At 50.8% G+C, this 60,948-nt stretch overlaps 2 protein-coding genes across 4 annotated transcripts; one reads left to right on the plus strand and one right to left on the minus strand.

The window, feature by feature from the left end:
* Window positions 1–39,464: 39,464 nt before the first annotated feature.
* On the minus strand, window positions 39,465–50,409 carry RCHY1 (ring finger and CHY zinc finger domain containing 1). 2 transcript variants are annotated; one of them, XM_074993806.1, is made up of 9 exons: window positions 50,317–50,409; window positions 49,370–49,489; window positions 48,174–48,289; window positions 46,488–46,566; window positions 45,914–45,958; window positions 45,698–45,756; window positions 44,541–44,567; window positions 43,911–44,031; window positions 39,465–41,163 (listed from the first exon to the last, which is right to left on the minus strand). In XM_074993806.1, exons 1-9 carry the CDS (start codon window positions 50,377–50,379, stop codon window positions 41,035–41,037), a joined length of 759 nt encoding a protein of 252 aa, XP_074849907.1. In that variant the 5' UTR covers window positions 50,380–50,409; the 3' UTR covers window positions 39,465–41,034. The 2 variants fall into 2 exon arrangements, with proteins under 2 accessions (XP_074849907.1, XP_074849908.1); XM_074993807.1 differs by lacking the exon at window positions 50,317–50,409 and adding an exon at window positions 50,040–50,259.
* A 50-nt stretch (window positions 50,410–50,459) lies between these two features.
* THAP6 (THAP domain containing 6) lies at window positions 50,460–55,793 on the plus strand. Of its 2 annotated transcripts, XM_074993814.1 has the most exons (5): window positions 50,460–50,475; window positions 51,423–51,529; window positions 52,757–52,964; window positions 54,043–54,168; window positions 54,944–55,793. In XM_074993814.1, the coding sequence occupies exons 2-5, from the start codon at window positions 51,450–51,452 to the stop codon at window positions 55,196–55,198; spliced, it is 669 nt and encodes a 222-aa protein (XP_074849915.1). In that variant the 5' UTR covers window positions 50,460–50,475; window positions 51,423–51,449; the 3' UTR covers window positions 55,199–55,793. The 2 variants fall into 2 exon arrangements, with proteins under 2 accessions (XP_074849915.1, XP_074849914.1); XM_074993813.1 differs by lacking the exon at window positions 50,460–50,475 and having other exon boundaries at window positions 51,277–51,529.
* The last annotated feature ends 5,155 nt before the right edge of the window (window positions 55,794–60,948 follow it).

A 60,948-nucleotide genomic window follows, 5' to 3' on the forward strand; every position in this document is an offset into this window, starting at 1 on the left:
CGCACACAGGCCTTTTGTCTGTGCCAGGTGGGGAGAACTTCGGGTTTACAGCTAATTAAGGTGACCATCCGTCCCATACTGGGCAGGACAGCCCTGTATTTCGGGCGCCAGAATTGCCCCCACCCCACGGGCTGACCTCCCTCGCCAGTGTGCACAGGTGCAGCTGCTGGCTGGAGACCACATACTCACCTGCTCTCCAGACCCAGGAAAAGAGAGCGTGCGGGGGCCCTGCAAAGTTAAGTGTTGGTTGGGGCCCACCCACATCCTGGCTGGGGGTGCCTGGGGGACACACCAGCGACTGCCGCCTCCTTCCCAGCTCAGGGAAGCCAGGGGAGTACCAGTGGCTGCCACCCACTTCCCAGCTCCTCGTGCCTCAGTGAAGCCGGGAGAAGCCGCCTCTACCCCCCACATCTCCCTGTCCCGTATTTGGAATAGGGAGACCACAGAATCATAGAATCCTTGGGCTGGAAGGGACCTCAGGAGGTCATCTAGTCCAGCCTCCTAACCAAAGCAGGACTGACCCCGACTTAATCATCCCAGCCAGGACCTTGTCAAGCCAGGACTTGAAAACATCTTGGGATAAAGAATCCACCATCTCTCTAGGCAACACATTCCAGTGCTTCACCACCTGCCTGGTGAAGTAGTTTTTCCTAATATCCAACCTACACTTCTCTCTCTGTAACTTCAGACCATTGTTCCTTGTTCTGCCGTCTGACACCACTGAGAACTGTCTCTCCCCATCCTCTTTAGAGCTCCCCTTCAGGAAGTTGAAGGCTGCTATTAAATCACCCCTCAGTCTTCCCTTCTGTAAACTAAACAAGGCCAAATCCCTCAGCCTCTCCTCACAGGTCGTGTGCTCCGGCCCCTTAATCATTTTTGTTGCCCTCCGCTGAACCTGCTGTAGCACATCCACATCCTTTCTATACTGGGGGACCCTAAACTGGACACAATACTCCAGATGTGGCCTTCTCTAGATCTGCTCTAAATGCTCCTCCTAATGCACCCCAATATGCCGTTAGCCTTCTTGGCTACAAGGGCGCACTGTTGACTCATATCCATAGGGTTATAGAGATATGGTCCCTCTACAGACAGTTATGCCTCATTATACAGGCTGGCGGCCACCATGCACGCCCTGTGCTTTGCGTCCAATCATGGGCCAGAACCCAACGCTCTCCTTTCAGACCTATGCTGCACTACTGGTACCCCAGGGCCGGTGCGGGTCGGTCTGTGCCACCCACTGGAGCGAGCCTCGCAGCCCAGGATCTTGAGCTAGCTGGCTAAAAACAGCTGTGCAGACACTACCGCGAAGTCTGGGCTGGGAGGGTCAGTGCCGTGGGCTGTGTGGACAAACCCCCCCGCCCCCAGGCAGTGCCTGAGGTACTCCCTGCGCCGAGTCACTTACCGTCTAAACAGACCAAAAGGTGGGCGGGAAGGGAGAGGTCACTCCCTGCTGCACAGCCTGGGGCTAAGGAACTGCTCTGGGCCTGGGCAGCCCATCTGGGCACACCTGCACAGAGAGGGGAGCAGAGCGGCTCCGAGGCAGGCTGGGGAAATGTCTCAGACGCCTGCTGTGAGGGGGATGCATTGCCCAACAGCTCATTGCACTGCACAGGACCTCACAACACAGACACAGGCTCCGGGCCTGGCTCCAACCCACCACAGAGAGCCGGGGAGGGAGCAGGAGGGCTGGAGCTTGCATTAGAGCAATTTACTGGACTGGAGCTCGTGGGAGAGGATGGGCCCAGGGTCCCTGCCCCACTCTGAGAGAGCAATACAAGAAAAGCCAGGAGGAAAACATTGACTGGGCAAGGGTCCAGCCCTCAGAGCTCAACAGGTGGGCTGGGAGCCCTCAGGCAGGGTGTTGAAGGACAGGGATGCGCTTCCACAGGGGGACATCCAGCCAGCCCCTGCCTGACGCTAGCAGCACAGTCATGGGTTCCAGAGGCAGGAGCTGAGCGGGGGAAATCCAATTTCCTAATCCCCATTTGAGTGCCCCAGCCACACTGGATCCGCTCCAGGGCCATAAGGAGTTTCAAACATGGCAGCCTCTGGCGCTGGGTTTGTACATTAGGGGCTCTTCACCATGGGCTCTCTTACTGCCCTGCTGCCAGGTCTGCTTGCTGCTGGGTCACCTGACTGCGCTGCTGCACCTGAGATGAACTTGACCCAGGGACTGAAAGAGGCCAGATAAGTTTAGAACAAGAACTTTGGGCAGGGAGAACAGAGCAGAGCGGGAACACGATTTAAGCCGTTGGGGGCTGCAAGTTCTCTCTGTCCAGCTTCCCGCACCACGCATGCAGGAGAGGGAGCGTAGGCCGTTTTGGCTTGGATCCTGTGAGCACTTTGAAGGATTCTCCACCAACATTCTTCAAAACTGAACCGCAGCTCCGGTTTGCACTCTGTTTGCACCGACACGGCTTTGGACAGGGGAAGAGCTCCCTTTCAAGACTGCACAGAGATGAGTTGTGCGGGGCCCCAAATGTGCCCTGTTTAAGGAAGACTGACCTCAAAAAAACAAATCAATATTACTTCAAATGTTGCTCCTCTCAGCCTTGATTCTGTCTGTTTAAGGAAGCTACAGTCATGGAAACCAGCATGAATGCTCCAGAATCCATGCCGCAGAGCTCCCCAATAAAGGATCCATCCCAGGAGAGAGTCCGGAGGAAATGAACTATCCTTTTTCACATGCAATCAGTGTAAATACACTATTTGCTGCTGTGCACGGCACGTACTTGGTGTGTGTGTAAAAATTGATGATGTTTTTATGAAGTCTACAAATGGTAAAGGAAATCAAGGAAGTCTGGGCTGTAATATATGCTGTGCTTTAGTGGGGGTGATAGTTTTATGTACATACTGCTGTATGCCAAGAGAGGCCCAGAAGGAGCCTGAAATAGCAAGAGCACTTGACAAATGGAACAGGCCGTTTGTAATATGCAAATGTCTGCAGGGATTAGATGTAGGCGGCAAGGGCAGTGCTACGAAATTAGAAGCTGTAGGCCACAATGTCAGGCTCTAAGCCCCGTACTTGCCCTCTACGGCCCCAATGCAGCCTGGAGCTTTCAGAACTGCAAAGGCATCCTTATTTTGGTGCCTGGTCAAGATGCTTTCAGTTTTGGGCTTTAAAATAAACACGACTGAGTAGATATTTCTGAATCATTTCTGAGATGCTTACAGCAGCCTTCGTGAGCAGCAGCTCTGCAAAGTGCTGGGAACCTCCATTCTCACCGAAGTCAAAAGGAGTGGAAAGTGCCCAAAGCTGGATGGCTTTACCGTACGTGATGTTCCGTCACCTCGTGGCTCTCCACGCTCACAGACTGGGATATTCTGAAGCTTAAATTTTAGTTTTGAACTTTGAAAATGTGTCCGCTATAGGATTTTTGGATTTACAGCCATCCTCAGTTGGCCAAGTCATTCACCACCAGTACAGCAACTCACTCTGGAACTCTCAGGGAAAAAACATATCATAAATTAGATTACCACCACCTCTCTTAGCAGGCCTGTTGTAACAAGATACAAGACATAAATCTTCGACTCTACTCCATGATGATAAGGCCTCTACTGAAACAGTTGTGCCTATAACTGGACATACATTTTAAGAAACATGGACAAATTGGGAAAAGTCCAGTGAAGAGCAACAAACAAAAATTATTAATGGTCTAGAAAACACGACCTGTGAGAGATGATTGAAATAAAAGGGGTTTGTTTAGTCTGGAGCAGAGAAGACAGAGGGGACTGAATAACAGTTTTCAAGTATGTAAAACATTATTGTAAAGAGGAAGAAAATTGTTCTGTGTAACCTCCGAGGACAGGACAGGAAGCAGTGGGCTTAATTGCAAAAAAGGAGATTTAGACTGGAGATTGGGGGCAGAGGGGAGGGAAAACTTCCCATGAAGATGATTAAACACTGGAATAAATTGACTAGGAGGTCGTAGAATCTCCACCACTGGTAAGTTTTTGAGAGCAGGTTGGACAAACGCCTTCCAGGAATGGCCTAGATGATGTTTAAACCTTGAGGAGACTGGACTGTAAAACCTCGTCAGGTCCCTTCCAGACCGACACTTCTGTGATTCTAGCTGGCAGTCAGGTCTCTTCGCTTCTCTGCCTTCAACGTTCCCCATATCCACAAAAGGCAGGAATGGGATGTATGGCCCGAAAGTTTTTTCTAATATCTAACATAAAGAAAGAGGTAAGCTCTGAACAGGCTTCGAGGGGAGTTTGTGGAATCCCATTACTGGACGACAGGTTGGACAAACCCCTGCCAGGATGGTCTGGGCTGTACTTGGTCCTACCTCAGCACAGAGGGCTGGACTTGATGACTCCTTCAGACCTCTTCCTACTGCACGTCAGTGATCCTGTCAGGCTCTGTCCAAGCACCCGTTCCCACAGGTGTTGACAGGCTATCAGAATTCACAGGTTACAATGGGCACCTCCTGCTGTCTGGGAGCTGGAAAAGACACAGCGAGCCCTTCTCTATGTAAGAAGAACTCTCCCTGGTACACAAGGGAGCCAGTCTGATTGAAGGGATCGGGGCACCAGGTTCTCCACCCCCCAATTTACCTCACTATAATCCCAGATCCCCTCAACCCAGGAAGAGGCAGAGAATAGCTGTGCTGACAATTTAATGGATATCCTTGGGGCTTGGTGAACCCCTCCTGTCTGGCCATTGTGCCAAGTCAGCTGCCTAAATGTATCTGTGGGATAGGAGGGAGAAAGAGCGTTGTGAATGACCCTCTTGAGAGTAGTTTCCCTGGAACTTTCCAGGAAGTTCCTCTTGGGAGCTGGGATGAGGCCGCTCACTTCACAGGAGTGCCTTCTACCGGGCGTGCACAGGCCTGCTCTCCCTCTGCTTTTGCAGTGCTCTCTGCCGACGGTCTCTCTCTTCCAGGTGGGATTTCAGCAACTCAGCCCACGGGTGAAACAAGACAGACCTTTGCCGGGGTAAACAGTCCAACAGGGCCTATCCCAGGGCCCTCCTTGTCTTCCACAGCCCTCCTTCGACTAGTGCTCAAATAGCCCCTGCTCTGGAATGGAGTAGTGCCGCCCAGGAAGTTCAATAAACATTGACCTCTATGTGGTGAGCCCCTGCCTTGGGCTATCCTTCCTTGGGGAGTAAGCCACCCCTCCCTGTGACTGGCAGGGGGACCCAGGCCCACCCACTACACTGGACCCCACCCCAAGGACTCTGTGAACAGGAGCCACCTGCTGCATCCTTTTAACCATCTTGTTGCTGTTACCGTTACTCTTCCCAGGGCCACTTCCCCATGGCCCCAGTACATTCAGCTTCACCCTTATCTCAGGCTGAAGATTTGCTTGAGTTGTAGCAGCCAGCCTGGATCTCCCCTTCCTTGCTCTTCTGGCGCCGGACAGCAACTGAATCGGCTCAGGCCCAGTAACTATTTTTATATGAGCCTCCTGGACTGATTGGCTGCTTCCCTTCACCATCCCTAAGCGACTCAGAGGATTCACCTCTTCTGCTCTTTTCCTGGCGCAGGGTGTGGTAGGACCAGGGAGCAGTCAGGCCTAGTACAGCCCATCCCAGGAGCTTTTGCACAGTTGGCTCTTTTCTCCCACAACTGTCCAAAACCCGTCTAGAATTTCTGGCTTTTAAACCCTTGTTCCACCCCTCCTGGGACCAGCCTTTCCATAGCAGCTCTCAAACCCTTTTGGCGCCTGTGGCGGGTTTCCAACAACTTCTTGCAGAGCCCCATCTGTCCAGGTTCACCATCAGCCTTTTAGCAATGTTAAAGAACCCTAACATTGTTCAGTTCATAAAACGTGCCAGGAGCGCCAGCCAGGTCAGTTAGTCAGCTCAGCGGAATTCTCAGAGGCGTTTCAAATCCATTGCTACACAAGTCAGAGAGCTGCCTCCAGAGCACACGCTTGGTTCCTTTGTGAAGAAGAAAGGCCTGCAGAGCCAGAGGGCTATTCAGAAGGAAATTCAAATGTTAGATCCAAAGAGGAAAAGATTGAAGTAAGTTCTGGGGAACTTTGGGGCCCTGTGCTTAGCCTCAGTGTTGAATTGCGCCTAAATTCCCTGTTTGAACTGTGCTGATTTCAGCATCCACCACTGTGGTTTGCTATGAAAGTTGTCTCCTTGACTAAAGGACCCATGAGCAACTGATCTTTTATCTCCGTGCAGGTACTTCCAGTCCGAGAAATCGCCTCTCAGTGCTCACTTGGCTCAGATACCTTTACTCTCTCATTGCCAGGTGTGTTTTCCAGTCCTTGGGTAACTAGTGACTCCCCTAACTGCTCACCAAGGTCAACGTCTTTCTACTTTTTCAAGAGGGTGGATGCCGAACAGGACACCACAGGGGTGGACAATGATTTTTGCCAGGGAGCCACTACATGTATTTTATCCACGGGCTGCATGCTTCTTACCTCGCTGTCATTCATCTGCTGCAGGAGTGGGCAAGACACACCCCATGGGCTGCATCTGGTCTGCATCCTATTTAGATCACACTCCTGGGGTAGCAGCTGGGGCTGGGAGCTGCAGGCTTTTTAAATAGCTACAGAAACCTCAGAAGGTGGCCAGGAAGCGCAGTACTGTTGGGGGCTGGGAGCTGCAAGCCCAGAGCTCTTTGAATCAGTGCTATTTAAAGGACTCCCAGCCTCCAGCACGATAGCTCCCGGCCCCACTGCTACCCCAACAGTGGGCTACAAATCATATGCAGGCCAGATGCAGCCCATGGGCCATATCTTGCCCACCCCTTGGGTATTGGTTGGGCTCAATTATATTATATGGGGACTGGGATTACTCTCCTCTCATTACATTTACTTGGGATTCTCCATCAGCTCATCTAGTCTAACCTCCCTGTAGATCACAGGCCACCACCAGCAGCGACTGAATTAGCCCCAAGTATCACGGCCCGTGGGAGACTAGACTAACCTCTGCCCCAGGTGGAGAACAGAAGGCACTCGGGGCACCAGTACCCGAAGTCCTGCGACAGCTGGGAAAGGGTGAAGGGAGAAGCCCCCAGAGGACCCTGGTGACTCACCTGCATGCTGCAGAGGACGGCGCAAGACCCAAAGGTCACTGCTAATCGCACCCGGGGGGTGGGGGGAATTCGTTCCTGACCACACAGCTGGTGATCAGTGGGTGAGAACCTGCCAGCCAAGCCCCTGAGAGAGTGTCTTCAGCGCCATGTCCAAGCACCCCTCCCCCATGGCCTATCTCCAGCCATGGCCATCCCTCTGCTCCAGGGGAAGGAGGTAAAAATCAGTGGGGTGGGGGATCCCTTGCTGACGTCTGCAAGCAGCCCAGCCCTGTTCAGTATCTGCCTGGTCTTCTGACCATGCCTGGTGCTCACACTCCCTTGGCTGCCTGTAATGGCTCTCAAGTCCTTTTCCAGTAGCCAGCAGCCTTCCCAGACAGGGCTGGCTCCTCCAGTCCCAGCAGTGAAAGCCTGGGGAGCAGCAGTCCTTTCCTTCTCAGTGCCGGCTGCGGAAATGAAAAGCACATGGGCCTACCCTGTAAAAGCGTCGCTCCTTCAGGCAGACGTCCTCTCCACAGAAGTCTCTTACATCTGCCACCAACTTCTCCTCTGACCACCCCCAGGCGGTGCTGGGAGCCCTGGGATATCACCGCCCCTAGGCTGCTGTAACAGGCCATGTGCTTTCAGTGGCAAGATTTAGCGACAGCCTCAGTAGCACAGGGACAGTTTATGTTCAGAGACGACCTGGGAGGCGCAGAGGTTCAACAGTTGCTCTCATATTAACGATGCAAGAGACTAGTTTATCTGCTGATGGATCTCCCTTGATTGAAGAGGAGCAGGGAATCAGGCCCAGGGTCTGAAACCTCACTCACTTCCCTAGGCTCTTGCACATCGGAAGAGTAACTCATCGTCACCATGGAACCTTATGGACCTAAATTTGCTCATCATGCCCTCTTCTCCCACCAGCCAGCCATCATGCTGGACGTTGTGTCTGGGTTTACTCCAGCTGCCTCCTGCCCACAGGTATACTGCACTGGTGTAATCATCACCCCCGCCACTACTGTCGGAAGCAGGAGACACTGAACGGCAAGAAAGCCGGCAGTGGTGTCCAGCTGTCTGAGCCAACATGACAGCCCCTTTCCAACATTTTCTCGTTATGTTCTGTGTACACCGCTGCACAGACACTAGGGAGCAGATGTAGCCTGCAGCACTTATGTAAGAAAAACCTCTAATGAGCAGGAGTTAGGCTTGCTTGACCTCTTTATTCCTTAGAGAACAATCAGTTCCTTCCCAGCAGATGCCTTGAGAACTACGTCCACTGACGTAGTGATTACAGGGCTCTGGTATTTTTTCTAACTCTTCTCCCCACACTGGAAATTGCAAAGTTGATCTTCTCTTGGGTAGCGGGGGAAAGAGGACTGTTCCTCCCCCCCACACATACACACCCAGATGCATTTTCCACTGATAACTGAGATGAAACCAGCGCGTCTTGGAAAGTAGGACAGCTCTTGTAAGACGTACGGTGAGCTGTAAGCTCTGGGTTTCAGTTCTCCAGGGGCACTTAACAAAGCCTGGGAACAGGGAGACAAAAACAAACAAAACCAAAACCACCTACGTAAATCACATCTAAAAGCACACGCGTGCGTGCGCACACACACACATACACACACACACACACACACACACATTCCACTTTCCACGTGTTCATAACTGGTTTTTCAGGGCCTTTTGGCTACAATCAAATGCAGCATCCGTTTAACATGTGACATGTCCTCTCTGGGTTATTCTATCCCCCCCTTCCTGGATCAGAGAAATCTACCTTATAGGAGCCTATTACTAGTTTAACCACTACTCTATCCTGCCTTTGCAATAATGCTTTTGTTGCCCTAACATGGAGGCGTGCTGCTGTCGATTCATTTGCACGTGGTCGCAGCAGCTCGTCAGATCCATCTCGGCTGAATTAGCAGAGTTAATATTAGTGATATTTATTCATAGAACTAGTCCTTGGTTTCTTTCTCCAGGCACAAGAAAATGTGTAACTCTTCTCATTAAATAAGTCACACACCAGAAAGAGCAATTTGTTCAGGATCTGTCAATTTAGCAAACAATCTTTAGCCATTGTAGGAAGCATCACGATAAGGCAGTATTAAATAGATGAAGCCATATGTGCCGAAGGAATTTGCATGGCTTTGCCTATTAGGTCCTCACAACCCCAATGTCTAATGGAAGATACTCTTCCCAGAAAGCCTTACAAATGTACTTATAACGCAGGTGCAGACATTAAGCTTTGGTGAGTTATGTCACAATAAAATTGTTAAGGTGCCACCACCAAGGTTCCCTTTGTTCTTTTCCATTCAGGTGCGGACCGTTTCCACCTGTGCAGAATAATTTGGTATGCACTGAGGCATGTGCAAAGGTGCACTCCCTGTAGAAACAAAAACCTGGCTGTAGTCGCTCTGCTAATCAGATGGGCAGCATTTGAATCTCTTCTGAGTAGCCACACAAGTGCGCCGCTTACAGGGAACACCAGCCACCGGACTCCTTGTTGGTTTTGCTGAAACAGACTACCTGTGCTGTTATTGGATTCTGGTGTGAACATACAAAACATTGGTGCAACCACTGTTGTATTATTTGCACCAACTCTTGGACAAAGTGGACAAATGAGAGGTCTATAGAATGCTTATGATTTACTGATTCTGTTTATACTGTTCAGGCATGTATCAATTTTGTATGTGAAGTTATGAATATTGGCTCTGTACTTGTGTTTCAGACCTTTGCTTCTGGGAGACCTCAACAGGGGGCTTGGCCAACCTATTGTGAAAGGATTGCTAGTCAAGTGAAACAGAGTCCTTGACTGACAATGGACATGAGGTAGTACCAATCGATGTCTAATGAGCTTTGCTGGGAACATTCTCACCACCAGGTAAGCCATGGCTGCTGCCTAAAAACGACTGAGTCGTTCATGGGCAGCTGACTTGCTCATGTGACCAACTCCATCACAGGACACAGTGAGAACAATGGCATTCCCTCCACACGGACAAGGTTATTAAAAGGCCCGTAGAGTTTCCTTCATGTGTCTTCATTCCAGCTCAGCACTTCTGAAGCATCTTTGGTATGAACTGAGCCCAAAGGGCTGATGACCCATCCTAACCAAGGATGTACTCCAGAGACCTATAAGACAGCAGAGTTTTCCACCTCAGTTACAAGCCTGCACCGAGAACTCTGCATTTGACGTATATAACTTGATTCTTTTAACAGTTGTACTCTCAACCTGTTCTTTCTTTCTCTCTACTAATAAACCTCAAGATTGGAGGGTCTAAAGGATTGGTACCACATGCTTTTTTGGGTATGATCCGAGTAATTAATTGACTGGGAATGTGGATGGGCCTTTGGGATCAGGAGAACCTGTTCCGGTTTGGTGAGACTGATTTTCACAACCTCTCACCTGTGTAAGGAAGGGGCCTGGTTGTGGCACAGAAGAAGGTGGAGTGTCTGAGGGAGTTTCTTGTGCGCCTTCTTGCTAGCCAGTGTGGCAAACAGAGGAGGTCCTGGTGACTGGCTTGTGTGCCTTAGAGTGGAGGGCCCCAGTCTTGGGCTGTCAGTAGCCTGTCTCTGAGCAATTCGCCCTGATCTGATGCTCTCAGAAGCGCTCCCAGAAAACCTACCTTACGAAAACGAACCCGGAAGTGTGAAATCCTGTCCCACAGCCTGTTCAGTGCGGGCAGCTGAATTTCCACATGGGCATCCTAGCAAGCCCCTAAGTCTTCAGAGCCATTCCTCATATGGTCTTCTCACCAATGAAACCACGCCCACAAAATTGTAACTGCCAACGGGGAGTTTATGGTGCCCCAGAACTTACAGGCTTCCTGACTCAAATGCAAGCAGCATGGCTCTCAGGCCATTGCACTCCCATGGCTGACTCGGGGGGTTTTGCATATTGTCCTCCACTGTGTTTCCAGGCAATATGGCTTCCAGAGACCCCAGCCTGCCTCGCACTGGGGCAAACATCCCATAAAAAAGCCTTTTTGCCTTTTATTAGGGAGGCAGAAATGAAGGCAAACCAGGAAAGCCTTTGAAATGTAAAGTATTAGGCTTTCATTGCAACGGCTCTTGTTCCCTTTCCCTTTAGCGAGGGGGCTGCTGGAATTAAAGAGGTGAACACTCCTGGGGTGAGGGACTCCCGTGATCTCAAAGAGGGTCGTCCTCTTGGACGAGAAGAGAAGATCGTTTGGATGGGCTGGTGCCATAGGCGCTGGGGGGGCGGGGCCAGAGGCACTTCCAGCGTCTCTCCCCACCCCCTATCTGCACCACCCCACTTCCAATGGGTGTGGGGGTCACCCCCAGAGCAGCACAGCCTGAGAGCACTACTTCTAGGCTGCGCTGCTCCCGGGGGATGGGGAGACTGCCCCACGTGCATCAGAAGCAATGGGTGGGGGCAGAGCAGGGGCACATGGCAAATGTCCTCCCTAGAATCCCCACGCTGGTCACCGCTGGCTGGCACCATTGTTCTTTCTCGTGTGGTCAAAATCCAGTCCCATTTCCTAGCTACAAAAACAAACACGCACATGGGGAAAGGAAAGATCAGCCCAGATAGAAAGTGCAGCTTCCATCTCTCAGGGAGACTTTTACTTACAATCTCACCACTGAAAAACCCAGGTACAGCTGTGTTATCAGCTACCCAGATTCCAGGCAAATTTGTACCAGCATCCGCCCATAGACAGCAGGTGTCAGCAACCCCCGGCATGGATGCCAAGGGTTGCACGTGAGCCGATTTTCATTGGCATGCGAGATGGGAGCTCAGCCCCGCTCCTCCTCCCCCATACAGCTGGGAGCTTGCTCAAAGCCAGGCCATCTGTAGATTAACAAAAAAACCCAGCTAATACTACCAACCACCTGACTGGTAAAGCTCTGCGTCTTAATTTCGTTATTAACGAAGCGGCTGTAAGTAGGAGTATTAGTGACTTTAAAAAGTATCACCGGCGCTCAGACTGTACAAAACAGCAAAAGGTAAAATTTCAGCACTCTGCCTTGGAAAGTTTGAGGTCCCCTGCCATAGAGGCTGTTGCATTTAGCTCACAGCTCATAGCCATGATGCAAAAATACAGTCTTGAGCCATGTCTACATGTGCACGCTACTTCGAAGTAGCGGCACTAACTTCGAAATAGCGCCCGTCACGGCTACACATGTTGGGCGCTATTTCGATGTTAACATCGACGTTAGGCGGCGAGACGTCGAAGTCGCTAACCCCATGAGGGGATGGGAATAGCGCCCTACTTCGAAGTTGAACATCGAAGTAGGGCACGTGTAGCCGATCCGCGTCCCGTGACATCGAAATAGCGGGGTCCGCCATGGCGGCCATCAGCTGAGGGGTTGAGAGACGCTCTCTCTCCAGCCCCTGCGGGGCTCTATGGTCACCGTGTGCAGCAGCCCTTAGCCCAGGGCTTCTGGCTGCTGCTGCAGCAGCTGGGGATCCATGCTGCATGCACAGGGTCTGCAACCAGTTGTCGGCTCTGTGGATCTTGTGTTGTTTAGTGCAACTGTGTCTGGGAGGTGCCCTTTAAGGGAGCGGCTTGCTGTTGAGTCCGCCCTGTGACCCTGTCTGCAGCTGTGCTTGGCACCCTTATTTCAATGTGTGCTACTGTGGCGTGTAGACGTTCCCTCGCAGCGCCTATTTCAATGTGGTGCTGTGCAACGTCGATGTTGAACATCGACGTTGCCAGCCCTGGAGGACGTGTAGACATTATTCATCAAAATAGCCTATTTTGATGTCGCTACATCGAAATAAACTACTTCAATGTAGGCTTCACTTGTAGACATAGCCTTGGAGAGCTAAGCCAAGCTCTTACTGAACAGAAGGACAAAGTAAGAGAAATATATAAGACAGAAATAAAGTCAGGAAGGAAAAGGACTATTGTATTAATTTAGATAAAATACACAGGCCAAAGATGTTAACATAACCCAGTCACACTCAAACAGTATAAAACAAGCTGCAGAGGTTGGTATACAGAGACTGGCATAGCCCTGTGGCATAAACAAACATCCCTTTAAAACTTTGATGGAAGACACAGAAAAGTAGGAAAAAGGACAAAGCTAAAGGTCAGGGTGATGAGGGCTCCAGGAAAGCAGGGAGGAAGGACCAAGAGTTTGCTTCAGCGGCCTTTTCCCGTTCTTCTCAAAGTCTCCTTCTTTAAGGACCCACCTAAGAAGCAATGGATGGAATACCTGATCGTTTAGCCACCAATTAGGACTAATATCCACCACTCTGACTTCAACGCATTCATTTTTAGTTTTAGTTTTTTATCATTAACTATAATTACAGCCACAATTCTTAAAGTTATATTAATGGCATCTCGTTTTAACTCACTCAGTGTCTGGCTTTACTTAATCGAATCCTAGAAGCCTAGGGCTGGACGAGACCTCAGGAGGTCATCATGTCCAGGCCCTGCCCAAAGCAAGATCCACCCCAAATAAACGACCCCAGCCAGGTCTTTGTTAAGCCAGGACTTAAAAACCTTGAGGGATGGAGATTCCACCACCTCCGTAGGTAATGCATTCCAGTGCTTCACCACCCTCCTGGTTTCCTAGTACATGTTTATAAAACATAATTAAAAACAACTAGATGCTGTGTCTTGCTCAAAATGTGTGAGTGAGATCATATCTTTCATTCGACCAATTTCTGTTAATGACAGAGACACGCTTTCAAGCTTACACAGAGCTCAGCTTCTGGTCCAACTCTCTCACCAGGAGAAGCTGCTCTAGTGAAAGATATGGCCACATCCACCAGTCTCACCCACATCCTAAGAACAACACAGCTCGCCCATGCCTAAGAACAACACAGCTGCAACGCCGTAGCACCCTGACTTTTTACTCATAAGTTACAGTGGCTACTGTGACATTTTGCAAACCTTTACATAAATTTTACAATTTAGCTCACAACTAGAGTAAGTTTGTCGGCCCACTTATCTCAACACAGGCCCTGAGGGTGGGGGCGACCAAGTCTCACAGCCTGGGCAGCATTTGGCTTAAGCTGGAGCTGGGGGTGATGTTGTCAGGTTTCCTTCTCACTGGCCCAGACAGCTCGCAGGGTCAGGAAGACCAAGGCCAAGGCTCCCAGGAGGTGGCAGAGATGGTAGCCATGAAGAGGTTCATTCCAGTAGCCAATTTTTCATCCCAAAGTTTTAATTTAAAGAGCCCCTCAAAAAGGGACGAGGTAGGGTGGGGAATAGCCCATTCCCCTCATTACTTTGTGCACCAGTTCAGTCTAATTTCTGACACACCAGTTTTGTTCTACTAGTTTGCAGTTCCCTAATTTTCGCATTTACCAGGCATGATCTCAGCACAAGCCTGAAGTTATGACAGGAGGCTTTTTTTTTGGTCCATATTCCTTTTGTGCCTTTCTATAACAACACATGCCAAAGGAAGTTATTGTGATATTTCAGGAAACTTTGTTTACTGTTTATCATTGTGCTTGCAATCAGGGTAAATGTATAGGCCTGCAGCTGGGTCCCCCTGGTGGCAGGGTGACCTAGTGGTTAGGTCCCCATGTTACCCAGGGTTCAGGGCTTTGGTCCACTTGCTAGAATCTGTACCTTCGGTTTGGGGCATGATCCCAAGAATCCAGTTTCCCCCTCTTCAGAGGGGTTTTCTTTGGGGTTCTCCCCCTTAGCAACCAGGGCAGAGTTTGGAGGCTGCATCCTCCTGCGGCCAGCCCAGCAGATAGCACTGGCTCAGGTCCTGCGAACAGCAGAACCAGCTCCTGCCTCTTTGCTCGTCAGCCCTGAACTGAGCAGGTTCCCTCCCTTTATCCTCCTTCCAGGCCTGGCATTGGCTACAAGTGAAACAGAGCAGGGCTAATTGGGCAAACAGGCCTTGGTTAGCCCCTGCACTGCCCCTGCACTGCCCCTTCCTTCACTCAGCCCGTGTATTACAACAGGTCTTGATCCATAACGGGGCTCCGAGGTCCTATAGTCATACATGCATAAGAACATCAAAACATTAGAGCAGCTGTACAGGATCACACCAAAGGTCCATCTATCCCAGTGTCCTGTCTTACAACAGTGGTCAGTATCAGGTGCCCCAGAGGGAGTAAACGGAGCAGGTGACCCTCGAGTGATTCAGTGGTAGGAACCGGGGCAATTACAACACGTGGGTAATAGGGAAGAAGCAAATTGTGATGCAGGAAGTAAACACCACAGACACTCTCAAGTCACATCCTAGGAGTATTTCAGGTGGGGAAAAAAGGCTTATCTGCAATGGGGTTGATCTAGGGACATTTCAGTTGCAAAACAAGCCAGAGGCTCTTTAAACCTCAGGTTTTTAGCTCACAAAAAGAAGCTTCGCTATCTGTAGCTGGACATCTTTGTAAGAGGCAGCCGTTAGTTCAGCCGTAAGTTACTGGGCTAGATACAGAAATTATTGGGTGAGGTTCCATGGCTTATGTTGTACAAGACATAGGACGAGATGACCATAATTGCCCCTTCTGGCCTTATTTGGAAAAGTTACTAGTCTGTAGTTCTTAACTTTTTTTTTTTTAAACCAACATGTCACACAGAGATTCCACCAAAGGGGCTGCGTTGTGTCACTTTCACTGAATTTTTCATCACTTGTTTTCAATTGCCCATGTAACTTACTAAGTGCTACCAAGAGATCAAATGTATTTTGCTGCCATTTCAAAACAGATTGGGAGTTGCTTGAAAACTCTGACCAAATCAAACAATCGAAAACTCTAGAGGACTCAGACACAACTTCCATTAATCTTGCACATCAAAATGCCCTGCGCCATCAGCAAAGGAGCAGTCAGGATTGAGTCTGAGAGATTTTCCTCCCACATAATTCTATTCCTTTCAATAAAAGTATATCAAATAACCTGTCACTCACTGTGGATTCATGGGAAGAAAAATGTTTCATATGCAATGCTCCATGGTTCACAAAGCCCCCACCTTCCTCCTCCTTCCCTGCAACAAGCAGATGCAAATTAACAGCCCTATTACTGCACAGAAACAGTAACTGGCATTGGGATCCCATGGGAGCAAGCAGTAGGCCGCACAGTTTAATCCCGGTCCTGAAAAGTTTGCAGTCTAAATAGACGTGACTGATGATAGCAAAGACAAGCAGAGATGAAGCAGCTTGCCCAAGGTCCCCCAGCAGGCCATTGGCACAGCCAGAACAACTGACATCTCTAGAGTACCCAGCCAGTACCTTCTGCACTAAACCATCCTCAGAGGGGAAGAGGCTGACTAGGAATTTTGGGCTGGCTCTGATTCCAGCTCCCTCTCTAGCTGGGAAAAACAGGTGCTTTTGTGGAGTCAGAGAGGTTTAATATTGTACAATACCGCTAAAAGGGAGTGAACTGGTTAAGCTCAGGAATAAACTGTCTAGGGAGGCTGTGGAATCTCCATCACTGGAGATATTTAAGAGCAGGGTGGACAGGCATCTGTCAGGGATGATCTAGAAATAGACGGTGCTTGCTCCTGCCAGGGCAGGGGGCTGGACTTGATGACCTCTCAAGGCCCCTTCCAGTTCTAGTGTTCTTCGATTCTAAGGAGAGCTCTGGGGGCTGGGGGAAAGTGGCTGCTTTGTGGAGGATTTTGAACTTTGGTTTTCTTCTGTTGAGAAACAAAAACCCGTTCGTTTAACGCTCCCTGCCAAAGGAGGTGCAGCTCGGGGGCAGCCTGCATGGCGAATTCCAGCACAACCCCAGGTCCCTCGGACACTTCCCTCCAGCTTTAGTTACAAACATGTTCTGACAAAGCATCAGCACCAGTGAATTTCCCAAGAACATTGATCACAAGCAGTGCTCGGCCGTAGGCTGACAGCTCCCAGGCTGACCGACGTCTGCTGATGCTCGGGTTTAACGAACACGTTTCTGAGAAACAGACCCTCTTGTCCTGGTGGCACCCACGCTGACGACTGTCTCCCATCTGTGATGAGAGCTCCTAACAACTTCCCAGGGAACAACTTTGGAGGCAGTCAGGAAGCTGCTCAGACTGACTGGTGCTGTGGGTGGAAAAAGGGCAGCAGAAGTTCCTCACCAAAGAGTGGGCCCCTCTTTCCCAGCAAGATCAGCCAGGCAGACAGCAAGTGTCTTGGGAACAGCAGGCTAAAGTGATTACATGTGTGTATTCTTAGAGCTCAAGTCTCCAGCTCACACGGGGATTTCCTCGGTTTCATTGTCTGCTCCCATTTACCCCAAGGCATGCCCATGCGTAGGCAGAATCTGGACTACAGTGATCCAGGATCCTGGTCAGAGACGAGAAAGTTGTCCTTGATTTTTCTATCATAGGTTTAAAAGTGTCTTTCGCATCACACCTGCATGACGCAAACAGTTCTAAATACTCCAGTGAACACTGCTGGAGACTGCCTCTTCAGAGTTACTAACACTTTCGCACTTGCAAAAATCTTCCATACCAAAGCCCTTCACAAACTGGATCCACATGCAAACCTCTCTGGGTCGGAGTCAGACACCCAACAATGCCTTCAACAGTAAGGAGGCAACAGAAGAGGTGAATATTAATTCCAAATACGCCCACGCAAAACACTTGGCTCGATGGAAGGCAAGATTTGCAAGCACATACCAGTGATCGGAGCCCATGTTCCCTTTCCAGGGCTGGATGATTATAGTCTAAACTATCTGCTGGTTTAACAGGGTTGGACATGGGGCAAATCAGACCAATGCCCTTAATAACTCCTTGGCAGGCCATCAGCTGAACTTTGGCTTGAGGGGAGTTTGCCACTTGACTCAGCTCTTCAGGGCAGGGCAAGTGTCCCAGCCAGGGGTGAAAGTCACTTAAGATTTCTTACAGGCCCTTTCCTGTTGCAACCCAGCTCTCAGCCAGCTCTTTAAACAGCTCCCTGCTGACTTTGGCCACCACTCAGCCAGCTATCATGGGAGCTGCACTCCTGGGCACACCCCCTTCCTGTCATCTTTGGTCCCAGCCAAGGTCTGCTCAATGGAAGTGTATCAAGATGCTTGTTTACTTAGCACGTCGTTGTTCCTGCTTTCAGGGCCCTCTGTGATCTGTCTGGTTCATTAATAGTCATGCTGCCCGGGATTATTTCTGTAGCCCTTGCAGCTCTGGGAGTGAATAGCAGCTTCCCACAGTGTAGCAACATACCCATCTGTTGCTAATTTCACAATATGCTCACGCTCACAGAATGGGGGAAAAAACCTGTTTTATGGTTTCCTGGAATAAACAGGATTACAATTCCCTGCAGCAGAGTTTGTGTTCTGGGGTTCTTCTGAGGCACAGGAAATCTGCCTCTCCCATTTTTTGTTGCCTTCCCCTGTGCTTAATAAAAACTCTTGTGTTTATTACCAAACAAGGCATAATGAGGGTTTTCTCAGAAACTAGCACCACATGGGTGATTGTTTCTGCGATACGGTGGCCCCTATTTGTATGGAAATATTTTGAATATGACTAGACATAACTGTAATATGCTTTATGCAAAACGTGGCATGTAACCCCCAATTGAAAAGCTTATAATTTCCTGAACGTGTATATTCTATTTGTGTACACGTGTCATTCTTGTTTGGGAAGTTCGACATATGAAGTGTCAAACTGCTTCTTAATTTAGGGCTTCTAATGAAAGCCATTAAGAGCATGTAAGAAACTTAAATAGCCTAGTGCTCAAGACACAGACCTGTGAATGGCCTTGTTTTTCTTGTAAACTCAAATTGAGATTGATCCCACAAAGAGACATGAGCAAGTGACCCCAGGCCACCTGGTGCTGGAATCCATCTTGAATGCTGTACCCTTCCGAGGTCGGAGGAGAATGGAACAGAGGATTCCTGCACTGGGGAAATTTAATTGAAGATTATGGGGAGCAAATAATAGTGGTCGTCAGCTGGCTTCCCAAACTGCTCCCCTCCACAAGAGGGCATGAGAAGGGACCTGGACACAGAGCTCAGTAATGAGGGGAGAAGCTGTTTGACCCAGGTGAGAAAAAAGATCAGCTCTGGTCTGAAGAATTTTACCAGAAATAAGAACTAGGCTGAGGAACTACATTTCGTAACAATTTCTCTTAGGCCATGGCTGCACTAGCCCCCACCTTTCGAAAGGCATATGCTAATGAGCCACGTCAGCAGATGCTAATGAGGCACTGCCATGAATATGCAGCACCTCATTAGCATAATGGCAGCCGCGAGCATTTCGAAAGTGCCGCTTTCAAAACACACGCCCCCGGTGTAGACAGGGGCCTTTCCAAAGGACCTGTGGACTCTGAAAGCCCCTTCTTCCCATTTGGTTTTCAGAAGCCACGGCCTTAGCGTCTTAGGCTTAGCTGGCGTGTTTTATTTATTTTAGCTGAGTATATTACTTTGATCGTCTCTCATCACCTGCAACCACTTAAATCCCACTTTTGATACTTAATAAAAACACTTGTGTTTATTATCTAACCCAGGGTATGCATAAAACCTCTGCACAGAGTAAGAAGGGATCCAGGGTGGGGTTTGGTCCCTACTGGGGGTTGTGCTCCGGGTGCTGCTGTCACTGTGACTGAGCCCTCCCAGAGCTGAGCTGTTATCAGTGTCTGTGTTACTCTGCTGGGGGGCTGTTGTCCCAATGTTGTGCCTCAGCTGGGCGAGACCAGAGCTTCTGGCCCAGCAGGACAGGGTGGTGGGGGGCCCCAGGGAGCAGGTAGGTGGACTCAGGGGTGTGATCAGCACATTGGGCGACAGCAGTGGGGCCAACAGCCACCCCGGGGCAAGGTGTGGGGGCAGCTCCATGCCTCTGCAAGAGGTGGGGCCAAAGGCAGCCAGCCTTTAGCGCTGCTCAGACCATGGCACCGGGCCCACCACCCAGCTGTGTGGCGCGGCAGAGCAGCATTGCTGTGTCACATCAAAGGGGTCTGGAGCACCAGCTGCCACCAGAGCCGTGATGACAGCCGGCACCCCAGCCCATATGAAAAACAGGGCTCAGGGGCAACGACCCCTTTGCCCCCTCGTCAGCACGCCTGGGGGGCAGTGGCCTCCGTGATCCAGGCCGTCAGTTTCCAATGGGTATTTGTACATGGGGAGGACAATAGGAGATGCACACACATAAGAGTAAAACAAGCTGGAGCCTGGACAAACAATGGGCAAAGCAAGCCCGCAGCGATTGCCAGGCCCCAGGAACCAACGGGAAACTGCCCTGTTTCCACCCTGCCCCCTGGAGGGGCCACGTGAAAAATTAACAGGGCAGCGGGGAGAAAGGTAACCGGGTCTTTATCTTTTTCAGTCTAAAGCATTGGTGAAACCGGCAAGAAAGCTGCTCCTTACAAAATGGGGTTTGGTACCAGCCCCCGGGCCAAAGGAGCCACAGTCTGACTGAACCTCCAGCACCTGGTTGTGTGTGTGGAGCCTACAGAGGAATTTCTCTACGAAGACCTTGCTTAAAGCTTGCTTGGGGCTGCACTTTGGTTTCCTAATCAGCAAACTCAGTTAAAGATTACTGGGTTCTTCGTTCTCCCGCAGCTTCCTTACACCTGCTGTGCTCAAGACTGTAATTATATCATGTGCAAGATAAATGAATTAACGGGATTTTTTTTCTTCCCGCAGCCAAACAGGAAATAAGTCTTATGAATAAAATATTATGGAAATGGTTGCTAGAAGATGCATTTTAATTCAGCATTGACCTTTGTAACACATAAGCCTGGCTTTCTCTCAGCCCACGACAGTCCCTATAAATACACACAGCGCATCATTTAGCACTACCCTGTCAAGCCCCATCACTATGCAGAATGACTCTTCTATTAGATGTGCAACTCTGCGTGGTCAAACCGCCGGCAGCGCAGTCCTGCAAAGATGGCCCTCATGCCTCTCAGACAGGTGAAATCCATCCTCAGCCCCCAACGAAACAGATATCCAAAGTAAACTGAATAAAATCGCACCTACGCAACACGAGTATACACGCAACCTGCTCAGATTCATCTGGAGATTTCTGATTATTGACATGATGTTCTCTAAACCAGCAGCAGGCAGTGAGCCCTCTAATTTCTCCATTGGGGTGGAACAAATTTATGTGCCCTGGCATGTGCAGATGCGCACCACCAATAGAGAGACACGCTGCCAGTTGTGAGCCCTCTGCTGATCAGCTGGGAGGCACCCGATTCTCTCCTGGGCAGCCACCCACGCAATCAGCTTCCAGGGAACACTGACATCAGCTTCATTTATACTGATCGGGTGTATGAATACAGAGGCAAGAGCATTTGATGCAAACACCCCATCACTGGTCCCATTCATGCTAGCTCTTTGGCAGTAGACTTTATCCCTGGGGCATGCCCGACTGAACCCCAAATGTGAACCACTCCTAAAGGGAAACATGGACCCCGAGGGTAGCTCAGTCCCGTCTGCCTGGCCTGTGAGCGCCAAGGAGAATTCCGCTGTGTTACAGCAGCCACTGCTTTGTTATTTTGTGCTCTTCACCTCTTCCACCTCACTGGAATGTGGAAATCCTGTGAGAAACGACATTAATGTTCAGCTAGCCTTATATTCGCTGCAGGGAACCAGCTTATTAAGCATTTGATTGAGCGCTCTGGGCAGAGTCAGGATTGGCTAAATCTGTTAAAGAAATATACACTGGGTTCTGCAGGCACAGGGCCCTGCCAAGTCCAACCCCTGCACTGAGGTGGGGCCAAATTAGCCTGCCCCATCTCAGAAGGGAACTTCTCCATCCTGCTCCTAAAAACCTCCAGGGATGGGGGTTCCAGTCTTCCACTGCTTGAATTCTCCTGTCGTTAAAAGATTTTCCTAATATCTAGCCTACATCCCCCTTGCTGCAGATGAAACCTGTTACCTCTCGTCCTGCCTTCAGTGGGTCTGGAGAACAAGTCATCTCCAACCTCCTTATAACAGCCCTTAACGCACGGGGAGACTTCCCAGGCACCCATTCCCGTTTCTCAAGACCACACAAGGCGGCCTGGGCAGATATTTGCACCCACATGAGCTTTGCATTAGTCAGCAAGGCTTCATAGAAGGGACGGATTCAGCCACAAGATCAAGGCCCCAGTGTAAACACACAGTACTGGCCCATAACTAAATAACACCCGAAAGCTTTGGATCAACACAGCTTTGGAAGGAGGGCGAACAGGTTCAGAAGCTTTCAGAGCATAGCAAGTGAGCTGTTCCAGCCATCACTATGTGGATACAATGGGTCACAATACCGAGCATGCAGCACTTTTAAAGTCAGCTAATGTTTTCATCTTGGGCTGTGACACCCATACAACCAACGTGCAGTCAAGCAGTGATCTCACCTAAGCAGCTTTGTAGCAACAGCTGCATGAATTCCCTAGCTGGATGGAAAGCACCGTGACAGTTTGAGAAGAATAAGAGAGAGAATCAAAGTATTTCTCGAGAGGTGGAGAAATCTGACTGGCTTGAACAAGATGAAGACTGGATTTGCCCGGTATTTATTTTTCTGTGCCGGCAGCCTGTCAGCTTATCTGAGCATCAAACTCACATTTACACTCAAAACTTTCACACCTTGTAGAGGTTGAACAGAGCCGCCATTACACAAAACATGTAAGGCAGCGCTAAACTTTAAGATTTCAATGGGACCAAAACACACCCTTAAGTGATTTGCTGAATCTGAGCCCAAGCCCCTTTCCTCCAGGCAGTCAATTTTTACTTTTTAATTCTTGTTTTTGATCAGCGGCCTTTTGCCCTTTTTCTTTAAATACACATGACTATTTTAAGGCATTTTTATTTCATTGTGTTTTAGAGCCAAAAAAAAAACCTGCCTGGCAAATATACAAAAAGATGTCAAAGCAGTAGCTGTCCTTATTTATTTATACCCACGGAGGAAGTTTCTCGTGAGTTTACAGTGATTTGAGACAGATGTGTATATTGTAGGAGGCCTGAACAAGGTTGGCATTTCTGCAGTGTCCGTTTCCAAGCCTGCTGCACCAAGACATGCTTTTGAGCTGTTGCTAGATAACGTCAGAGGAACAGGCCATTGTCACAGAGCTCTGCCTGCTGCAGCAAAATCTCTGGCAGATAAATGCCAAAAGGAAAATAAACTTCAAGCCAAGCCTTAGTTCCGAGGAGGGCAGCGTTGATCTTGCAGGTGTGTCTTATCAGCGTTGCTTTATTCCGGCTCTGTGGGGTGAGTGAGATGGAACAGGTCTGGCTGATGGATGCAAGTGGAGGATTGGAACAGTGAGTCATGCTGCTGTTATTTAATACAGGTTGAATCTCTCTAATCCAGCACCCTCAGTACCTGACCAGTGCCAAACCAGAGAATTTGCTAGCCCATGGGAGGTCAATGTTGTCTAGAAGTATTACCCAAACTTCCACTGCTTACTGGGCTCTTAGGAGACATTTGGGGTAAATTACAGCTAAATGACAGTACAGAACACTGAGAGCCAGGACTGGTGGCTGGAAACAAACTTTGTCAGACTGTGGGAAACATGGCTACACCCATGTTAAGTGGATGTCCAACTAACTAAAATCTAAACTAAAAACATTATGGATGTTGCCAGACCAGAGAGAGCCGGATTAGAGAGGTTTGCCCTGTATTGGCTTAAAGATCACATTCTCCTGGCACTGGGAAATTAACCCATCCTGAAATCGTTCCACCCTTTTCAGTGAGCAGTTTGGCCTGGCTACCATTTCAAATTGCAGGGCCCATACGGGGCAGCTTTCTAGTCCCTTTCCACACCCGGAAGGAAATTCATGCCTTTTTTACAGACCTGCCTCCTCCCCCATGAAAAAGGTCACTTTGCTTTTTGCAAAGCACCTGTCTTTGAGGACAGGGCAATGGAGATGGGGCAAGAGGCAAGGGTGCTCACATGTATCTTTTGTGGTGCCTGAGGAGCTCCAAAGTGTGGATCAATGCCCCACATCAATGGATGAAAATGCAGTGAAATGACTCACCCAAGGACACACAGCCAATCAGTGGCAGAGCCAGGAATAGTTGCCAGATACCCTGAATCCTAGACAGTGGCCATGCCACCGCACGTTGCTTCCTGCCCAAGAACATCTCATGCACTGTCCTCATACCATCTGGTGTGTCCAGAAGACTTGATTTTGAAGAGGGGGGAGTGTGGTACCAGCACATCGCAGGGTTAACATACCACACCGGATCAGAGCCTTAGAGGCTCTGACGTGGTTTGCTTAGGGCAGGGATGCGAAGCCTGGGGGCATTTGCTCCTTCAAAAACATCTGGAGCTCCTGGGAGACAAGGGAAGGACCAACATCTGTGGTGAGGGCCATCCTGCCCAGAGCCAGGGCAGCCAGGAGAGCAGACAACACCGTCCTCCCCCAGGGACTCTGCACTGGGAAGGGCACAAGGAACCACGCCTCGGGTAAGCACCAGACTGGACCCGAGCCCCTGTCATCCAGGGTCACACCCTACAGCTGGTTTCCATGACAGCACAGCCATGGCTCTGTACTCCTGTCCCTTTCCTCACTGTGGCTGCGCTCAGCCTGAGACCTGCACCCTTCATGCTTCCCTCTCGGCCAGGGAGATGGCCCCCACTCGACACCAATGCACAGAGAGTGCCCGTCCTAGCCAGGGCCCCACGGCGTCTCCAGAATGGCTCTGCAGTCTGGGCTACGCTAATGGGGATGGTTGAATTAAGATGCACAACTCCAGATAAGGACATAGCTGGAGTCAACGTACCTGGTCGAGCTTCTGGGCCATCTCCATCAGACCCTCTTGTCCAGTGGTTTAATGCAGCTGTTTCCATAGCACTGGCTGGCAGTGAGCGATCAGCCCCCGCCTGTCCTCTCCCTACGCATCTCCTTGCAATGGGCAAGGAGCCCCAGGGGCTGGTTAACCCATCGGGGGCACACAGCCTCCAGCCACTCTAAGCCCCCATAGCTTGGCCTGCCTCCTCGCGTCTGAAGCTCTCCCAGTGCAGCCATGCCGCCTGGCTGCGACAGACACAGACCAGTCAGGGACAGCTCACCGGGCCCAGGGTTAATGGAAAGAGTCTGTCACCTCAGGAGTGGCATCAGGTGACTCCTCATTCCCACCTGAGGCCAGGCCAGAGCCAGAAAAAGGGGCCGAAGCAGCATGAGCCAAGGCTCCTTCTCCAGCCACAGTATGTTACTCACCCTCTAGATTTCACTGGAGGTCGGTGGGTCTCACCCTGGCCAGGCGACTGTACCCCTATCAGGAGTCCAATTTTTCAAGCATATCCCAATTTCAAGCTCCTTAAAAGCGACTCGCTTACGAAAAAAAAATCAGACAAACACACAAGAGTCTCAGCTCCTGCTCCTGGTTACTGAAGAATCGCTTCCTCATTTCCCCCATATAGTTCTAAAATAAATCAGTTGGGTTATAAATATTGTACTTACATGTCAGTGTATTATATACAAAGTCATATAAACAATTCATTGTCTGTGGGTGACATTTTAGTTTGTACTGACTATGCTAGTAGGCTGTTTTTATGTAGAGCATTGTAAAACCAGGTAAATATCTAGAGGAGTTCATGTACCCCCCCGGATGGCCTTTGCATGTTCCAGGGGTATACATACCTGCTATATCAGGTGTGTAAGGTGGTTAATAAACAGACAAAGCTGGTACTCAAGCTGAGTGGAAGCCTGGCTGTGGCTAGTGGTATCTGTTTTCGCAAAGATCCATCCATTGAGAGAGCAGCATGGGAATTTTTGTTAGAGACATCCCTTAGCACAGACAGGTTCGGTGGCCTGCTCCCCAGGAGAAGTGGGGAAGCTGACAGAGGAAAAAGGAAGCAGAAAATGCTGCATTCAAGGAGCACTAACCACTAGGGGTTGCACGGAGCCCCTGCAGGGGTCAGAGCACCGCCCTTGGCTGAGCAGCCAATCTCAGCACCCCTCTGTCAGCCTGACCCTGCTGCATACAAGTTCTCTGTGCAGTCCTGCCACTGTGGCTGGGGTCCTGGAGAACGTACGCCCTCCGCCAGTTCCTTCAGCCGGGCCCCACCAGCCCGCGGCCTTTCTGCTGCCCTGCCTGGCAGAGGTGATACTGCATCACCAGCATAACTCCCCACACCCTGCAGGGTTGGGAGGTCAGTTCTCCTCCAACCTCTGGACCACAGAGGGGAGTATACAGACCACTCTACCTCTCAGCCCAAGCAGCCACCCCCACCCATGATGCGGGAGACCCTGCAGAAAGGCCCTGTAGAGCATCAGAGCTTGGCTCCCTCACCCACAGCAGCTGGTCCAGTAAACGAGATTCCCTTGCCCGCCTCGTCTCTGCCACAACAGGCACCGCCAGGCTCCGGGCCTGCTCGCTGCCATCTACCCTTCCCTGGGAGCACACCGAGCTCCATCTCCAAACAGCAGAGAGAGGAGGACGGACAGGGTGACCTTTGGATAAACTTGGCCTGTTTATTATTAAGGTCTCGTCTCCCCCCTCACACACACATGCTCCCTAGGAGGTGTCTGAGCCCACACGTCGCCACCCCCATCTAATTACAGAGCCCACCTGGCTGGGGGGGGAGGGTCGAAGCACCGGGAACGACTGGGCCCTGAGGAAGCGACAGGTCCCTCGGCCACGTTGCATTTTGCAGGGGGTTTTCCAGCCCAGCCAGTCTAGGGCTTGCTGCAGAGGTAGGTGGTGGGTAACAGAGGCAAGGCAAGGCGCTGCCTTCTCAGGAAGGCCACCCGCCACACTCCCACTGCCTGGAGTTGTAGCGCTGGGGCCCAGCAGCTCCCAGGGCTTTCCCACGCGGGGAGCGGGGGTGGGGGCGGGCCTGGGGCTGCTCAATGCTGGGGTTCAGGGCGCAGGACTGGGGTTTGCCTCCCTACGCCCGGCCTTCACCCCCAATCAGACAAACAGAGCACCTGCTCCCTGTCCTTCCCTCCAGCCTCAGCGGAAGCGCCACTTTAAATGCCCACCGAGCCTGTTTCAAACAGGCCTCGACAGCTCTGCAATGAAGGACGGGTCCTGCCTGACCTTCCTAGGGCAGGGCTGGCCGACCCGCAGCTCTCCGCTCCTTGAGCCTTTAAATGTGGCTCCTGAGGGCCGCATGCCGGGAGTACTGGCCGCCTGCTCCACGCACACGCCCCACCCTTTGGTGGGAGAAGTGCACGGCCGCAGCTCCGGTGGGCTGGAAGCACCTGGCATTCGAGCTATCGATCGAGAGATAAATATACAATACGTGGCTCTTTGCACTCTGTCCAGCACTATTTCAGCTCTTCGTCTCTAACTGGTTGGCCCCCCTGGGTCCTAGGGCAAAGCCAAGGGAGAAATCTCCAGACTAAACTCTGTGTTTTGACCAAGGGACGGAAATATTCCAATGCTCCTAAGTGTGTGCCAGACATCTGGCTCTTGGTCTTTTCCACACTGGGACACGCCTACTCCCCTATCCATCCTGCCCCCCCACTCCGATTTAACCCAGGGCAGGGAAGGGGGCCCATGTCCCTCTGGCAGCTCTGTGACCTCTAGGCCAAGAATCCGGGTGCTAGCCCCAGCCTGGCTGCAAAGGCCCTTCGTTTAGCCATATGGGAGAGGACCATCACGAACCAGCCACCATTAGCTATCAGCCCGAGCTGCCTCCCTTGCAGAGGAGAGAGCTGGAGAGAGCCCCACAGGTAGGTTCTCTGCAGGTGCTGCTGCCCTGTGTATCCAGGAGGAAAGGATGCACCTCCTGCTGCATGGCAGGCAGTCAGGACAAAGGGGTCAGCGGTGGATGGGCCTGGAAGCCAGGGCCTCGTTGATGGGATAGTGGGGGCTGCCTCTGCCCCACTTGGGACGCTGTTGTGCAGAGCAGCAATCCGGCTCCAGCCAGGCCAGCACTAGGAAGAAGCTACAGGCAGCAGCTGGCTGCAGAGCAGGGCCATGCCCGGGGAAATGCATTTCACCTCAATGGCAGCATGTGGGTGCCCTCTGCTGGCAATAACCGAGGGTGCTGCCGTGGGTCCGTCTGGGCAAAGGGCCACTCACCCCCTGCCAACCACAGCCTGTTGAGCTCCCCGTGCCAAGCTGGGAGGGGAGCCCACAATTTCTGGCAGAAGGAACTGCAAGGCCAGCCAGTGGGGTGTGACCACAGGTTGGGGGGAGATTCCAGAGCAGCAGGGTTAGACCCTACAGCCCCTGGGGAAGAAGGTCACTAGGGCATAGGTGGGCCACTGAGCTGCAAGGAGAGGGGGATCCGATTGGAAGCAAGCGGCTGGGGTGGTAGCCTGAGTTACAGATCAGAAATCACATGCCCTGGAGGGCCAGCTCCCAGGCTGCACAGGAAGCCCAGGGTTTCCCTGCAATGCTGCAAGCCTTGGGCACCAGCCAGCACTGCTCCGTCGTGCCAGTAAGGAGCGAGGGCCACCCACGCACAACTCCGCCAGTGTGGGCAGAGCCCTGTGCGAGGGCTTTTAGGAATGTTCTCGCACATTCTAGTTCCCACCCAAGGGGTGGAGGGTAAGAGAGAGAGGCCAAACCGTTGCTCCAGGACGCAAACGTTTTAGGCAGCCCCGAGTTAAGCACTGGGAGCAGCCACAGCTAACCTCACAGCCCTGGGAACCACCGGTACATCCACATTGCCCCAGGCTCCTCCACGGATGCACCACTCTGGCTCAGCTCTGGCTCAGCAAGCATCAAGTCCTGGGCCCTGGCACTTGGCTGGGGCGTGCTCAGAGCCCAGGCCCTGCTGTGACATTCTGCAGTGGGGACACTGAGTCAGAGGGCTGCATGCGGCAGTGTGGCTTCACGACATTGTAAATCCCGGTTTATAGTGAGCGTGAACGCTCAGGCACAGACTCGGGACCACCAGATCCACAAACCCGGGGCCCTTCCACCTGGGATTACCAAGTGACACAGAAAATACCCTCCCTGACTCCTACACAACTCACAGATCAAGTCAGCACACCCGCAATGGAAGTGGTTACAACTCCTGGGATAAACTGACTCCAAAAAGCTGCGTAGGGGCTGTATTTTCCAGGCCTGGAACCACGTCAAGAGGCATAGGGAGTCTGAGCATGCCCAGTTCTGCTATCAGGGTTACTGGGCAGAGTCCAAACCAGTCCACTTCCCTCTGGCCGACCCAGGCTAGGAGTTTGTGCTTCTGTGGTTTAAAGGGGGGAATGCAGGAGCTCTGAACCCACGGTCAAACGGTCTCTCAGTTCCTCCCACACAGGGGCATTAAAGCACCACTATCTGCAGGAACATCACTGCCCATTTAGCCAGGCTGAGTTCCACACTGTTACCGTTTGCGTGGTTGGATCTATCCCAGGGGAGCTTTGAAAACCAGGCCACTGGCAGAGCTAAAAAAAAAAAAAAGAGTTCAGGCTTTCAAGTCAAGGTCAATATTTCACACACAGGGGCTACGTCTACACTAGCACAGGGCGTGTGCTGCTGGGGGTCCCTGGGGGCCTGGGATGCTCCTCCATTCTCTCGCTCTCTCTCCTGATGCCTGTGGACAGGTCGGCATGTGCAGGCTCAGGCACGGGCAGAGGGGGTGGCCTTTAAAGGGACAGTGGGCAGCGGCCCCGGAAGGGCTCGTCCTCCATGCGACCCTGCCGGGGCACTTCCTGCCCCTGCTCTTTCGAAAGAGCAGCCTGGTACGTGTGGCCGCTCTCTTTCTAAACGGCGCTGGGGGGCCCTTTCGAAAGAACGGCCCGAACCGTCGGTCCCCGCGGGCGTGCGGCCGCTCCGTTTCAGAAAGCCGTCTTTCGCTGTTCTCTTTCGAAAGGCGTCCTTTCGAAACAGACCTGTACAAAGATGTCACTCCAGCGGTACCATAGCAGAGTGGAAACACAAGAGAAACAGCGTTTGAAACTCAGCCGTAAGGTCACTCTGGCTGCGTCTACGCTACATCCACCGCCTGTGGAGCTTCCCCACAAGCAGCGACTGGGGGGACCGGCTGGTGCTGGAGGAGTGGGGTGGCCATGGCCCTATGGAAGCTGTCCACCCCGGACAGTTACCGATCCATCGACCACCCATTTGGGGTGGGCAAAGCCACTGCCGGGGCCATCCTCATCGAGGTAAGCCATGCCCAGGTCACACCTAGACTGCATGCAGGGGACGGGGGCAGCCTGGCAAGGGGCACTGTTGGGAAATGGATGGGCACCCCAGTGACAGGGGTGGGGAGGGATGGGCAAGCTACACCCCACCATGCCCTGGAGGTCGTCCGGGCGATCAACAAGGTGCTTCCTGAGGCAGCTGGTTCGTGTCGGGGACCTGGACACTGCCATCTAGGGATTCCAGAAGCAGGGCTTCCCCCAGCTGCTTCGGGGCCCTGGATGGCACCACAAGGGCGACCGCAAGGGCTACCATTCAGTGGTTCTGCAGGCCCTGGTCAATGCCAATGGCCAGTTCCAGGACATCTGCAGGTGCTGGTCCAGCTGTGCACACGACACGAGGGTCCTCAGGAACTCAGGGCGAGGACGGCGTATGGCTGAGGGGACTTTCATCCCCTGGCAGGAGCTCCCCATGGGGGACACTCTGCCACCCTGCATCGTGGCGGATGCAGCCTACCCCCCGCAGGCCTGGCTGATGCAGCCATACATCGGACACACCCAGCCGAGCCAAGACATTTTTAATGAGCGGCTGAACCGTGCCCGGAACACCCTCAAGGGGCGTTTTAGATGCCTCTGCACCAGGCTGGAGGTGGGCCTCCCCAACGTCCCAGCAACTGTTGGGGACTGCTGCACCCTCCATAACCTGGTGGAGGCAAAACACGAGCCCTATATGCATGGGTGGGCCGCCGAGGCAGGGCGCGGGTACGAACAGCCCCCTGCTGCCCCGTGCCACCAGGCCCAGCAGGACGGGGTGCATGTATGGGAGGCCCTGCACCAGGCCTTTGAGCGGGGGCCATGGTGACACCCCCAGCCTGCACCCACACACTCACACCCCACCTGCACCCTGCATGGGGGACATAGGATACACCATAAAAATAAACTATTTACTGAATAACAGGCCTGTGCCCCTCTTTTTCTCAGGGGAACAGTTTACATGTGGGGGGAGGGTGATTGGGGAACCAGGGGGACACCATCAGGGGGGCGTACCACCCCCAGGAGGCCCCGAGGGGTTGGGTGTGGGGCCTCATCCCTTGGCAGGGTTCAGCAGCCGGGAACACTGTCACCCACACCCGCCTCTTCCTCCCCATGTCTGGGGGCCCCGCCAGGGCCGGGCCAGGGCTGACGGCATGGGAAGGTAGGAGCGCTGCTCTGGCACAACACGGGGGGGAGGGCGGCGGGTGGATCTGCCTCCAGCTGGCCAGCCCTGGTCAGCAGGGTGTGGGCCAGGAGAATGAGGCTGGCGATGGGGGGGTGGGAAGGTAGGAGGGCCTCGAGGTTGGCCTCCACAGGGGAGGGCTGTTGTAAGGGAGGCAGGGGGTAGGGGATTGGGGCGGGGGGGGAACCGCTAGGAAGGAACACGTGGGCAATGGGGGTTTGGGGGGGCAGTGGGGGAGTGACGGGGGGGGTGGGAGTGACCTGCGATGGAGCGGCGGCAGGGGCCAGGTGGCTGACCACAGCCCGGGTGAGGGTGTCCAGGTTGGACCCCCCGCCCCCGGTCCCATGCCTGCCGCTCCATGGTGAGCCACTCCCGCACGACGCCCCTCAGCTCCCTCCGGGTGGCCATGTGGGCCGTGTCCCCTGCCGCCTCCTCCCCCCAGCTGGTGGTGCCGGTAGAGGGACCGGCAGCAACCCCGCGCTGTCCCCGTCTGGGGCCTGGACTGCTCCCCCTACCCTCCTGTCACAGGGCTGGTCCAGCTGCTGGAGCTGTGGAGACATAAGGGGAGAGGAACGGGCCATTAGTCTGGGTGAGGGACCCCTTGTACACCCCCATTCCCCCCACCCCATCCCAGCGTCCTGCAGGGCCTGCATCCGGGGTCCCCCCCGGTTTGTGGGAGCGCTGGCTGTCCTCTGCCTCCCTCGGTCCCTCCGCGGTCTGGCGGCCCGTGGTACTGTCTGGCCCGCATGGTGCTGGGTGCCACACGTCAGCCCTGTGAGGCCAGGGCAGTGGGGCCGTCTGACCCACCCATGCCCTGGGGCTGATGTCCCTGTGGATGGGCTATGACCACTCCAGGAAGGACAGTGCACCCCTTCGCCCAGCCCCGCGGCCATCGGCGTGCGCGGTACATACCTGTGGGTCCTTCCAGGAACACGGGCAAGGCAGGGTCTGAGGGGGCCAGGCTGGATGGTCCCGAGGGGATGTCGGTGATGAGGGTCCCCTTGCTCGAGCCCTCATCATCGCTGCTGTCTGGGATCCGGAGTGGGCGCCTGTGGGTGGCTGGTGGTCTGGGGCAGCTCTGGCTCTGTCAGGGGGTCCACCATGTCGAAGAACACGTCTGGGGGTCCTGCCTACTTGAGCCCAAGGAGGCGGTCAAGTTCTTTAAAGTAGGGGCAGCTGGTGGGCGCTGCCCCTGACCGCCCAGCCATGTCCCGAGCCTGGCAGTAGCCCTGCCGGAGCTCCTTGAGCTCGGACCTCACCTGCTCTGGGGTGACCCTGGCCCGTGAGGCCTTTGGCCAGGAGCTTGAATGCTGCGGCGTTTCAGCACCAGACCCCCGTCTGGTGTAGGACCTCCTTGTCTGCCCACAGCCAGGAGGTCCTGCAGCTTTACCTCAGTCCAGGAGGGGGCCCAGTGCTTGAGGGGGGCTGGCTCCCCTCCTGGAAGAGCTCCCCGGTTACCTTGGGGAGCCCCTAGAGTGGGCGGAGATCAGGGAAGCTGGCCATGGTGCTGAGGGGGGCAATAGGCAGGCTGGAGCGTCACACCACATGGCTGGCTGGGCAGCAACGTGGGCTCCCTGATGCCTGCATGCTCTCAGCTTCCTGCTTGAGGGTTTCTGGGAGCCTGCGTCCTGAAATGCGGCCGGACGCTGGAGCCATAGAGCTCCGCTTGTGCTGTGAGCGGCACCGCCGCCTGCCAGCTGATCATGGCCACGGAGGACTCCCTCTCCCTACACTTGCTCTCTTTTGAAATAATCTTTCGGAGGGAGCTCTGCCCATCCTGGGAACGGAGGACCAACTTTGAAAGAAAGGGAGTTCTCTCTCAGTGAATTTGAAAGAGCGCCGTGTCAGGGCAGACGCTCCACGGGTTCTTTCGAAAGAACCTGGTCTTCTGATCTGAATTTCGGATGTACTTGCTAGTGTAGATGCACCCAGGGCTGCCAGGCTACCAGAAGCCCTCTCTGTCGATGGAAGTGTCTACACTGTACTGCTCTCGATAGTGCTCTGTCGACAGAGTTGTGCATAGCTGATGTCGTTGGAGGGATAATTCTTGGATCCATATTTTTATTTATCAACATAATCCTATACGATGACATCTGAATGTGCCGAAATGCAGTAAGACCCTTTTGCCATTTTTATTTACTTAGCAGTAAATAATTTTTCCAGGTAAAAGGAGCACAGATGGACCCAATGTCTAGCCCTTGATTCAGGACTATTTCATCTTCACAAAGTACACCTAGCCTAAGCGGACCCTGTCCAGATCCTCTTGCAGCACTTCAGAGCCAGGGGAAGAGGTCGGAGAGCACCTTGATTACCAAAAGCACTCCAAAGGTCAGACAAAACACTTCCTTGGGCTGAAAAAATGACTTTTTCTCAAAAGCACACTTTAGCCTCCAAAAACCATTCTAACTTTAGTTTGGGCAGGCCTGCGTTTGTTCCATGGGTGGGGAGAGTGTCTTAAAACCAGCTAATGAATGGGTTCACTTTGTCCTTCCCTCTCCTCTTTCATCTCCTTTCTTCCGTGATAAAACAGGCAGAAAACCCTGAGTCACCTCTACAAGAGTTGCTAACAAGAACCTGTTTCTCTTCTAAACCTGCCAGCTGAAGAGAGTTTGGAATTTTTACACCAAAATTCATGGCCCTCTGCCAGCCAGGTGTTCTCCACCCAGACACAGAGGCAACTGGCCCCAGGTTACCCAAACACCTGCTATTTCTAAGGAAACCGGGCACCGTGGAGTGGGGAGCCAGCTGCGTTCCTTTCTCGTTCAGGAAAGCACGGAAACCAAATGCCTTCTTGTCATTGCCAGCTCTGAGTCACACACCTCCACCTATGCCAAAGAGGGAAGGGCTGTATTGTACTGAAAACAGCTTTTTCCTTCTTGCTTCAAAGACACCAGGTCACCATTAGGTGTGCCCTGGCAGAGGGACACTGTACCCAGCATAGGGCCTAGCTGGCCAAGGGCATGCGTCAATGTCTGTTTGTGCCCTCAGAGAGCAGATCTAGTATCATTGCAGATGCAGGCAGACACCACGGTATTGCTTAGCCCAGTAGGTTTCAACCAGTGTGACTTGGCACACTGGTGCGCCGTGAGAATTGTCCAAGTGCGCCAGGAACTTACATCAGCCTGCCCCCTATCCCTGCTGTAGCAAGGGGGCAGAAGGGCAGGAGCCTGTTAGGGATGGGACAGGGTTTAAATACCGCATCCTGGCTCCAACGGGGTGGCAGGCAGGGGAGCTCCTTTCAGTGGTGACGTGTTTACTCAACATCCCTAGCATGGTGTTGAGCAGATTTTGAGAACGTTTCTGTGCTCACTGCCTAAGACAGTGTATTCTGGGGTGGATTTGAAACATTCATGCATCTGATCCCCTTCACTTGTTGTACGCATGGCTGTGTTGCCATCCTCTCCAGGAGGACTGTATCCAGAGTAAATGTGATGTGTATGAGCAATCAATTCAGCTGAAAAAAGTGGGTGTGCTCTGGCACTGTCTCACTGAAGTGCACCATGTTTCTGAGATGGTTGGGACACACTAGCTTAGACGCCCTCTGTGCCCACCCGACAGGTTATGCAGCCAGCCAGGCCAGAAACAAACTCTTTCATAAAGAAAAGGTCAGATTCGCTAGAGTCTAAATAGGTCGTATAGACCTCAGATCCAATAAGCCTGAAGCCTGCACATCTGACCCCTGTCATCAGGGTTCCCTCAAACGTTTTCCATCCTTGTGTGGAATAAATTTTGTTATGTGCACCAAGGCAGGTGCAGATGCACACCACCAATAGAAACACGCCACTGGCTGTGGGCGATCTGCTAATCAGCTGGGTTGCACCTGAAGCTCTCTTGGGTGGTCACCCAAGTGCTCAGCTTACAGGGAACGCTGCCCGTGAGCCAGGATATTATTAACAGTGTGGAAAAACCATTGATAATAGCTGTATGTGGTTATCCAGCCATTTATTTGTGCCTTGACTGTATGAGATGCTAAGCCATCACTGCAAGATGTGTGTGTGAGCTACTGCAAAATACGAGAGTCATCAGCACCATGGCAGTTTCAGGATATGAACAGCTGGACTCTCTCATCACCGAAATCCCAGCTTTCTGTCTGTGCATTGGAAATAGCATTCTCCCATGGGCTGTACGATACTTCACATAGATTGGCAGATCAGAAAACGACCGGGTGTGCCCTGCCAGCAGGCTGAGGTGGGGGACAAATACCAGTTAAACCTCTCTCATCCAGAGCTCTCTTGTCCACCAACATCCGTAATCCAGCACGATTTTAGTTAGCCAGACACCACTTAGCGCGGGTGTGGCCAAGTTTCCCACGGTCCCATAAAGTTTGTTTACAGCCACCAGTCCTGGGTCTCAGTGTTCTGTGCTGTTATTTAGCTGTAATTTACCTCTAAATGTCTTCTAAGAGCCCAGAAAGCAGTGGATGTGTGGGTAATGCTGCTAGACAACATTGACGTCTCATGGTTCAGCAAATTCTCCCATCTGGCACCGGTCAGGTCCTGCGGATGCCAGAAAAGACAGGTTCAATATGTAGTGTTTTTACGGCACTTAGAGGTGTCTAAGTTTTCTTACTTCTCAGGCAAGTGGTCTCACATCATGTTTATTCCCTTCTTGAACCGCTGCACCACCAGGAGTCTGTCCAGCCACTATTTCCTGGAATGATTCCTGCAGGTCTGACCTCTTCGCACAGAAGGCCAGAAGGACCAGGGTGCCCTTAGCTTCTGCATGCAGCATCCCGTCACCTCCTACCCATCTCTCCGCTGTCATTCCGCACACCGTTTCTACAGAAGTACAGGTGTGTCCATACTTTACAGACATAAAGGCAAAGCTCCAGGCTCCAGCCATTGGCTTTCCAAGTTGGCATTGTGATTTCTGCCATCCTTCCTCCCACCCGCAGCCCCACCTCCTACTGTATTTCTTCCGCTGCACCCCGGGTTCTCTGTAAGCTCAGCACTTGGGTGGCCGCCCAGGAGAGATGCAGGCACTGCCCTGCCAAGCTGATTAGCAGAGTCCCCACAGCCACCAGCGTGTGTGTCTTTGGGTGGTGCACATCCACACATGCCTCAGTGCACACAAAATTTTTTCCACCCATGGATGGAAAAAATAATAGAAGGAACACTGGCTACAACCCAGGGTCTTCCAAGGAGAATAGAATCCATGCCACTTTGCTGCACGCACAAGGCCCCTGCTCATCCCTAGGACACTATTATTCAGGCCCTTCTTGGGTTGTTCTTGAGTCAAGCAGGACTAAGCAAGGGAGGCCTAGAACGTGCATGGTGTCATTCAAGAGAAAGTCCTTTGGAGGAGACATCTCAAAACAGCTAGCGCAGACAGTAGTCTCTGGTGGAACGAGCTGGCCTGGGGCACCTTACGACTAAGGAATGGATTAGGTGTTGTAGATGCTTTTCACCTGAGCAAGTGAGGTTTACCAAGGCCAGCTCATGAGCTAATAAATCAGTTAACCCTAAGGTGCCACAGGACTGCTTGTTACTTGTGACGCTGCAAACTAACCTGACCACCCTCCCAGATGCTCTCGAGTGTGAGTTTTTAACCCCTCGTCTTTTCCGCACGCTGCCTGCACTGCAGCGGAGGCCAGAGCTAGACCAGGCAGGCACCCAGGTAGGGAGACACTCAGCACCCAGTTCCACACAGCCCATTCGAGTGGAAAGCAAACAGGTCCAGGGTAAGCCCTGCAGAGAAGCCGCTCAGTACGCGAACCCAGGGACTGTGCGGGAATTGCAGCCCAAGCCAAGAGACGAGCAGCACCTTGTGCTTCACACTCCGTCGGGCAGCTTTCTGCAGGGATACTCTGAATCAAAATCTCCCCACCAAGCTTCCTGGAGGCCCGTGGGAGCTGCTGGGGGGGCTCTGCTCCTTTGAAAATCCAGCTGTTAATACAGCAGCTTTAGCACAGACACTGTTTTCTCAAGTTAACGGCCTTTAACTCTGAGAGGCCCTTGTACGTTAAAATACCTATTTCGTGCCAGCTCCAACCTCGAAAAGCCTGACGCGCCGGCGCTGGCTGGCATTAGTAAACATGGGCTACAGGGATCCAAGTACGAGCCTAGCAGAGATCGGTGGCAGACGCGGGCAAGCCCCTCCCTCTGCCACCACAGTCACGCCGCTGTTTTCCGAGCCTCAGGGATGACCCTTCCCAGTGGCCGTGTGGAACAGCCGTCTCCAAACTCTTCATGGACAAGCTCACTTTTTGAAGGTAAAGGCAACCCGGGATAGGCCCCACCCCTTGCCCAAGGCTCCACCCACTCCCCCCCTCACTCCCTTTCCGCTGGCTGGGGGCTCAGAGATGGGGCCAGGGGGTTGGGTGCAGGGGGAGGTGCGAGCAGGCTCTGGGCTGGGGGAAGGGAAGCAGGAGGGAGTTTTGGGTGCAGGCTATGAGAAGAGGATCAGGCCTGGGGCAGGAGGTTGGGGTGCAGGAGGTTTGGGGTGCTGGCTCTGGGAAGGGGGTGAGTTCAGGAGGTGGTTTGGGGTCCTGCTTCCAGGAAGGGGCTCAGGCTGAGTTCAGGGGCAAGAGGGAGCTGGGGTTCAGCGCCTGCTGCCAGGTGGCACTTGCTGCAGATGGGCCCGTTGCAAGCGCAGTGAGACTAACCCAGGCTTCCTGCCCTGGCCTCATGCTGCTCCTGGGAGGGGCCGATGCAGCCCTGTGGGTCCCCGGGGCAAGGGGCCCATGGCTCTTTGTGCTCCTGTCTGCCAGCACTGCCCCCTGGGCTCCTGTCAGCTCGCAGGCTGTGGACAGGCAGGACTAGGGATGATGTACGTGAGGAAGCTTTGTAATCCGCTGCTACTCCACGCCACAGCGAGAGCACAACAGGACGACGCGTGAAGAAGTAAAAGGCACTTGGAAGGCTTCCATCCCTTCTGCCGTGGGGATTCCCATCCCTTGTGCCTCACACCAGGGGCCGGGGGGATGTGGCTCCAGATGGGGGAATCCAGGGCACCCTGAGGCTGAAGGCCCTGGTGAGACTCACCAGGTGCAGAACCTCGCAATGATTTTATCCCTTAGCTCTTTACTGGCTGTGCATGTGCTGGGTCACTGCCACTCTTAGCATTCTCGTGAGGCTAGAGCCAAGGTTGCCCTGTTTACTGGTTCCCTGGGTTCCCAGCAGGACTGCAGATGTTAGGGCCAATATGGCCATCGGGTGTTTATGTCTGTGGGGTTTAAGGTGTAACACAGGGATGGGAACTTGGTTGTACTACAGGAATAGAAACTTCCATCCTGGCCCTGAGGCCTGCTTGTGCTCTTACATGACAGTTCCCATTCACCCGTTCCCAGCCAGTGAGAGCTGTGCCCCCAGCCATGCTGGCCCTGCCAGGGAGCAGAGTGGGGCCAGCAGGCAGCGAGCCAGCGTTAGCAGCATCCCCACCGTACTGCCAGAGATGGGGGAGTCCCTGGGATCGGTGACCACTAGCACAGATGGCCTGAACTTCTCTGAAGTCATTCGCCTGCCTAATAAAAGTCAGGAAGATCCAAGTCCTCAGCCCACTTCAACAGCTGCCAGGCTCCTCACCCGACCTGCAGAGTAATACGTGTCATCCTGCCTCCTGTGCGAGGAACCTCAAGAATGGCCTAACACAGCACTGCGTGTCCAGCAGCAAACATGGTCAGGTGGCCTTAGCTCAGCACTGGCTTTAAACACAGCAGAACGGGGTGCCGCAGGGCTCCATCACACCTCACCCCTCTCAGGGTGGCACGCAGGGCGCTGGTAGCCACATCCCGGTGCAGAGCAGGCTACAGCCACGCCAGGGACAGCAGCTACCCTAGCAGCCAAAGTCTCCGGGGGAGCAGGCAGGGATACTCGGCAGCAGGGAGTTGCCTTTCCTAGCAGCCAGACGCTATGCTGCAGTCCTTGGGCAAGCAGAGCTGCATCAGATACATACCCACAGCCATCAGGCCTGTCTTGTTTTACTCCCCTCTCAGCCTGTGCGTCCATGTGTACCCACGCTGGAGGGGTGCGCGCTTCCTGTACTCTCACGCAGCGCACACGCCTCTCGAGAGGCCAACGTAACTTTCTGTGCTTTGCTTGCAACCTTCGAGCTAGGGATGTCGCCGCTTTCTAGAGAACTGGTTGGAGTCACATTTATTGGCTTGCTGAAAGTCACATCAACCTACCTTGTGGGGGGGCAGGCAGAGTTCATAGTGCCTGTGGGAATGGCCACAGGGAGACTGAGGAACCGCACGACCTGCTGACAGCGATCTTCAGTCCAAAGAACAGTGCACACGAGGCCACAAGAGCCAGCACGGTGCTAGTCTAAACAATCCGAGTCGAGTAGTACTGCAGCTGTAATTGCATTCTCCTGCCTTTACTCATGTGCCTGTAGGCCCAGCAGGGAAAAATCCACCATGACCATTGAAATTAGCAGTCAGCCCCCTATTGACACAACACCCCCTTTGTTGATGCTTTCCTGGAACAGTGACTACCAGGATTATGAGGAGTTTACCGGAATCTACTTTATTAAAGATATTGTACATCAAAATCCATTAATTTAGGGCATTGAGAAAAGTGCGTTAGAAAGATACCTACGTATATGCAATTGGATTTCATCAGCAGTAACTACTACCACCATACAGCACTTAGATTTGAAGTATTTTTGAGCATAAAGGGACACTGTCAGATGAAAATATATATTTTAGTGACACTTCAGAGAATCAGAACAAATTTAAAAACATCAGCTACACCGTGAGAAACTAGCTTTGTTATTTTCTGCATTTCCTTGAACATGAACAATTAAATACAGAAGGTTCTTCCACACATACTTCAAGTTACTTTCCTACACTGGCTCTCACAAAGAGGGCTATTTTGCAGTACTGAAACTGCCAATACTTGGAGGTGTGGGCGGAGGCGATATTGTCACTATATTTTAACACCATTTTCATGCAACTAGGTCTTACCAAACATACCTACCAAGCAGAGGCTGGGCCTGAACCACCAGAGCATGGCCAAAATCAGACTTTTGCAAAACTGCAATCCCTACAATTAGCTATTCTGGCCTCAATCCTGGAAAGACAAATGCACACTCTGAACTTCCCACCCTTGCTGAAGGTCTAGGCCACGAGCCTACTCAAGGGAAGCACTTTGCCAGGACTTTGCAGCATGAGAGCCCTTCTGGCTGGAGAGAAATCAACAGCTAGTTGCAGCAGGTGAAAGGAACTAAGATGTGGCAAAACTAGCTCCCCAGGGGAATCGGTGGAGACAAGAGGCAGATCTAAGCCCTGATTTTCACGTTTTATACATATCCACTGATTTGAGACACAGTCGCCTGGCTTTGAATTACTACACCTGCATGTTTTCACTTTGTGCAGATTGTGTGTGAGTTGTACGAGAAGATAAATGACTTATTATCCTCCCCCCCGCACATCCTCTATCAACACCTCCAATTCCCAGACTTCAGCCACGTACAAAGATACAAGTATCACTTCAAAACAAAATCTGTTCACTCAAAAGACTGAAGACTTAAGCTTTCCTTAAATACAGCCCTCCAAGCTCCAGACTGTCCCCTAGGTAGCTGTCCAGCCTTGCTGCCCTCTTCTCCTGAAAGCACCAGTCTCCACAGTATCTGGCCAGAGCCTTCAGCTGCCACAGAATCAGTTCAGTCCTGACAGCTCCTGCTTATAAATCATCTTATTAGAAATACGTATCCACACAACCCAGTAGAAAACAGCTGGAATTTGCAGTTTAAGGCCTAATATTGCATGTGATGCCCAGCACCACAGGAAGGGAAGCTCCCCAGACAAGCTCTCTCTCTCCAGGGACCACTGCTGCAGAAAGCAGGGGGCGAGATCTCCCAGGCGCTCTGACACACAGCCACTGACGTGGGCGAACTGTAGGACATGCTAACAGCAGAGTGACAATACCCTGTGGAGCCTGGATATGGCACCAGGAATTACGGTTTTGTGATGCGTTAATGGAGACCCCGTTTGTACTAAGGGACAACACACTGGGCCTTGGTTTGTTAGCTGACACATCAGCTAAATATGGTTTTCTTGTCCAGTGGCAAACAACGTGTGCTGGTCACTGCTGCTCCACAGCCCCCCGGCATCCTCCATCCTGAGCAGTGTTGTAGGATTCACAGCTTGTACACTTCATGCCTAAGATATGGAACCTTACAGTGGACCGGGCACTGCAGTCATTGCAAAGGATCTGTAATAAAAGAGAGTGGCCTTAAGACAAACAGGCGAGATAAAACATTGCGGCTACAACACTAACTACAGTACTCCCTCGAGTGACATGAGGGATGCAGAAATGCAACCCCCACCTAACTCAAATTTTCGTGCAGGCTGAGAGGAGATGGCAATCAGGCTGCCACCAGGTCCCCGGCTCCCCTGGGCTTGCAGGGACTGGGAAACCATCCAGCCCACCAGGGCTGATCAGTTTCCTGGCGCCCAGAGTGTTGGTCAGTTTCCTGGGTCCTGCAAGTGAGGGGGAGCTATGAACCAGGCAGCTGCCTGGCTCCTAAGCTCCCCTTCACTCCTTGGAGCCAGGAAACTAACTGGAGGCTGCCACTTGTTTCCCAGCTCCCCACCACTCCAGGGATCAGGAAAGTGCTCCTGTCAGGGGCAGCAGATTAACTCTCGGCTGCGCTCGACAGAAGCAGTTTCCTGTCAGGGTCAGCAACCGTGAGTCAAGCTGCTGCCCCTGACAGGACTGGTTTCCCCGCTCCTGTCAGGGACAGCAGTCCCATTAACCTGAGACGCGCAACTTGGCTGCACATATCTTGAGGGTTTACCGTACTAACAAAAGGCTGTATTTTCTTTGGCTAGGGTTGTTTTGTTATTTGCAGCAAACAGTTTGGGTTTTATTTTAATTTGTTTAGATATTTTATTTTTATAATTTGATTTATGTAGTATAAATATTTTGATTCCGATTTTTTGAAGTGAGGGATTTTTTGTATGTTCGTTAATTATGTTGCATTAGATTTCCACTTTACTTTTTGTTTTACATTAGCATTTATTTTTTCTGTACTTTATGTGGGGTTTTTTCCCCTGTGGGTTTCAGTTTATTATTTAGCAGACCAGTTTTAAGACTAATTTCATGGCAATTCTTTGAATTTCTATTAACATTAGGCTTAAATCACAAACCAAAGGGTGCAAACTTGCCTCCACTGGTACAGTATTGTTTTCAATATTTTATTGCTTGGCTATTTGCGGGGGGATGGGCACCAATTGCCCTATTTCTTTTTGTATGAAGTCAGCAGTGTTAGTGGACAAGGGAGGTGCAGGTGCAGTAAGAGTCTCCCTTTGTGTTGCCTGTCACAACTGTGGTTCTGTTTTTAGTTTTACACCTCACCCGGACCTCTATCTTGGTCAGAGAGGTGAAATTCAGACAAAGACCAGTTAGGCTTCTCTGGCATGAAGTTGTGACTTTGCCCCGAGCTGTACCGCCTCCTTTACTCTCTCTTTAATGACTAGTTGGGCCAAATCTCCCTCGCTTGTGGTCAGGTTTATTCGGGCTGAGCACTTCCAGAACCATCTGCGCTTGATTCATTTACAACATAGTGATTGTTTTGCAAGGGTTTTTTGTGGGTGTGTTGCCATTTTTACACTGGGATAATGCGCTTATAGGCTTTATTTTCTATTGCGCTTATCTTAACACCTTTTTTAGAATTCCCTCTTCATTTAGAAATAGCCATAATTGGCATAGCTAAAGGACTGATTTTATGTGATGCCCAAGGTCCAGGATCTTCCACCCTTGCAAACTGCAAATGTTATTTCCTACTATGATTTTCTTTAACTACAACTCTGATGATTTTATTATTTTTTGCAACAGATACAGCACAAATTGGGCACTCTGGTTGACTGGTCAGTTCGGAACCTGAGGTTCTACCGTGTCTGTAGTAAGTTAATGGAACTTATTACACAAGTAAGACAAAAGTGCTGGCCCTTGCTTTCTCTCAGCCTCTTTTAAGCCCTCCCTAGATTATCTGCCCAAATCTGTTCCAGCAGAGGAGGACTGGAGAAGACACAAAGCTCTGGCTACACTATTCCCTGTGTGGGGTGTGCCTGATGCTGCTCCGCGACAGTCTGGCAATCTTTTCTAAGGCCAGGTCTACACTAGGAAACCAAGTCAATTTCAAACACACAATTCTAGCTACTGCAATTGTGTAGCTAGAATCAACTCATCTGAAACTGACTTACCTGGCTGTCCACGCTGAGGAAAGCCAACAGGAAAGTTTCTCCCGTCAACCTCCCTTACTCCTCGGGTCTCACAAGGACTACAGGAGTTGACTGCAACTACTGCAGAGTAGTGTAGACATAGCATTAGAAATAAATTCTTTTCTACATCAGATAAAAAAGCAGAACTGTCCTCCATCTAAGAAACACTAGGGAAGTGGGACACCTGGGCTAGCCTTGCAGGTGTTGCTGGCATAAGTTACATAGCCCTTATCGTAATTTAGGTCTCTCTAGAAAGCAGAAGCCAGGCCCAAAGCAGACCTCAAAGGCTGTTACCCTCAGCTAAAGTAACAGCTCTCAATTTGCTCCCTTTGCACTGGCAAATATTGGCATGGTTTGCACAAACAGCATGTTTGCACTGAACTGGGATGAGAACATCAATTCCTGCTCCTGAAAAGAGCACTGGCCCCATGATGTGGTGGTGTCTGTCAATCCAAGATGTTTCAGAAGGGTAACTCTCCTTGCATCCTTCAACTCCAGCCTAGTACAATGCTATACCAGGGGCTGGAGGGTAGGAAATAACAATTCTTCGCCCAGCTGGTCATCTTATCCCCTGAAAATGAGAAACCATTTTTCTGCATCACGTCAAAGGGTAACATTACCTTGTGTTTCAGAAAGCGTTCCTCTCAAGTTCTGCTCCCGCTAGCAGGATGGTAGAGCGGCCAATAATGGAGGGAGACTGGAAGGAGGCACAGTAAGAAAGGAGTTGCTACTTACCTCCACCATCATGTTCTGATACTCCGTGGGCATAGGCGTCTGCGCCACTTCATCATCCAATTGCCGCCAGTACCTGGTCATATCTAAAGCTGAGTGCATGCACAAGGGGCATCGGTAACCTCTGGGGAAGAGACAAAATACAAGTCAGGAGGATTCTGGTGTGACAGAGCCATTGCCACAGTCAGTTTAATTATATCAGGAGGCAGAGAAAAACCCCAGGGAGAAGAGTAAGGGACATCACTGGCACCAAACAAATAGGGACAAACTGGCCATGAATTAATCCAGGCTGGACATGACCAGGTTTCTAATCATCAAAGGAGGGAGGGAACAACTTCCCCACGGATGCAGCGGTGTAAACAACCTCACTGGCTTTAAGATGTGATTTACTGGTGTATGAAAGGGATTATATGACAGTACAACCTATTATAGCTGAGCGCCGGACTCAATTACCCCTGAGATCCCTTCCAATCTTATGAGCCAACTCCCATCACAGCAGCTCATGAGAAATATCTTTGTTAACAGCTGCCTTTAAATCACTCAGCCCAGGGTTATCACAGTAACCTCTGTTTCTCCACATCAGGAGTCTGTACTGCTACGATACTTACAAAGAAGTGAGGTTAGAATACTCACTCTTTTAACATGTCTTCATAACAGTTTCTACAAAGAAAACACAAGGCCACGTCAGTAGCTAACGCAAGTAAAGTGAAGTCAGCGCTTAAACCCCCAGGACAGAAAAGTGAGGCTTCAACTAAAAGAGGAGCAAGCTAGCCAAAGAGCTGTAGCTAAAAAAGTAACTTGTATGGAAGTGGAAAGAGGGAGGCATCCATGTTCAGAGGGCTTCACAGAGACCAGAACACGTTAGCTCTTATTCTGGCATCTTCAGTAAGGAGTCAACAGCACAGGAACGAAACTTGCAGACCATTTAAGATCACGCCAAACAACAGGGACAGATAAGCGTGAAGAGAAACGTCAGGAAATGGTCAAAACACAATGAAGCGAGATTCAACTAGAAAAGACACATTCTGCTACATGTGGAGATCATTAATCTACCACATATTGTCACGGGGAGAGGGAGCCTGGCAAACAGCTACACTGAAGGAGACTAGGAATAGAAGAAATTCAAAGACACAATAGCAAACAGAAACACAAAAGGGATAAGGGCATTTTGTACTGGCATACAGAGACATCAATGCACTGGACATGAAGGAAATACATGACTCTGTTGTGACCCTCTTCTGGGAGTGCTCCATTCCATTCTGTGTCTCTTGTCAAAAAAAAACTATTGACAAACAGGAAAGATTTCCTAGAGCCACAGAAATGTTCAGTGGCTGTAAGGACAACGCAGGATGAAAACTGAGAGTTAAGCATATAGACTAGTTAAGAGACAACTTGAGCCCCGCACCCTCTAACTGTGCCATGAAGCCAGACCCCTGTGCCTTTGTAGAGCCAACAGGGTTCCTACCACACGTTGCTCATCGTAGGCTCACAGTGAGGGTGTGGCAAGCCAGTTTGCACCAAAGAGGACATTATTTAGGGCGATACACTGGGGCACAAGCAATAAGAAGAAATACGGAAAATGTAGGATGAATACCAAGGAAGCCTCTTTGTGAGAAAGCTCTGCTGAGCTGGGGAGCAGTCTACGTGGGAAAGGACATTGCTTGGGACATTCTGAACACCACTGAAGACAGCAGTGTGCAAGATGGCTTGCTTTATCAGGCAGGTGGCCTGGGATGAGACAGCACATATCTCCAGCTCTGATCATAATGTTTCTATGGAAGCATCTTTACCTATGAAGAAGGTGTCCACAAGGCAGAACATGAGCTCCAACACGCGAGGTGTGAATGTCCTGTTTTGAGACACAAGAAATAATGTGTATTTCCCAAATGATCAAATACACACTGAACGTGAAAGTCAAAGCCAAAAGAAAAAAAGAATACTTCAAAAGGGAAGCCAACCGCAGAATATATTTGCAAGTAAACTGAAACATTTTTAAAAACCCTTACCTCCAAACATATTGGACAGTCCTGTCTGGAGACATTTTCAATGCACTATGCAAAGGAAAAAAAAAAAGACAGCTTAATAGGAAAGAAAAATAAATATGGATTCTTCAACAAGTACTCAGCTCTACATTTCCTTAAAATACATAAATGTTGCATGTAACCTTTTACTACACCAAATGTCAGTTCAAATTCCGTCAAAGGGGATTCCAGTAAAATCTATGAATGCTAAAATGTATTATTTTAATTTTTTAAAATTATTATGGGACCTCCAAAAAAAACTAGTATGCCACACTAGGAAAATGGCAAATGAAACTGACAGAATCTTAGAACAGAGTTAGAACAGTTGATCACAATTATGGGAAAATCCAGAAGTACAGCACAATTTCAAAGAGTATCCACATTGCAAGGGAAGCAATACAGAAGCCCAGTGCTGATCAATGTACCCATTCAGGGCTGAGATGCACTGCTCAGCACTGGTTTAGCTAGGACCTATCAGTTCTTCTGAAAATATGCACAGTGGGGTAAAGAGGGAGGCTGTGTTGTCTTTAAGCAAAACAATGGAATATTACATTCATACCTTATGATTTCCTTGAAGACTCAAAGCTAGACACAAGTTGCACTTTGAACAATGGAAAAAGTCTTCTTTTGGACCAATCCTAAAAGACAAGTATTCAGTTAGGAGTAATTTGCCAATTTCTGTACAATGTATATATTAATACCTCTGCAAGAAAAGTTTCACACTTAGAAAAGACTATTTCTCTCCCAGGTCAAGAAATTATTGTTTGTTTGTTTGTTTTTTTATTTCAGAGGACTGCAGCATTGTATGCAGTTAAGTAGTGAAAGTGATTACACAAAAAACTGTCAAAAGCACAAGATTTTTAACTATGTTTCCTTCTAGTCTTTAAATTAAAATATTCTGAAGTGTCACTTAGAACAAAATCCAGTGTGACTTTAAGATAAAGTGTATTTTCAAGACAATGGCCTTTGTTTTGTAGTGGCCACCAACTTTCCCCTCTCTTCAGCACTTATTTACAATAGGTGCAGTGCAAGGAAAGGCTTCCAACAGAAGCCAGGACTAAATATGTTCCCCACCATGATGTATTCAATTTCTTTCTAAACCAACACGCATTCATTATTTTGGAGACACATCAGAAATAAAAGCTCATCTCCAAAATACATCATGCTTCCCTGAATCTCATAAATCCACTACTAGTCTTGGACCTGCAGCCTCTTCCTGTATTTTCCTAGCAAGAGTGGTTAAACAGATGCTCCTTTTCCAAGTATTTTTATTCCACAGTTCAAATCTCTTCAAAAATCTTGCATTTCAGAACTTTATCTAACCCCAACCTCCAGAAACAAAGACTCTGAACCACCATATTAATATTACCTTTAAAATGAAGAGAAACGAGCACCAACATTTTTATAACTATGAATGTCTGAAATCATAAGACTGCTTCCTTTAATATTAATTAGCAGTACAAAGGCGTTAGATGAAAATATATGGCATACGTCTATTGCAGGAAGCTGATATAATTTAAACACAGAACAGCATCAACTTATTTCAGCCACCAAGATTTCAAGATGTTTGTGTAGACATCATTTTTTGCAGCAGCAGGAAATTAAAAAGCATTTTTCCCCCTCATAAAGCAAATATTACAGTTCTTTTACCCAACGATCTGAATCACCTGTTTTTGGAGTTCTACACGTGAAATGAGTGCAGAATATACAACAGAAACTGCACAGAGGATCAGGGGAAAATTTTCCCTTCCCTGAACGTGCTAAACCTGTGCAACATCATTAGTAGATTGATTTTCAGCAAGCAAATGTTAATTGTGAAGTTTAAGACCAACAATCAGAATTGTTTAATGAAACCCCATTTTAATAGAGCATTTAAAAGTAAAAGAAAGCTTTTAAACTTAACAAAACTCTCCCTCTACTAATGTGAATTCAAGATAAAAGGACACCCCTACTTTTTCTTCCATGTCCTCATTATGCATGGATGCAAAAAACTATAGACAAATAATGGAAACTTTTTAAAGCAAGGCTGCAGGGGGCTTGGGGGGTTAAGATCAGGGGCAGGTTTGTTGTGGTTTGGGCCTATTTTGTGTTCAGCCCCTAGAACATGTAAAAAAAATTGCCATGTGACTCCTGATGAAAAAAGGTTGGATAGCCCTGATTTAAGCCAACCTAAGTGAAAGGGCTTTAAAAACTTAAATCTGAATAATGAACATCAAAAGCAAAACTTTCATTTTAAATACAGTACCTACAAATTCCACACTTCTCACAGTGATACTGCTTCTTGTCTTTATCAAACAGGTGGCATATACTGCAGTAATATTCTCCAAACACACTGCTGCAATCCTCACAACTCTGTTGAGCCTACAAGTTACACATGACATAATGCATGTTACACAAGCAATAAGAACTACCAACTTTTTTTTTGGCGGGGGGGAAGAGGGGGACGGGACAGGGGACACAACCAGCAGCTTTCAGTTCTTCAACTTAACACTGTACCAAGCTGTTATCTCTACAGTTAGACTTAAGACTTAGCAAGCATGTTATCCTACACAACAAACCTATAATTTCAAGGTCTGACATGGCTTTGTGCCCACCCCATCTCCTGCCCACACAAAAAGATGCATATAGGGAAGTTGAGACGTTTTAGGCATGCTATTTTAGTGCCACAGTAAATCCACATTTACACCCACCAACCCTATCAGGGTTCTTATAAAATGTCGTTATTCTTTTATTCAAAGAGAGTCTTCACTGGGGACGCTTTCTGGAGAATTAGACTTCAAACTCTCAGAATAACCCTCAGTAAAAGGGAATTAAGGATTTGCCATACTGGTTAGATCCCTGAGTTCAGGTAGACATGAGACAGAATCCCATGTTCTCCCATTAGCCTCTCCTGCACAGTCTTATAACTGACACGATATTGGAAGAGGGGGATCAACTCTAGATACAAATCCAGAATGAAACAGTTATGGCTGTAAATTTTATTATCTAGCTGTATTCTATAGCACCCATCTCTGCACTTACTAAAGCTGCTGTCAAACGTGGGCAATCAGAAGCTAAAAGAGACACATTAAGGTCCCATCCTCACTGTGAATGCAACAAAGACCAGGGACCTAAGTGCAAGAATTCCAGTCTATAATCTTACCCATGTTCTGCAGCTAAGCATTCATCTTAGCTTTGCTCGGAACTGATACACTCTTTCTTCACCTTTAATGTTAACTGGCGAGGTAGCAGAAAGAGAATAAGTGCATCATCCACCTAAGATGTAGGAATTCCCTGTACTCCTATCTTATCAGCGGAAAGAATGGAGAAATCTACCCTGTCCATCCCCTACCGCCCCAGTAAAATTAAGATCCTCCATTAAGCATCTGCATTTTATAATCCCATTCAGAAGACAATAATTACAGTCACAGCAGAGCAATAAGATTTAAGTATGCACCATACCTGCTGGATACTTTTACACTTTACACATTGCACTTGTTTTACTTTAAAGCGATCCATCTGATGATCTTCCTTGCTGTCATGACACAGACGGCAAACGTAAAACTTACCACAGCAAGGAGCCTAGAAGGTTAAAAAAAAAAAGGACAAGACAAGACAAAGTATGAGGAAACTAAAAATTAAGTCACAGCTACGGGGGACATCTAGACTTCACTGACTGGTTTAGTGTGTCAAAACAGTAGATTGGATCAGCTTGTTGAAGTTAGTGATAGCACAAGACCAACAGCTTCTTTATAAGGTGTCAGAGGCTTGGAGTGATCTGACTAGCTTTGAAGTCTGATCCGTTAATGTGCCTGGTGGGGGAAGGAAGCTACTCTTTCATGGAAAGAAAAGGCAAGTGTCTATTGGTAGAGGCCTGCAAACGCGGGATATCCACCTCACCCCTGGGGACAACCACATCTACAGGTGGGGCTGGTTTTCCAGCTGCAGATACAAGTGTCCTATCGGGAACACCGCGAATTTGTGGACACCCGCGGGGCACCGGTTTTTGCACAGGCAACTACAAATTTCCCGGCTCGTTAGCGGAGGTCCCCCGGCACCGCTTTGCGCGGCGGGACACACGCCGTGGCCGGCACGCTGCTCATCGGCGGGGGGCTTGGGCGGACGCGGCTACCTGCAGCCCGGCTAGTTCCCACATCCAGGCGGGTTTTGCAGACGCGGCTACGATCGCGGGCGCGGAGAGCGGCGGGTTCGCAGACCCCCGAGGGGCGCCGCCCGCGCTGAGCCCGGCGCAGCGGCCAAAGGGAGCCTGTCTGGGGCGGCCCTGCCCGGCAGCTGGGGGGAGCAGGGCCCCGGCGGGCGGGGAGAGAAGACGCGGACGAGCCGTGGGGAAGGGGGAGGCGGGGCGGGGGCTCAGCCCGGCTCCGCTGCGGGAAGGGCCCCGCCCCCACCTGGAGCAGGCAGCTGCGGCGGTAGTGCTCGCAGCCCGCCCCGCCGGCCGCCGCCGCCGCCATCGCCGGAACCTGCCGCGCGCCGCCGCCGGTGACGACTTCCGGCCCGACTTCCGCCGGAAGCGAGGAGCCGGGAGGAGGAAGCGCCGCTGCCCCCAGGTGCCGCGACGTCCCCTTACTCCCTCCCCTCCCCGTCGCCGGGTTGTGCCGGACCGAGCTCAGCTCCCCCCCCACCACGCGCACCCGCCGTGTAACGGTCCCCGGGGGGAGGGGCACAACCCCCTGCTCAGTTCCTTGCCCCCCCCCCCCCCGGTGTAACGGTCCCCGAGGGGAGGGGCACAGCCCCCTGCTCAGCTCCTTGCCCCCCCCGGTGTAACTGTCCCCGGGGGGAGGGGCACAGCCCCCTGCTCATCTCCTTGCCCCCCCCCCGGTGTAACGGTCCCCGGGGGGAGGGGCACAGCCCCCTGCTCAGCTCCTTGGTCGGCCCCCGCTGTAACGGTCCCCGGGGGGAGGGGCACAGCCCCCTGCTCAGCTCCTTGCTCGCCCCCCCCCGGTGTAACTGTCCCCGGGGGGAGGGGCACAGCCCCCTGCTCAGCTCCTTGCCCCCCGCGCTGTAACGGTCCCCGGGGGGAGGGGCACAGCCCCCTGCTCAGCTCCTTGCCCCCCCCCATGTAACGGTCCCCGGGGGGAGGGGCACAGCCCCCTGCTCAGCTCCTTGCCCCCCCGCGCTGTAACGGTCCCCGGGGGGAGGGGCACAGCCCCTGCTCAGCGCCTTGTTCGGCCCCGCCCCCCCGGTGTAACGGTCCCCGGGGGGAGGGGCACAGCCCCCTGCTCAGCTCCTTGGCCCCCCCCCCCGGTGTAACGGTCCCCGGGGGGAGGGGCACAGCCCCCTGCTCAGCTCCTTGGCCCCCCCCCCGGTGTAACGGTCCCCGGGGGGAGGGGCACAGCCCCCTGCTCAGCTCCTTGCCCCCCCCCCGCTGTAATGGTCCCCGGGGGGAGGGGCACAGCCCCCTGCTCAGCTCCTTGCTCGCCCCGCCCCCCCCAGCTGTATGGTCCCGGGGGGAGGGGCACAGTCCCCTGCTCAGCATGCCACCTCCTCCCTGCAGGCGGGTACTGAGCTGCCAGCCAGCACCATGGTGAAGAGCTGCTCCGCCATCGGCTGCGCCTCCCGCTGTTTGCCGAAGTCCAAGCTGCGGGGACTGACTTTTCATGTGTAAGGCTCAGGCCGGTGGCAGCTCCAGGCATGGGGGTCACTAGGCCACTTGCCACTACAGAAGCACATCCACCTAGGGCCAGGCCTCTAATCCCGGCGCTGAGGGGCCCTGTATAGGACCCCGTGCTGGGGGGGGAACTGTGTGAAACCGTTCCTCTGCCTCATCCCAGCCGCCCACCTAAGTTGCCTTTCCACCACCTTAGCCACCAAGTAACACGCGCCTGGGGACACTGCTCAGAATAGGCACAATAGCCCAGGCGCTGCAGTCGGGCTGGGGGAATTTTAAAGACCGCCTTTAATGTTTTGTTTTCATCCACAGACTTTTATACCTCAACGGAGTCACTGCAGAGTGTCACCCTGTAAACCTGAACAGTCCTTATATCAGCTGAGCGAGGAGTGTTTATGTCTGAATTAATTACTTCTAGCCTGTCCAAAATCAAGGGGGAAATCAGTTCAGCATCTTAAAGTGAAGGGTCTGGTGTCTCTGAAAGGAAAGGCTCTATGGAAGTAATCTCAAGGCACAGTCAGATGAAACAATCACCACATTAGCTGCAGAACCAACCCACCTCTGTCATTTTGTATTTACCCAGTCAGTTCCTTAAGGAGTTATGAATTCTGGCTGTAAACAGGCTTCAGGTGAAATAATTTGACTCAGAAGGTTTTGGAGGAGGACACAGCCCCTTTTTTTCTGTGCAGAAGGTCATAACTGCAGCAAGGGAGGTTGAGGTTGGACATTAGGAAAAAGTTCCTAACTCTCAGGGTGGTCAAATAGTGGAATAAATTGCCAAGGGACGTTGTGGAATCTCCATGGCTGGAGGTATTTAAGGATAGGTTAGATAGATGTCCATCAGGGATGGTTTAGACAGTACTTGGTCCTGCCATTGGGGCAGGGGGCTGGACTCTATGGCCTCTCAAGGTCCCTTCCAGTCCTAGTGTTCTTTGATAACATAGTTGGCTGTGTAACAAGAGCACAAGAGGGGGGCTGCTAGTTGGTATGAGCAGCACATTCTGTACCTCAGAGGGGAATGGCTGGTTAGCATGGGGTGCAGGTGTTGACTTGCATAGTCACACCCAGGCTACACGTTGCCTGAAGGACAGTCACAAGGCTACCTGTAAGTGTGCCCTTTTACAATCACAAGTCCCGGATTCTTTTGCACAGCTAGAGGCTATGGCGTGGTACAACTGTATGTGTTCAAATTTGCCTTCCTTTCTGCACATTTGTCCTAGGTTCCCCACCAACGAGGAGGCCAAAAGAAGGTGGGTGGTGGCCATGAAAAGGCTCGACGTGAACTCTGCAGGTATGTGGGAGCCTAAGAAAGCAGATGTGTTGTGTTCACGGCACTTTAAGAAGTCAGACTTCGACACAAGAGGCCCCAACATCAGGCTCAAACCTGGAGTCATCCCTTCCATTTTTGAATTTCCTTCTCACTTCCAGGTTGGTCTTCACAATCTGCAAGTAATTTTTCTTATATTTAACTGCATTGGCAAACACTGGCAGGCTTGTCCCCACATTTTACATAGAACACAGAAGCTTTTTTTTTTCTTTTGGATTATCATCACTAGATCAGAGAAGCAAGGGAAAAATGTGCCCAAAGGTTAACATCTTTCTGAGCCAGTTCCTTCTCTCATTTCTCAGGCAGGACTACCTGAGGAAAGAGTGCAGGAGCATGTCCTTAAAGGCTTTTTTTTAAAAAAGTGGGAGTCTGAACAAAACATGATCTAGTACATTAAAAAATGAGAAGTGAAACTGATCTCTTCAGGTCTAGCCAAATGCTTATTCTGTGAGCTCATCAGAGCAGGGATTTGTTTTATACTATACTTGCATAATGAGGGCCTGATATTTACTGGGCTTCCTCATACCAATCAATCATAATATCAAAGTAAATTCCCAGCATACCAAAAAGACTGGGCTGGGAAGCGCCTGTTGAATGGGACCCTGGAGAGCTCTTCTCCTAGGCTACAATTACACTGCAGAAATCTTTTGAAAGATGTCCTTCCAGATGACCTCTTCTGAAAGAACTTCTTTTGAAAGAGTGCGCACACAGCCCCCGCTCTTTCGAAAGAACGGGCCAGGGATCAAAAAATCAGGTGCCATGAAAACAGCTCTTTTGAAAAAGACACTCCGCGGTCCCTCTACACACGTTTTCTTTCAAAAGAAGGTGCTCGTCCCGAAACAGGAGTGAAAGAGCGCTTTCAAAAGAACGCTTTTTGTGTGTAGATGCTCCGCTGGATATTTCAAAAGAGCCCCTTCCTGGATATTTCAAAAGAGCCCCTTCTTTCGAAAAATATTTTGAAACTAGTGTAGACACAGCCTAGAGGTCTGGTTGTCATTGCAAAAACTTTTTAATGAACATCTCTTAACATCCCAATTCAAAGGTGGGGGGAAGGTACTGGTTTCTCATTTCACCTCTTTCTTTTCCCTGCTTCCAGCACACTGCAGCAACACATTAGCCTGCACTCTCTCTGATGTGTCTGTCTCAATAACTGGTGTGAAATATATATATTTATAACAGAGCAGACGAGGAAAAGTTCAGGGCAGACGAAACAACCTGCTGAAAACGCTGCCAGTGACAGTTTATAACCCCCAGCTGGTGGATTTGGCTTCCAGCGCTGGGGAATTACATTCCCAATTCATCTTGGTAAGTAAAGTGACTTATTTGAACCACCTGTATATAGCAGGATTTTCAACAGTGTTGCACGCTCATTACCAGTGTAATTGCAGGGAATGGCATCCTCTTGGTCAGTCTCCTTGTTTTGTGTGCGTTAGGGCTAGGGATGTAAACGTTTAATCAGTAAAGCTTCAGCTGTCTAGCGTGAAGCTATCGGTTATGGTTAACCGGGGAGGATGGAGCAGCCCCTCCACCTTCTGTGGGCAGAGGGTTGCTCCAGCCCCATGGGGCCTGCTGCAGCTGTGGGATGCTGCAGCACAGCTGGAGCAACCCTAGTCCCCAGTGGACCTGGCTTGGGCACACCAGCCTAGCCAAAGCAGTCCCCAAAGAAAGAGTGCAGCTGTGGACCATGGCAGCCTCATGCACACAGCGGGTAGGGGCGCTACAGCTTGGCCAGAACAGCCTGCATCCAGAGCAGCTCCCTGTCTACCTTCCCCTCTCCTCAATTTCATCTGTTAACAAATTAACCAGGATTTTACATACCTAATTAGGGCGTCAGTTCAAGAATCTGCCAAACGTGTTGCTCACTTGAGAGAGCAGTAGGAGCAGCTCCATTTCTTGTAGTTGATTAACAGGCTTGAAGGCAAACAGCACATGCACTCCACGTGGATTTGCAGAGGACAATTGCTAATGGGATGGCTTTTTAAGCAATCTCTTAGCCACTTCTTGCTGAGCAGGGAGCACATGTGGAAGAACGAGAGCTTTGGGAAAGGTGAGAACATCTAATGAATTGAATTGTTCCTAGGAGCACAGTTACAGCATAATGGACAGTCCAAAGACACTGAAGTGTAAATTAGACCAGGTAATCAGTGAGCTCGACGATGCCAAGGAACACCTGAGGAACATTCTGGAACGAGAACAACAACGCAGAGAATCACTGAGGTCGGTGATCCAGGAGTTGGAGAGCAAATGTCTGATCAGCCCTGAAATAGCCTGTAAGCTGGCAGTTTATTGCTGGGAGTGGTGTGAGGTGGGCACACGGGAACAGGCTACCAGCTGAAGTCATTGAAGTAGGGGTAGCTACAGTCACCTCACACTCAACATTCAGAAGAGGGATGTTTTGGGGCTGGACATCAGCACTCAGTGGACAGGATCAAACAGATCTCTGGAGCAGCAGGTTCTCTAAAGATACCATCTGGGATCCACCGCCTTCTGAAAAAAATGTGTCTTGGTCTCTGCGGGCCAGGGGCCTGGTCCGGAATAGGAGCTACAAAGGCAAAATATAAATGTAAACAATCGTTGGGGTTAGCAAAGCGGAGCTCCTCTGTCTTAACTTCAGAATGTGGAACCTTAGTGGAGCCCTAATAGTATAAATCAGGACTAACAATGTGCAGCAAGAGACTTGGAGAGGGTGGGAAAGTATCATGAGCAGCCTGTGGAGATATGTTCACCTTTGCTTGGACTTCCCTTAATTGCATGGGTAGGAGAAAGTGTTGGGAAAATGACAGCTAATCTTGGCATTAGCTGAGTTGAGCTGAGAGTTCACCAGGTGAAAGACAAGGAGCTTCTCCACAATTGAGACCATTGTGGCCTGGATTTCAATGGCATTTTGTAATATCTGGACCATTACTACCATTGGGCAAAGCTCCCACGATGGAGCTTGATACATTTATGAATGGGATTATATGAGGTGGTTAACTGCAATAGCAGGGGACTGGACTCAGTGACTTGTGAAGCCCATCCCACTTCTGTGTTCCTGTGACTTCACATTCAGCTATTTTTCAAGGGTCCAGGTGAAGTTTGCCTCAATGTTTTAAGGTCATGGACTGATCATTTGATCTCTTCTGTATCACGAGTATATTAGATGCCATGCATCCGTCAGTAATTGTGCAGTCTGCACATAGTATTTTCCAGAAGGGTTTTCCTGGTTTAAGATTTGCATCAATTTGGAATGAGTTCTGATATGTTGGAAACAGGAAGCATAAGCCCTTTGCAAAGAGTGGTGGTGGCAAAGAGGGTAGATATTCTGGGCACTGTTTGCTCAGCGTGGGAGACTGAAATACAGCATTTGCTGAACGATAACATGAACGCAGTGGTCAAAGGCAGGGTTTATACTTAGCAGGGAAGCTGCTAATAACACACGCCGTGGATGCTGAACTGAAACAAAAAGACCCATGTAATGTATTTACAAGAGCTACACCATGTTGTGTAGAGTAAAATGCACCTAGAGCAACTTTGATGGCTTTCTGCTGCATATAGTTTGTGCAATGTGCAGGAGCAGTGATGACTCACACATAACAGTATCAGTGTTTGCTTGGTGGCTTCTAGTTTCAGGATCTCGGCTGGTAGAAATCCTTTGCGTTTAAGGAAGAGACAAAACGCACCCTTAAATGCTGACAGCGGGAAGGGGAACACTGATGTTTTTAATACAATGATCTATTTATGATGCTCAGTGACAGTAGAAGCTGGAGCAATATCAGAGGGGGTTATTTGGACTCTCATTGCTTCCATAACATGCCCTGTAGCGTTATTATGATTCCTGGCCAAGCACTGACAGCTGGAGACAGAGCCATCACACAAGTAAAAAGCTGTGCTAGGCTGGGCTCCAAGTTCCATGCACACACACCCTGCCTCCACCTTGATATGGCCGGCAGAACATTCAGGCATCAGCTGGAATGCCTTGGCCAGGGTTGCTTGTCACCACTGAGGAGTTCCAAGGGTCACCCCCAAAGTAGAAGGTGGAGAGTTCAGCAAAAGGGAGGGGGCATGTGGCTGTTGAAAGAGCAGCTGGAGTGGGGAGACTGAAATACGTCTGCATTCCCACTGGCAGAGGGGACGCTTGGACAGTGGGAACTGCCCAGCAGCCAGAGCACTACATAGGTGCCTAGGATTTGTCCTCACATCCCCCTAAGCTGCCTCCACTCACTGCCAGGGCCTTGTTACCCCATCCCAAGGCAGGAAATACAGCTGTTTCTGCCTAGGGCTTGGCAACATGAAAGGGCCTCTGCAGAGAAAGGTAGAGAGGTCTGTCATGACACTTGCATTTGTGCAACATGAACTTGTCTGACAGAATAGGTACAGTCCTATTTCAGAGATGAAGTCGCAGCCAGTCTAGGTGCTTTCATAAGCCAGGCAACCAGCAAAATGAATCTGCTCGTAACCTCGGCCTAGTTCAACCGTGGTGCAGGAAAAGGAGGTGATGGTGAGGGAAGACAAGCAAGAGCAAGCGCTCGTGGGCTCATGCAGCTCCTAGCGTTCGCCTGCACAATTCCTACCTAGTTCACAATAAGCTGGGGTATATGTCCACCCACCCCATTCAGCCTGCTGGGCAGTAGCTGCCAGCATAGGCCCCACAGCTAGCTGGTGCCGTGTAGAGGATTTGGAAGGGGACAAGTACAGGGTGAGGTTAGAAAACTCATCTCCCCAGGAAAGTTCCAGAGGGAGATTCAGCTCCCAAGGATGATATACGTGAGCTCTACTGGTAGTTAGCTGTGGCCAGGGACACGTCTGGATGGTCAATAGTAAGTCCCTGGGCAGCACGTTGTACTAAGGGGAGAACTTCAGAGTTCCCCGTGCAGTCCACTTATGGCCATGAGATCAGTCCCTTGGTAACTATTCTATCAGCCTGCACTGAATCTGCTCCCCTGTGCACCTGAACCCCTGGGTCTATGGACACCACATTTCTCTACAGCTCCAGTTCAGAGAGCTCCCACACATGCGGTGCAGCCTCCCTGAACAGCGCCAAGGCCCAAGCCGGCGTTAGCAGCACGATGCCCCCTCCCCTGTGGTAGAGCAGCAGCTTTTGGTGCCGCTGTATCAACGCTGTTAAAGGCCTGAGATCACAACCTCCCAGCAGTGCTCTCACAAGGCTGTGCTGCTTTCAGACCGGTTTCCCCAGTACTTAGCTATTCCCTATCAGCGTAGTATCAGCCGAGGTCCCAAGACTCAAAGTATTTAAGCCCCTAACTCCCACTGAGCACTGGGCAACAACAGCTGGTCTAGCACTCTGGTCACTGTGACTCCAATTCACTGCACTGGAGCGGGCCTGATTAAGACAAGCTGCTGTGCCTGATGGACAAGTGGGCTGAGGAGCTGAAGAGACGCATTAGCCCATGGGTGTCCAACCTTTTGGCTTGCCTGGGCTGCACTGAGTGAAGATAGTCTTGGGCCGCGTACAAAATATATAATATAGTTAATGTATATAAACCACATAATAATGTTAAAAGTTTACGATCTTGCGGAGCCGCATTACTAGCTGTCCAGGACCGCATGCGACCCGTAGGCCGCAGTTTGGACACGCCTGCATTAGCCCATTAGGCAGAAGTTAGAAAAGACACAGGAAGGCAGCGTGTGAGACAAAGCAAGGCTTTCACGGTGGGAATGGAGAGGAAGCTGCCAGGGGGAAGAGCCCTTCCATCTTCTCCAGAGTAGGTAAGGATTTTGGTTTACTGTAAACATGGGCCTGCATGAGCCTGTAAAGGACGTGGAGAGGACAACATGGGGGAAAATATCTACACAAGGTGCTTAGCAGAAGGTCCCCCAAGCTGGCTGTAACCAAGAACTAGATCCTGCCCTGTCACAATTAGACAAGCTAGCCCCCTTTCTTCAAAACCGAAGTCTACATTCTGCCCTTGCTGCACGCGGCTGACACTGCCTTTGGAGCAGCCGGTCAGGATGTGGCCCAGGGCAGGAAGGTGCTCATTTAGGGCCGGGTTTGCATGTAAGGATCCCGCTGACTGACAGCGGTAGGAACTCTGTGTAGGATGGCTAGAGACATGGATTTTTGTTGAGTACCCAGACACCTGCACCCTGGCTGCATTGCCCAGAGCGCGCAGGTGGGAATGGACCTCTCTTCTGCACATCATAAATAGCGTGAGATGTGCATGGATAACTCACCCCCCCACCCCATTCACTAACACATCTAAGTTCCCTCTCTGTGGAAGAGCAGAAGACAGGACTCCATTATGTACAGACAGAATACATCAATGGAGTGGCCTTCCCATAGGAATGTGCTTTCTCATTTGTACTTACCAGTCCAAAGCTATGCAATGAAACTACCCATGCCCTAGATCAGCTGACACAACAATGGTCCCCCACTTATTTTTGTTCTTCATACCATTCATGTCCTATTTTGTTCTCTTTCCCAATGAATCATACATCGAGGCTGATCGTAGGAAAGTACCTACAAGAACATTCACCTTAGACATACATTGGGAGTACAGTTTGGCAAACCAGCTTTGATTTTAAGATCAAGAAGCTCTTCAGCAAGGAGCTGTCCAATTCAGTGCTGAGGCACACAAGCCACGGTTTTCAGCACCAGTCTAAGACGGCGACCGCCCCATCTCAGAAAGGAAAAGCAAGGTCAGAATTCAAGAAAGGAAGTGAAATATACACAACTGGTAACACTGCATTAAACCAACAGACTATCACAAACATACTGCCAGTATTTACACTGAAGTGCAGGTAATGGAACAGCACATTTTTATAGTCACAGCGGCATTACTTTCCATCGCTTCAGTCACAGGCTCTTGGGTCTGAGATCTCATTCTCAGCTGGGGAAGAATGAACATACATGCACAATGAAAATGACAAACCAGCCTGAAGCAGCACTGATCACCAGGGCCTGAGAGTAGGATCTGAGAACCTCGATTCGATTCCCACCTCGGCCACTGAACTGGGTGTATCACCTGGCTCATCTCATTTACCCCATACACAGCCATCTTTGGGAAGTGTTTTGAGACCTACAGCTGGAAAGGGCTCAAGTGTTCTTACTTAAGACAGTCTGCTCTGCACCTGCGCCCTGTCCCCAGTGGAGGAGCTCCGGTACCAAACAGTGGCTCTCAAAAGTCCCAGGGCTCTATTCAAGAGCTGCAGCTAACACGCAAGAAAAGTCAGTTCCGTAATCACCTGCGTCATAGCCCAAATCAATTCCCAATGATAAACGAGCAACAGAAGGATCTTTCAGAGCACCCTGGAAAATGAGCCCCCACATCGTAAGGGGGCAGGGTGTCCTGACACATTTAGCAATGCAGTCCCCAGTTTTGCATCATAATCCACTAACGTTGGCGGAGTGGTTACTGGGAGAGCCAAGGGGAGATCAAGGCCAGTCATCACACCTGCATCCTTTACTACAAAGGTCATCCACATCCCATTGAGAACTGCTAGTCTCAGATGTATAGTAAAATCTTCTAGCTGTTGTGCCAAGACGTAATGCCATCTTCAAATATGAATTAACCTCCTCATTTTGTTAGTCTTTAAAGTGCTGCGTTACTGCTGTTTTGTTTTCCTCCACTCTGGGTTGAGAACACATACGACACTGAAAGCACCAGCTTTACCCATGTTCCACCTCATATGACCCACTACCTCCATGATGGCCCAGTTCCTGGAGAAGATCAGCTGCTGGATGAGAAACAGCTGGTTGAAGCTGAACCATAGCAAGACAGAGGACGATGCTGACTGGCTGAAGGAAGCACTGTGAAAAATCTGCAGCCATGGTGCAAGCGTCCCTTTGCTTGAGGGTGCATGTCCACAACTGGTCAATACAGTCTAGTTGCTAAATGCCTTGCTGAAGCAGTTTTCATGCATAACAACAGTAACACCTACCACTACCTTCAACTGGCTAGGAGATTACATCCCATCTCAGGGCTTCACGCTTTTCTCACCTCCCATCTGGGACTACAGCAAGGCCGTATACCTGCATGTGAAACGTTCAGCATTTAGGAAACTCCTGTTAGCACAGAATGCTCCAGCATACCTCCTCCGCAACATGGCTTTCATTCCCTATCCAGGCTACCCAGAGAATAGCAGATC

The sequence above is a fragment of the Carettochelys insculpta genome, chromosome 4 (assembly GCF_033958435.1).
Source record: "Carettochelys insculpta isolate YL-2023 chromosome 4, ASM3395843v1, whole genome shotgun sequence".
NCBI classification, from domain to species: domain Eukaryota; kingdom Metazoa; phylum Chordata; order Testudines; family Carettochelyidae; genus Carettochelys; species Carettochelys insculpta.

Excerpts from the sequence above, each read along its gene's own strand:
- RCHY1 (XM_074993806.1), bottom strand. The coding sequence starts at position 50,379 with ATGGCGGCGGCGGCGGCCGGCGGGGCGGGCTGCGAGCACTACCGCCGC. Across the intron at positions 49,490-50,316 it reads GCCGCAGCTGCCTGCTCCAG|GCTCCTTGCTGTGGTAAGTT; the intron begins GTGGGGGCGGGG and ends TTAACCTTCTAG. Across the intron at positions 48,290-49,369 it reads AGTGTAAAAGTATCCAGCAG|GCTCAACAGAGTTGTGAGGA; the intron begins GTATGGTGCATA and ends TGTAACTTGTAG.
- THAP6 (XM_074993813.1), top strand. The coding sequence starts at position 51,366 with ATGGTCCCGGGGGGAGGGGCACAGTCCCCTGCTCAGCATGCCACCTCC. Across the intron at positions 51,530-52,756 it reads CGGGGACTGACTTTTCATGT|GTTCCCCACCAACGAGGAGG; the intron begins GTAAGGCTCAGG and ends CATTTGTCCTAG. Across the intron at positions 52,965-54,042 it reads AATTTCCTTCTCACTTCCAG|AGCAGACGAGGAAAAGTTCA; the intron begins GTTGGTCTTCAC and ends TATTTATAACAG.